This window comes from Patiria miniata, unplaced genomic scaffold (genome assembly GCF_015706575.1).
Source record: "Patiria miniata isolate m_02_andy unplaced genomic scaffold, ASM1570657v1 HiC_scaffold_9, whole genome shotgun sequence".
Taxonomy (NCBI): Eukaryota; Metazoa; Echinodermata; class Asteroidea; order Valvatida; family Asterinidae; genus Patiria; species Patiria miniata.
Window position 1 is genome coordinate 16,393,938 of NW_024037076.1, and position 62,656 is coordinate 16,456,593.

At 39.0% G+C, this 62,656-nt stretch overlaps 2 protein-coding genes across 5 annotated transcripts; both read left to right on the top strand.

The window, feature by feature from the left end:
* The first annotated feature begins 16,117 nt into the window (after window positions 1-16,117).
* Window positions 16,118-18,386, top strand: LOC119720923 (G-protein coupled receptor GRL101-like). The gene is made up of 3 exons (XM_038190788.1): window positions 16,118-16,122; window positions 16,914-16,991; window positions 17,185-18,386. The coding sequence occupies exons 1-3, from the start codon at window positions 16,118-16,120 to the stop codon at window positions 18,317-18,319; spliced, it is 1,218 nt and encodes a 405-aa protein (XP_038046716.1). The 3' UTR covers window positions 18,320-18,386.
* A 4,717-nt stretch (window positions 18,387-23,103) lies between these two features.
* Window positions 23,104-57,548, top strand: LOC119720585 (glycosaminoglycan xylosylkinase-like). 4 transcript variants are annotated; one of them, XM_038190314.1, is made up of 8 exons: window positions 23,104-23,239; window positions 25,362-26,223; window positions 27,598-27,684; window positions 29,254-29,363; window positions 29,909-30,083; window positions 30,546-30,737; window positions 31,708-31,767; window positions 56,268-57,548. In XM_038190314.1, exons 2-8 carry the CDS (start codon window positions 25,619-25,621, stop codon window positions 56,473-56,475), a joined length of 1,437 nt encoding a protein of 478 aa, XP_038046242.1. In that variant the 5' UTR covers window positions 23,104-23,239; window positions 25,362-25,618; the 3' UTR covers window positions 56,476-57,548. The 4 variants fall into 4 exon arrangements, with proteins under 4 accessions (XP_038046242.1, XP_038046244.1, XP_038046245.1 ...); XM_038190316.1 differs by lacking the exon at window positions 56,268-57,548 and adding an exon at window positions 34,710-36,011; XM_038190315.1 differs by lacking the exon at window positions 23,104-23,239 and adding an exon at window positions 23,850-23,868.
* The last annotated feature ends 5,108 nt before the right edge of the window (window positions 57,549-62,656 follow it).

Consider the following 62,656-nt stretch of genomic DNA (forward strand, 5'->3'; position numbering starts at 1 on the left):
TTTAATAGTACTTTTAACACATCTAAATTTACAGATTTTGAAGAGTATTCCAGCTTTGTTATATATTTTTCATTTGATTCGACAGTGAAATGATAAATTTTCCGCTCGTGTCGATTTATCCGCAAAATGAAAACCTTTTTTCAGAGAGTTGGAGACATCCAAAATCGGACTTTTTTAGTTTAACATAACATACAAACTGAAAAGTTGTTACAGGGAAAAAAATCCTGTTTTTTAAGGAGAACATGTATGGATTTTAAATTTTGTGAAGTAATAATAAGATCGCTTATCCCCATGGTAATATAATTGATTCGACAGTTATCTGATCAATCTGCCGCTCGTGTCGATTTGCCCCCGTACCTTTGGTGGACTTGCCAATCTCCAAACCCTGTAAGTTTGATGTGGTTCGTGTTTTAGTCGTTGTTAATTAAAGTGTACAATGCAAGCTTTATGTGTTTCTTAAGCTAAATAGGAACCAAACTCACTCCCACAAAAACTAACGTTAACCACCTTAATAATTTACAAAAAGGTCTTTTGTGGTCATTTGTTTTAAATTTGGTTTATATATACAAACTCAGTTGTTCAACCATTTTCTTTCGAGTGACAGTAGCGTATCCAGATTTTGATATCAGGCGGGGTGGGGGGGGGGGGAGGGGCAACCGCACATCCGCGCCGAAATGTAGAAGAATGTTTTTCTTCTCCGGACACTTGGCCTCCGTAAATAAAAAAAGTGGGGGGGGGGGAAACTATTACCTTTCTTCCAAATGGGGGCGCTCGTCAAAACTGACCATTATTGTGCATACTGGAAAAGCTATGTCGATTTTCATGGCGCATCGTAATGATTTTTGAGCTGGTTTTTTTTTAAGTTGATGTCAGAAATCTCTAACCATTTATGGAAACACTTACTGAAAAACAAATATTTCAAAAAAAAAACGCCAAGGGGGGGGGGGAGTTGCAACTTCTGCCCTCCCCCTCTGGATACGCCACTGTCGAGTGAGAGTAACATGTGTCCATTAAAATAGCTGTTTAATTTCAGAAGACTTTAATAAGGAGTTAATCAGGTTCCTTTTACTTTGATTGAACAAAATAAAACTGTTATTTATGTATTGTTTGGAATTAATCGAAATTGGGTACTTGAATTCTTCCCACGTAATATTTGCTCACACATTTATTATTGACTTTGAAAAAAGGCCTACTTGTAATTTATAATATTAATTCATCTGCTAATTTTTTCGCGAATTAACTTGAATGAATGTCTTCATGGACCACACATTTTAATATTTCTCGATGGGAGAAATACAAAATATATCTAAATCTGTCCAATGTTTAAATAAAAATGAAGTGGAATTTGAGGTTCATATACCGAGCTGACAGTTCAACTGAAAAGTGGCAATCATTAATTTGAATAGAAAGTACACTTTAATAGTACTTTTAACACAATCTAAATTTACAGATTTTGAAGAGTATTCCAGTGTTGTTATATATTTTTCATTTGATTCGACAGTGAAATGATAAATGTTCCGCTCGCGTCGATTCCCGTTGTTGCACTTGATGGGTTCTCCAATCTCAAAACCCTTTAAGTTTGACACTTGTTGATGTCACAAAAGATACTAAAGCTCAAAAAGCATTGTAAGCTATTTGAATGGAAATCGAACTAAAACGAACTATCAATCTCGCACTAAATTTTTATATCTCAGCAATTCCTTTTTTGTGATATTTGGATCGTGGCCAATATCTGTAGGGTACTTTGTGGCGTATAGTTTGCATATAATTGCAGATATTGGTTAAAGGGAATATACAGCATTTGCAAACATCGAAAAATAAAACTACCAAGTTTTTGCGCAATACCGTAATAGGATGTTGGTAAATGACAGTCTAAAGCATCCTGTAAAATTATGGCACCTGGTATGCTGTCATTTTCAAGAAAAGTGGTATTTTTGTATCAATTTCCAACGCTGATCGGCCGATCAGCGTTGGAAACAACTGGCTTTTTTTTTCAAATACTGGCCCCAATTGACTATTGCACTTGTTTGCAATCGATTACAAACCTATAAACGGGTACGAGCCAGCTAGACTGGTTCCCTGACCTTACAATTCCCGAATGTATGTAAACTGCTCTAATTCTGCTTATATGGAGTCAGGGAACCAGACTACAGGAAAATGATAGTTTTTCTTGGTTTTTATAGCATTTTCGAACCGAAAACCTCCAAAAAGTCAGTGTAACTATATTTGCTTTATATTTCCAACCCCCCAATTCCATCCATTTCTGAAAATTACAGCAAAAGCAAATGATGTATATTCCCTTTAATTACCTGTACAAGAACCACAGGTTTTAATGGGTTTTGAAAAGACGTCTTCAACCATGGGTCACAATCACATGCTAAAACAATTAAATGAAGGCCCCAGTGGGTAGAACTGGAAATTGGATTTGATAGCCGCTTCATTATCAGTAAGCGTTATTTTACAAATCTTTCAAATGACAGTTGCAAGCTATTGGAATGGGAATCGAATTAACTGTTTCGGCAATTCCTTTTTTTTGTTATTTGGATCGTGGCCAATGTCTTTAGGCTCCTTTTTTGGGACATATAGTTTGCATATAATTGCAGTTGGGTTAATTACCTGCACAAGAACCACAGGTCTTAATGAGTTTTGAAAAGACGTCTTGAGTCATGGGTCACATGCTAAAACAAATAAATAAATCAATGCCCCGTGGTTGGTATAACTGGTAATTATTGGATTTCATGGCCGTTTTATTATGTTTTTATTATGAGTTTTGAAAAGACGTCTTCAACCATGGGTCACAGGCTAAAACAATTAAATAAAAGCCCCAGTGGGTGGAACTGAAAAATTGGATTTTATGGCCGTTTTATTATCAGTGAATTAGCATTATTTTACAAATCCTTTAAATTTTCGCAAAGCACCGAGTCGGGGTATATATTTTATTTTATTTGGTGTAAGAGTCAGACAATATAAAAATAAAAGTCAACGGCAATCTATAATGGATCACGTTAAATTGACGTGCAACAGCTCATGACAAAGTCTAGATAATATGATTAAAGTGTTCCTGAGGCTGGTTTCGAGTTTAAAATCGGAAAAAAAATATTATTTCATTTGTTATTTAATTTCTTTTTTTCCTAGCAAGTTATTCACTTTGAAAGACACATCTCACAACCAAATCCAGCGACGTTTAGTTATTGAATTATTGCTTCATAAAATTAGAATTATGATGCTGCCGGACAATATTTCGGCTCTCGAATGGCAGGTTCATTATGCGGAAAATGAAAACCCTTTTTCAGAGAGTTGGAGACACCCAAAAATTGAAATTTTTGGTTTAAACATAATATACAAACTGAACATTTGTTATATGGAAAAATCCTGTTTTGAGGAGTACATATATGGATATTACGTTTTGTGAAGTATAGGAGCGCGTATCCCCTCGATAATATAAATATTTTGCAGAATATTTCAATTGTGATGTTCTCAATTGGATTCGACAGTATTAGTAATTCTTTGAGTTTTTTTCTGAGCAATCTGATATGACTTCAACGGGGAAGTCACAACATTGATTTCTTTAAAACAAATAATTGTGTAACAGATCATAATAACTACTTCCACCACAATGTGTTTTCAAACGAAATAATATATATGTTTGCAATGTGATGTCTTTGGAATGTAAATTAGAAATATCTTGCTGTACAGGGCGTCCCCAAAAGGTAAACCACAAACAAAGGTATAATATGAACAAGTTATATGAACTCAACGACCATTATTTGATAGCTTTATAAAATAATGACCAGAGGAATGCATGACCAGAGGAATGCATCCAAAATAGTTTTTGCAAATTTAATGCATGTCAAAACCATAGTGATGGTCCTTAAGTTCATAGTTTGGTCTTATTGATCCTTTCTTTGTGTGATACCTCTTTGTGAGAGGACACCCTGTGTATTTCAACTCCGTTTATTCTTTACTTGACTTGACAGTTGGTTGGACAATCTTCCTGTAGAGTCGATTCCTGCCGACACGTTTAGCGGGCTGTTCAATCTTCAATGGCTGTAAGTTTGATACGACTCCTGTTTGTTTATGATGTCACAGCAGAAAAGGCAATTTCAATTTGGATATCATAAGCGTTGGGCATCAATCTGACTCTCTCCATAGTTACCATTAACCATTTTCTTTCCAGTGACAATAGCGCATCCAGCTTTTGATATCAGGCGGGGGGGGGGGGGCAACCGCACATCCGCGCCGAAATGTAGGGGAAAAAGAAAAAATTCTCCGGATACTTGGCCTCCGTAAAATAAAAAACGGGGGGGGGGGAAGACTATTATCTATCTTCCAAATGGGGGCACTCGTCAAAACTGACCATTATTGTGCATACTGGAAAAACTATGTCAATTTTCATGGCGCATCGTAATGATTTTTGAGCTGGTTTTTTTTTTAGGTTGATGTCAGAAATCTCTAACCATTTATGGAAACACTTACTGAAAAACAAATATTCAAAAAAAAAAAAAATCCGCCAAGGGGGGGGGGGGGGGGGGAAGGGGGGGTTGCCCCCCCCCCCCCCCCCGGATACACCACTGTCGAATGAGAGTAACATGTGTGCGTAAAATAGCTGTTTAATTCCAGAAGACTTTAATAAAAAGGAGTTAATCGGGTTCTTTTACTTTGATTGAACTAAATAAAACTGTTTATTTATGAATTGTTTGGAATTAATCGAAATTGGGTACTTGACTTCTTCCCACGTATTATTTGCGCACACATTTATTATTGACTTTGAAAAAAGGCCTACTTGCAAATTATGATAATAATTCATGTGCTATTTTTTCACAAATTAACTTGAATGAATGTCTTCATGGACCACACTTTTTAATATTTCTCGATGGGAGAAATACAAAATATATCTAAATCTGTCCGATGTTTAAATAAAAATGAAGTGGAATTTGAGGTACATATACCGAGCTGACAGTTCAACTGAAAAGTGGCAATCATTAATTTGAATAGAAAGTACACTGTAATAGTACTTTGAACACAATCTAAATTTACAGATTTTGAAGAGTATTCCAGCTTTGTTATATATTTTTTCATTTGATTCGACAGTGAAATAATAAATTTTCCGCTCATGTCGATTTATCTGCAAAATGAAAACCTTTTTTCAGAGAGTTGGAGACATCCAAAATTGGACTTTTTTAGTTTAACATAACATACAAACTGAAAAGTTGTTACAGGGAAAAAAATCCTGTTTTTTAAGGAGAACATGTATGGATTTTAAATTTTGTGAAGTAATAATAAGATCGCTTATCCCCATGGTAATATAATTGATTCGACAGTTATCTGATCAATCTGCCGCTCGTGTCGATTTGCCCCCGTACCTTTGGTGGACTCGCCAATCTCCAAACCCTGTAAGTTTGATGTGGTTCGTGTTTTAGTCGTTGTTAATTAAAGTGTACAATGCAAGCTTTATGTGTTTCTTAAGCTAAATAGGAACCAAACTCACTCCCACAAAAGCTAACGTTAACCACCTTAATAATTTACAAAAAGGTCTTTCGTGGTCATTTGTTTGAAATTTGGTTTATATATACAAACTCAGTTGTTCAACCTAGTAAATATATACAGTCAGGTTATGTAATGGCCCTTTGTGATATTTAAGTGATATCAATTCTCTGTCTTTTTTCCTTCCGACCAATCTGATAAGACTTCAATAGGGAAGTCACAATATTGATTTGTTTTTAAAAAATAACAACATAGATGTAACAGATGATAATAACTACTTCCATCACAATGTGTGCTCAAACGAAATAATATAATATGCTGCGATGTGATGTCTTTGGAATAGTATATTAGAAATATTTTGCTGTATATGATGTCCCCAAAAAGAAAACTACAAAGGTATAATATGAACTAAGCGAGGACCAGAGGAATGCATCCAAGATATCATTGGCGGGTTCATTTATCAACGACCAGAGGAAAGCATTTAATATATCATTGGAAAGCTTACTGCTTTAATGGTTATTAAGTTCATACTTCGGTTATCATCCCTTTCTTTGTGTGATACCCTTTTTTGAGAGAACTCCCAGTGTATTTTATGTCCGTTTATTCTTTACTTGACAGTTTGATGTACAATCTTTCTCTAGCGTCGATTCCCAACGACGCATTTAGCGGGCTGATCAATCTCCGATGGCTGTAAGTTGTTCGTTTATGATGTCACAGCGGAGAGTGCAATCTCCATTTGCATATCATAAGCTTTGGGCATCAATTGTAAACTTGGCAGTTTGAAATCGATAATGTAACAATGGAAACTAAAAACTTTATGTAGTGCAGGCTATTGGAATGGGAATTAATCTCACATTAAAACATATCAATCTCATATAAATCAAAAAAAAGAAGAAGCTAGTTCAGCAATTTGTTTTATTTATTTTGATCGTGGGCAATGTTTTTACGGCTCCGATTTAGTATAGTTTGCAAAATTGAAGTTAAATTACTTGCACGAGAACAGCAGGTCTTAATGGGTTTTGAAAAGACGTCTTTAACCATGGGTCACATGCTAAAAAAGAAAGAAAATAAAGGCCCCATAGTACAACACTTACTGAAATTGGGATTTTACAACCGTTTTATTATCAGCTAGCTTTATCTTACAAATAGTTCTAATTTTCGCAAAGTACTGAGCATGACGGGATTATTTAATCTTGCCAATAATAGATAAGAAATTATTCTTGAAGCTTTTTAAACTGTATTTTATTCGGGGCAAGAGTCACAAAACATAACAGTAAAAGCCAACTTTAATCTATAATGGATAACGTCAGTAACTTTCACCCTGCATTAATCGGAATAATATGATTAAATTATAAGTTCCCGGTTTTTTTGTCGAGTTTGAACTCGAAAAGTAGATTTCTTTTCAATCGTTTTTTCCCCTAGCAATATAGAAGTTATTCACTTTGAAACAGACATCTAACAACCAAATCCAGCAACATTTAGTTATTAAAATATTTTTTTTCAGATAATGTGGATAATATTCTCAAATGCATAGCGGGTTCATTTATGCGCAAAATGAAAACCCTTTTTTGCAGAGAGTTGAAGACACCATTATTCGTACTTTTTTGGTTTAGACATATTATACAAATTGAAAATTTGTCAGGAGAAAAAGCAAATGTTGTTTTGAGGAGCACATGCATTATTTTGTGAAGAAATATTAAGCGCGTTCTTCCCAACGGTAATATCTATTTTTTTGCACTATATATCAACTGTGTCGTTCTCCATTTGATTAAATCTTCCGCTTGTGACCATTCCACCTGGTACTTTTGGTGGACTCTCAAGTCTCAAACATCTGTAAGTTTGATGTGGTTCGCATTTTGTTTTGGTTAATTGAAGAGTATGGGCGTCGCCGTAAAAAACGGGAAAAAAGACAAACAAAAGTGAAAAGAGGTGCGAAGCCAATTGCTGTTAATTTGATGGGGGGGGGGGGTTAGGGCAAATGCTCCCCTGCTCACGCTCGGAAAAATGATAAATTGAGAACATAATGAAAAAGTTAAGGAATTTTGGGGAAAATATTGCTTAGCCCCCCCCCCCCTTGGAAAAAAATCCAGGCGACGCCCATGTTGAAGAGTATATACTGCAAGCTCTATTTGGATCTTAAACTATATCTATATAGGACCCGATCTCACTCTCACCAAAGCTAACGTTAACTATTGTATATAAAGGGGTTTTTCGGTCATTTCTTTTAAATTTGGTTCATGCAAAAAAGGTATGTAATGGATATTTGCGATATTACAGTATTATTCATAAATACCTAAGATAGTTTACCCATTCCCATTGGTCGAGAACCCGTCACGGGGCCGGTCTTAAATGGATGATAAAGACATGGCTGGCTGGTCTCAAACAATCGTCCTGTGTCACATGAAATACCGTTTTATTGGTTGAACGTCGCAATCCTCACGTACGTTAAAGCCAGAGTCCATCATTTGCAGCTATCCAAAAAGTAACTGGCGTATCATTGTTGAAAAACATACTTGGATGAAATATACATGTAGTAAGGAACTAAACGCCCTGTGTTACAACTGATAATGTAGTAACCAACGGATAACGCATCACCAACCGATAATGTATCACAAATTGACCGATATTGTATCACTAACCGATAATGTACCAAAAATTGACTGATAGTGTAGTAAAATTTGTATCCGATAATGTATCACATGTCGACGGATAATGTAACTACAAAATAAGTGTATCCGATAATGTATCACCACGGAACGGATACTGTATCAACCGATAATGTATCAAAAATCAACCGATAATGTATCAGTATTGGGAAAAGGTGGAAATATTGCAAATTAATTAAAGTCTAATAAGTGCCTTTACTATGATGAGTCCCCACTCGAGAAAGTTTATCATTAATAATATATTTTTTTTTAATTTGGGAGGTAGGGAGTTTCTCTGGTTCGGAGACGCTCTACTTCCAAGTGGGCCTAGGCTAGTGGCGTATCCAGCTTTTGATGTCGGGGGGGGGGGGGGGGTAACCGCACTCGCCTATCCGCGCCGAAATGTGGACAAGTTCTTTTCTCTGGACACTTGGCCTCCTATGGGCTTCGTGCTGCGACACAAGAGGGCGCGTTTTACCACTTTTGAGAGCCTCATGGACCTACGGGACCATTGATCTCCTTATGGAGATCAATGGACGGGACACAGCATGTGCGTACTGTACTGTACTGGTTCGCGCGCAAAGTTCCACACCACTTCCAGAATGTGCCAGAATGTGGCTATTAGCAGCAGCGTCTTCGCATGAGCGTCAGGCAGCGTCGGCGAGCGCATACGTTCAATTTAACTTGCGATGGTCTCCCAGACTATTCCCTCCCCCAATAACTTTGCATCATTCAAAATACGCGCTGTGGATGAACCGGGAACACATACGAGTGGCGAGGCATGTGTATAGCAAAACTACCATCTGAAATGATCGTGTAACTTGAGCTGTCACAAAAGATACAATGTAACAAGTTTACCGGATTTAGGCGGCAATCGTCGAAGATAGTCTAGATGCGATCAAGCTTCATGGGTCCCTTGTCGACCCCAGTCGATTTTTTTTTCTTACAGATTTGAAAAGGGCACAATCACAGCATTACTGCTCATTTAGTGGGGGGATGAGGGGAAGGGTGGATGAGGGGGGAGGGGGGGAGGAGGGGGAGGGGGGGATGAGGGGAGGGGGGGGGTCGATGAGTGGGGGGGGGGGGGGGGTCGTGCCATATTTTCAACGGGGAGCGCTGATAAAATCCTACAATCATGTACACAATATTACTGTACCGTACAAAATAATGCCCAGGCTTTTTTTAGGGGGGGGGGGGCAGAGTCCAGAAAGAATTCCTGTGTACATTTTCAGATTGTTTTGCTGATGACCCCCCCCCCCCCCCGCGAAAATTCCTGGATCCGCCCCTGCAACAGTAGCGTAAATCTGTGCTGGGGACTTGGGGATGGGGGATAGCTAAAAAAAAAAAGTCCTGGCCGTGAAATACAAACAGGGGGGGGGGGGGGGGGGGGCTTTGCTGGAGACCACATGACACTGGGGACGCTGTTCATGATACCGACGTCCCTGCACATTTCAAGCTATTTGTATTTTTTTCTCCCTTTCTCAGTACTATTTAATACATTTCGGCGGTTGGAAAGTTTGAAAAATACCTCAAAATCTGCCCTTTTTCTCTAAATACAAAATAATGGGGGTGGTGGTGATCAACTAGCCCAGACCCCCCTCCCTGGTGAAAAAATGGGGCGGGAGTAATCGGACATAAAACAAACATTTGTGTACACCTTTTCCCCATACTGATACATTATCGGTTGATTTTTGATACATTATCGGTTGATACAGTATCCGTTCCGTGGTGATACATTATCGGATACACTTATTTTGTAGTTACATTATCCGTCGACACGTGATACATTATCGGATACAAATTTTACTACACTATCAGTCAATTTTTGGTACATTATCGGTTAGTGATACAATATCGGTCAATTTGTGATACATTATCGGTTGATGATGCGTTATCCGTTGGTTACTACATTATCAGTTGTAACACCCTGTGAAATTCTTCTTTCTGGCAAGCTGTCATTTTGAAGAAATCAACGAAAGAAGGCACAGTTGGAAATTTCTGTTAGTAGTTTTTTTATCCGGCGAAGCGCACGCAAGCGTTAACACGACGCACACGTCCGCGCGCGGTTGCTATAATTCGTCGGATCAGTGCGCGACATCGCGTAGCTGCAATCTGATTGGTCAGAACGCCATGGGGCGGTGGTTACTGGATCGGTCCATTGGCTCAGTGAGAACATGGAGGAATAAAATATTTTTATTTTCTTCCTTCATGATGAGAACGTGTGTCGGACGCTGAATTCAAGCCCAATTCAAAACATGATTCAGCAACTTTTTATTTGAAATCAAGATGTTGTTTTTCTCGAAATATATAGCTGAATTAAGCTGAGCTGAAACTTCATAAGGTTAGCTGTTTAGCGCCCTTCTTTAGAATTTGAGCACTATTGTTGCTTCAAACGAACAAAATGCACAAATTACAAATGATGGACTATACCTTTAAGGTAGTCTGGTTCCCAGACCAAAAGATTCTGACTATTCCTGATGAATCTTAGGTCCGGTAGCCTCCGGTAATACATTGTATGACAATTTACATCACGTGACTAAAACGGGAGGAATTCCTCCTTTTTCCGAAAATTTCCGAAGTTTGCCGAAGTCGTTTCGTCGACAATCGGATAGCGCCCGAGTATATAATATAGGTTTAATTAACTGCTAATTGCTTATTAATTTTATTTCAAATGACTTGATAATTAATGTTCATTGCTTTCATTTGGAAAACCTGTAATTCAACGATGATTTTGTGCATCAAATATACTCGGATCGTATGGCCGAACTTTTTTGATGCGTCATGTACAATTTTGAATTTGACGACCGTTACCGAGATTTCCCAAAACTCGGTCTTCGTTCGGGTCTGCCTGATAACAGTGCTATTTGGATGCCTAATTTTGAAGATTCCAAATCAACATTAGTCAATGTTATCTTACAGAAACATCAAACTGTATTATCGTAACTGTATGATATTACAAAGCAAGTGATTTATTTTAAAACTATGATCAGAACATTAAAAGCTACAAGCGATAAAGCGAAATCGGAAACGAAACCGAGCTTTGAAAAAGGGCCCTCAACGCTGTCATGTTTGTTTTTAGTCACGGAGGCTGCCTGACCTAAGATTCATCAGGAATAGTCAGAATCTTTTGGTCTGGGAACCAGACTACCTTTAAGGATGCGCAATACTACCAGTAAGTCAATATTTCATACAAGGAGTGCGTTCGATTACTTCCCCCGCACTTACTCGTGCAAGCGCGATAGCGTTCGATTTACCTCTCACGTGACTTCTAGTGCTTACTCGAGCCGGATCGCCGAGTCGGTTCGCCGAATCGAGCCATGCAATAAACATGGCTGCCAACGTGCATGACGCCCTGGGCGCTATTTTTTTTCCATACCACACGCTGTTAGTATAATATAGAATATGCTGGAGGGCCCTATAGTTATGTGCAATAGTATAATGTTTAAAACTACCACATCGATCGAGTCACTGCTGAAGTGTCACGGATACTACATTGGCTTACGAATCCGATGGTGCGAGTTCGATTCCCATTGGATGCTTCTTGTGGTTTTGGAGGATTTTTTTCAAGGGAAAATAAAGTCCGAGAACCTGACTTGCAACTCAACGTAACTTCGAAATACGCCCATATGCATGTGTACAGAAAAAAAAATCTTTCTTTTGTTTCCAAACGGCATCCGCTTTCCATCTTCTGATTGGTCCATTATACATGCATATCTAATGCCTTGTTCTCCATAACACAAACCCAAGACAGACTTTACGTCTAGTGAGAAATGTTCCTTCCTCGCTTTACTTATTTAAAAGGTAAAATGAGAAGAAGTGAAAACGCTCACTGAGATTCGAACTCAGATCACCTGATAAGAAACCAGGCCCCTGTTCAATGTTGTCTCTCATTGCGCGGTGTGTGCTCCATCAGCTGGGGAGAACAACCGGGGAGCGGGGGAGTGGATGACCGTGGCAGGCTGCGTAATGTTTTTTCCTAGGAGGGTTAGGGGCAATGTCATGAATAATTCAGTTTTCCCTTTGAATCATTGCAAGACTCAGGTTCTCGTTCTATTTTCCCCTTAATTTAAAATTATCTCAGTGATAAATTTGGAGAAGAAAAATAGCTGATGAAAATGAGCAGCGACGACGTGGATTCGAACCAGGGATCTTTGTATCCATAGCTCATCTCGCTATCCGCTAGGCTACAGTAGCATAAAGCATTTTAAAGAACGGTTGTCGTCGAGCTACCACACAGTAACTGTGTGGTAGCTCGACGACAACCGTTCTTTAAAATGCTTTAATGTATTGTAACTAGTTGAGTAACTAACAACAATGCTGTTGATGTCATTGTCCGTTCTCATGGATAAACATGAATTATTCATGACATTGCCCCTAACCCTCCTAGGAATAAAAATTACGCTGGCATGCTCAGGAGGTAACCAACCATTTTGGCCGGGAGTCAGGGTGACCGTAAGGTCATGGCAACATTCTGCTAAATGCGCTTCAAAAATCGGTCAGATTTATCAAAATCTGCCAAATTCCGAGATTTCCGCAAAATACACTGGAAACCCTTAAAATCACATGCAGATTTGTAGTGCTGCCTTAATTAAGGTTCAAATTACATAATTAACAGTCTATAGTCACATAAAGATGTTTTGAAATTATTGGGTAAATTTTAGGCAAAACGCGGTTGCGGCGTTAAGTCAGGTTCCCAGTAAATCTCAGCACCTAGACCAGCCGACCTGTTCCATTTATCCAAGGATTTGTTCAGTTTGAAAATATTAAAGATTTTTTAAACAAATGTACCATTTTTTTCTCCAAATTTGCTATGGTTTTTAGCTGTTAATCACCATTTTGCAGAATTCTGCCAGAAATCTGCCAAAAATATCCATTCTGTCAAATTCTCTGTCAAGCTCTTTTTTTTTTAACAAAAGAATCTGTTAAATTAGCCAAAAATCGGCTAAAACGGTCACCCTGCCGGGAGTGTCTGAATGTATTATAGCCTTGATGTTAGGATTTGGACATTGCGCGTATTACGCCCTCAAATAACAATACACACGCACGCGCGCTGGTTTCACAACATGGTCAACGTCATCACGCGAGGAGCTAGGTCCGAGTAAGCTGGGGGAGTAATCGAACGCACTCAAGGTTTAAGACTGATTAGCGCCTGGAATGCTCATAATTACCCTCGGTTTCGCCACGGGTAATTTTCAGCATCCAGACTCCAACCAGTCTTAAACAAAGTGTTTAATACCTTCCAAGCACACATTTATTCCCCTATCAATTCTCTGACTTGGGAAAGTCACAGTATTGATTTATTAAAAGAAAATATGTAACAGATCGTAATAACTACTTCCAATGTGTTTTCCAACGAAATAATACATGTATGTATGTTTGCAATGTGACGTCGTTGGAATGTATAGTAGAAATATATTGCTGTCCCGCGAAAAGTAATCCCCAAACAAAGGTACAATATGAACAAGTTATAAACTCAACGACCATTATTTTATGTTTTTTTTTATCTTAAATCGTGGAAGTCGGTGATGTGTGACCAGAGGAATGCATCCATGATATCATTGGAAAGTTTACCGCAAAGTAGTTTATGACGACCATAATAATGGTCATATTGTTCATAGTTTGGTCATATTATTTGGTAATACATCCCTTTGTTTTGTGATCAGGCCCATATTTTCCGATAGGCACAGTAGGCACTGTAGGCACTGTGTGCTATAGGGCCTACGAAAAAAATCGGGGCCCTACGAAAAAAAATGAGGGCCTACTAAACATATACCACTGTGTGCCAACAGGCTTTAGAGAGCTACCAGTTTGGACTGGCTTGCTAGTTATAGTAGGCCTACAGCTTAGCATTAACATGAAATTGGTGCTGGTGCCTAGTATGCCTAGGGCCTACGAAACACTGAATCCAGCCTGTTGTGATACCTTTCTACGAAAGCCCTGTAGTGCCATCAAGTATATATTTCGCCAAGTTCGTTTTTATGAGTTATATATTTCGCCAAGTTTGTTTTTATGAGTTATATATTTCGCCAAGTTCGTTTTTATGAGTTATATATTTCGCCAAGTTCGTTTTTATGAGATACATTTTGTCGAAGTTCGTTTTTATGAGATACATTTTCTCGAAGTTCGTTTTTATGAGTTACATTTTCTCGAAGTTCGTTTTTATGAGTTACATTTTCTCGAAGTTCGTTTTTATGAGATACATTTTGTCGAAGTTCGTTTTTATGAGATATATTTTACGGAGTTACGGAGTTTTATGAAGTTACGGAGCCCCTAAAGGGACATCCAAAATTATTTTCTTATCTCGTGCGCACGACATAATATCTCGTGCGCACGAGATAATTATCACAGGCGCACGACATATATGACGTGCGCACGAAATAATATCTCGTGCGCACGAGATAATTATAAGTATTAACGGAGCTTGCTGCACGTGCAGCGGACGAGTTTGTTTGTAACGAAAGCAGCGTGTCTGGTACGGAGCCCCTAAAGGAACATCCAAAATTATGTTTTTATCTCGTGCGCACGACAAACTATCTCGTGCGCACGACATATATCTCGTGCGCACGACATGCGCAAGCTCCGTTAATGCTTATAATTATCTCGTGCGCACGAGATATATGTCATGCGCACGAGATATATGTCGTGCGCACGTGATAGTTATCTCGTGCGCACGAGATATTATGTCGTGCGCACGTGATATATGTCGTGCGCCAGTGATAATTATCTCGTGCGCACGAGATATTATGTCGTGTGCACGAGATAAAAAAATTATTTTGGATGTCCCTTTAGGGGCTCCGTAACTTCATAAAACTCCGTAATTCCGTAAAATATATCTCATAAAAACGAACTTGGACAATATATAACTCATAAAAACGAACCTTGGCGAAATATATAACTCATAAAAACAAACTTGGCAAAATATATAACTCATAAAAACGAACCTTGGCCAAATATATAACTCATAAAAACGAACTTGGCGAAATATATAACTCATAAAAACGAACTTGGCCAAATATATAACTCATAAAAACGAACTTGGCCAAATATATAACTCATAAAAACGAACCTTGCGAAATATATAAACTCATAAAAACGAACCTTGCGAAATATATAACTCATAAAAACGAACCTTGCGAAATATATAACTCATAAAAACGAACTTGGCGAAATATATAACTCATAAAAACGAACTTGGCCAAATATATAACTCATAAAAACGAACTTGGCCAAATATATAACTCATAAAAACGAACCTTGCGAAATATATAACTCATAAAAACGAACCTTGCGAAATATATAACTCATAAAAACGAACCTTGCGAAATATATAACTCATAAAAACGAACTTGGCCAAATATATAACTCATAAAAACGAACCTTGGCGAAATATATAACTCATAAAAACGAACCGTGGCGAAATATATAACTCATAAAAACGAACTTGGCAAAATATATAACTCATAAAAACGAACTTGGCCAAATATATAACTCATAAAAACGAACTTGGCGAAATATATAACTCATAAAAACGAACCTTGCGAAATAATAACTCATAAAAACGAACTTGGCCAAATATATAACTCATAAAAACGAACTTGGCGAAATATATACTTGATGGCACTACAGGGCTTTCGTACCTTTCTCTGAGAGAACACCCTGTGTATTTCAACTCAGTTCATTCTTTACTTGATTTGACAGTGCGATGCAAAGTCTTCCTGTAGAGTCGATTCCTGCCGACGCGTTTAGCGGGCTGTCAAGTCTTCAACTTCTGTAAGTTTGAAACGGCACTTGTTTTATTTTTTATTTCACTGCAGCGGAGAGTGCAATCTCAATTTGCATATTAAGATTTGGGCATCAATCTGACTCTCTCTACCCGTAAACATTTTCTTTCGAGTTCGATACTTGAAATAGCTGGTAAATTAAGACTTTAATCGGGGGTAATCAGGTACTTTTTATTTTGATGAGATAATAAAACTGTTATTGTCGTAATGTTGTGGGTTTAAAAAGAAATTGGGAAATCAATTCTTCTCACGTAACTTTGCTCATGTATTATTATTGATTTAATAAAGAAAGCCAACGTGTGATTTTTTTATGTTCTAATTTTAAACAGTCAAACTAAAAAAGCTGTTCAGCATTGTTTTATTTGGATCGTTGGCATTTACGGCTCCTTTTAAGTAAAGTTTGCAGATTTCAGTTGTTGCTAAATTATATTAACACCGACATAAATTATCCAAATATTACAAAAGAACCGCTAGTCTTAGTAGGTTTTGTAAAGACGTTTTAAACCAAGGCACATGCCGTGCTAAAAAGAAACATTAAAAACAAAATAATAAAAATCTTTCAAATTTTCACCAAGACTTACTGGGTAGGCTATGCTGGGCATATTCTGCAAATATCTGATAAGAACTTATTCCTAAAGCCATTTAGACATGGCGATTTCCATAAATAAGCATTTTTATTATTTATTTTTATCGTAAAATTATCATTGATTGCAATTCCAGAAAACTGGTAAAAGATGTCCAAAAAGATTTCGCAAAACTTATAATTATCTGCAAACTGAAGAGAAAAACTTTGTTTTTGAACGAGCCCACAATACTAATTGTAAGTTAAGGTTATCAAATATAAATTTGCAATCTTAAATACAATTTTTAAAACTAGCTCGAGGCTTGATGGCTCGGAGGTTGAACAGATGACACGTTTGAAAGAGAATTAACGTACGAACGAAAACAGTATAAGCCGAAGGCATATCTTGGTAAAGTGTCAATTTTCCTGTCATTTTTCCAGTTTCCTGCTTAACATATCAGGCACGTTGACTAAGCTTAATAAGGTCGCCTCTGATGGGTTACCAGCCTTGCAAGAAGCGTAAGTCATTGAGTTGCTTTTCAAATAACAACAATTACAATAGTTTTTTATCAAACACGAATGATGATGCTGCCTGGGAAAGTCTTCCGGCACCCAATTCTTGAGAGCGTCAAATGCTATGTGCAGTACTGACACGAAAATCTTAATACATTGTGTGTAATGTTTAAAAACATTTAATTCATTTAATTTTCAGACACGTGGATGAGTACCGTGTTTGTTGTGCCTTATCCAAGTTGCATCACTTTTCGATCGAGCAAAACTGTTCAACTACAAAGCCTCAACCAGATTTGAAGCTGTGCGACAGCCTTATGCCAAATGACATACTACGAGTGGTGTTGTGGGTATTGGGAATAAGCGCCCTTATTGGTAATCCGACTGTACTGATTTGGAGACTTAAACAGAAAGGGGACGGAGGGGGTAAAAAGACGCTCTCACGTATGGTTGGAAATCTGGCAATCGCAGACTTCATGATGGGTGTGTACATGATAATCATAGCTGGGGCAGATCTTGCGTTTGGCGAGGACTACTTTTTTTCGGCCCCTGAGTGGCGCTCCAGCATGTTGTGTAAAGTTGCTGGAGTTCTGTCAGTTCTGTCCAGTGAGGCATCCGTGTTTTTTGTGACACTCATCAGCTTTGACTGCTTCCTAGGCATTGTGTTTCCGTTGAGAAACTTCTCTCTTGGGGGAAAATCAACAACAACTATCATTGCTGTCTTGTGGTTTCTGGCACTTTGTCTGAGCATCGTGCCAACACTTTCAGTTGGGTCTGATTCTGATATATATGGACTTTCGGATGTTTGTATCGGCCTTCCTCTTACCACTAAGGCATCTGATGTGAGAAGCGAGACTCTTAGTTCTTTTATTTCGCTCTCATTACCGGCAGTCGACATTAACACTTTTGTAGCCACAGGTGAGAAGCCATCTTGGATCCTGTCAATCGTTCTCTTTCTTGGTGTCAATCTGGTTTCATTTCTTATTGTCCTGAGCTGCAACGTCGCCATCTTCATCAGTGTCAAGCGGACGACCAGGGCTGTCCGAGCGAATGCCCACAGGGAGCGTGAAATCAAAATGGCGGCCAAGATGGCGTTGATTGTGATGACGGATTTCTGCTGTTGGATGCCAATAATCATCCTGGGGATTCTGTCTCAGACAGGAACAGTCGCTTTATCCACCGAGGTGTATGCATGGGTTGCGGTTCTGGTTCTGCCAATCAACTCGTCTCTCAATCCTTTCCTTTACACTTTCTTCACAGTTTGTTTCGCGGCTAAACCAAAGGCAAAAACCCCGAAAGTGAATCAGCGCATACAGTTGTCTGTTATTGCAAAGTAATTCATACCTAAAAGGATATGGAAATAGCCGTGGCTTTGAACTGCGCAAAAGACATGGCGAAATCGAACCCTGGTATCAAGGCCAAGCATATTTTAGTTTTTAATCAACTGCTCATTTACATACTGTGGAACACTCTCAAAACGCTGGTTAAAATTTTGTTGGTTAAAAAAGTTGGTTAAAATTTTAACCAACGCTGTGTAAAATTGTCCAATTTTGCCCAACGTTTGCCCAACGTGTTGGTTATTTTTTTTTTTTTACCAACCGTTGGGCTGTTCACCTGTTAAGCAACAGTTGGTTAAAAGTAGTCCTTTCACCCAATACTGGTTAAATGTACCCGATTTTAACCATAGTTGGGTAAAATGACTACTTTTAACCAACTGTTGCTGCTTAACAGCTGAACAGCCCAACGGTTGGTTAAAACAAATTAACGTTGGGTAAACGTTGGGCAAAATTGGACAATTTTGCATAACGTTGATAAAATTTTAACCAACTTTTTTAACAAACAAAATTTTAATCAGCGTTTTGAGAGTGAATGACTGACGACGATGATTTACAAAACGATTTCCCCGATTAAGATGACCAAAAACATTCGTAGTTGTCATGACGTGTGTCGTTCAGATGTTGTTGGAAACTTCGCAATTTGTGCAACATCACGCGTGATTGTTGGTCGTATTTGTTCAGTTTTGGAGGTTTTTTTCCGTCAATTGTTTCTGAAGAAATAAGCGCGGGGAGGGGACGATCAAAGCTGTCTTCAGGTCAGGACACATCCAATGAGGGCGCTCAGGGAAGTAGGCGCCTAGGGCCTATACCCATAAAATCAACTCCGCCATTGTATTACTTGATAATGTAAGCTTATTTTTTGTTTATTAAAAAAACATTGTTTTTTTTTTTTTTTACAAATGGTACATAATGTAAGCTTAATTTTTTTTTTATTAAAAAAACATTGTTTTTTTTTTTTTTTTTTACAAATGGTACAGATTTACTAAAGGGGCCATGCGATGAATTTTACAATGATGCATGCATTCGGCGAACATCCTTTATACGCTTATGCTACATTAGTATGTTACTAACTGATGTAACTTGTCAATTAAAAAGGCCATGGTATGTCAACTGAGCGCTTTCCTGGCTTCAGGCAAACAACTTTACAGTTTTGAAGATTGTTAATCCAAAATGTAGCCCATTAATTAAAAATAGTGGCTGTGCCTAAAAATAGCTCATTGACTTTCTGTTGGATACTTAATCAACAAAGAAATTAATGCGAAGGATTGACACTAAACTGAACCGAAACACCAGGCAAGTTTAAATGCTGAATTAGTATACATTGCATATATAATTCTATCTACGAATACTTATTTTGCTTGTGAAAATTTGGATATATAGCCAAAAAAAAGCAGGGAAAACAAGAATATTCGCATAGACTTTTTATTTTTTTCATGCAATCCTTGAAAATTCATCTTTGTGTCCCATTTAACTTATTTTCAATTTTTGATTTGCCACTTTCAAGGGTAGTTTGTTGCCTTTTTTTGTATTTATGCTATTGCCAATTTCCATATTCATGAGTACAAGACACTTGGGTATCATTTCAGGCAGAAACCTCAATGTTACAGTTATTTCAGCACCAACAGTTACCAGAATTTTGGATATTCTGCTGTCTTGAAATTTCTTTTCTGCGATCATGATTCTTTACTGTGTCAGTACATGATAGTAAGCCATAGATCAAACATTTCACAACAGATGTTTTCAGTGAGCAATGTTATGGGTTCACAATTTGAACAGAAAAACCCCTAAACTGAACAGTGTCATCCCAACATGACATCGCAGTAACAGCGCCCTCAGTTGTTCTGAAAAGCAGGGACAAATGTACATATTGAAAGAAGCGCACTTTTCAATAAAATTAACAAAAAGGGATGTAAAATAGTGTCTAAACATTTAAGAAATGTGGAAAGTTGCACAAAATATGTTCCTAAAAAAAAGTTCATATTTTAGCCCTTTAAATTCTTGTGAGAATATGTTTCTTTCATTCTAAACTTTGCATGAAGATTTACATTGCGAGAAGCTTGTGATTATTGGATTTGAAATAATTGGGTTGGATGTTTATGTTGTATTCAAGTTAATGTAATTTCAATGTGACCATCGATTAATTAATGTACGATGTTGTAACGAAAAGTACGGAAAGTTTCGTCTTGCGTACGTCTTTTGCTGTATAAAGTGCTGTGGCAGAGTATTATCTGCATTCTATATATTTATTGACAATAATCAGTGTTAATATCGATTCTAAACTGTAAAAAGAAAGCACTAGAGGGGATTGGTTAATTAAAGATACGTGTAACACTTGGTACGAAATTTAATTCAGTTTCTGATGTGTGTGAGCTTAACCAACACCATTGATGAGAACAAATCTTCAGTGGTGTTGTTTAAGGCAAACACTTTACAGTTTTAAGGATTATAAATTCAAAATGTAGCCTATTAGGCCCAAAAAAAAGTCTCCGGTTTCTGGTATGGAGCTTGTCCAAAAGGTGGTGCGGCGACGCGGCTTTTTTTTTTTTTACCCGACTTTTTTTGCTTCAAATGTCGGCTGATGACTGCAAATGGTGCCCGACTAAACTTAGTGCAAATATATGGGAGTCCAGAGAGGCCACATAAAGCTTATTCTCGATCATAACCCCAACTAAAAACACGTTGAATTGCGCAGCAGCAGAATTCCAGTCAAACCAGTGAGTTTGGTGGTTTTGAGACATCATCTTTCATTGAAAAAAAACTTTTTCATTTTGCCGACGCTACGGCGATGCGCGCGCATACCAGAAACCGGAGACTTTTTTTTTTGGCCTTAACAAAAAGTGGTTGCGCCTATAGATGGATAATAACTGTCGGACACTAAATCAACACAGGAATTAATACGAAGGATTGACACAAAAACTGAATCGAAATAGTTTAAATGCTGAATCGGCTGTAACATATAGTGTGTATATATAAAATGCACATTTAGCCCAAAAAATGGGGGAAATTTAAAAAAAAATATTCGTACCTTCATAATGTTGAATTCTTGTAAAAACACTTTATATTCTAAACTTTGCATGAAGATTTACATTGCGAGAAGCCTGTGATTACTGGATTCGAGATAAGGGCTGGACTTTTATGTTGTATTATGTAACTTCAATATGGCCATCGATTAATTAATGTACGCTTTTAAAACGAACAGTACAGAAAGTTTCGTATAGCGTATGCCTTTTGCTGTATAAAATTATATGGTTATTACTCGAGTCGATGTTAATAATGTGTTGATGTGCCGTGGCGTAAAAGTATATTCTTACAATAAATTATACATTTATTGACAATTGTAATAAGTGTCTCTATGTCGATTTTAAACTGGATAAGGAAAGCACTGCAGGTGCTTGGTTGAAGATACGTTTTACACTCAGTACGACATTTAATTCCGTTTGTGTGAGCTTAACCAACACTATTGATGAGAAAACATTATTTGAAAAAAAAAACATATTGAATAACACGTTTAATTGTCAGGTGAGGCTGATGTAAAATAAAAGCTGTTTAAAATGTAAAAAAAAAAATGTGTTAGATTCATGAATTCAGAGTACCTCCAAATGTATGTCTAACCTCGTTTAGATGAAAGGACTACATCTGTGCAATGAAATACAAAGGAAGCTTTGATCCTAAATCGCTTTAAAAACAATTGTACACAATTAATGGATGGAGCTATGCCACTTTAAAGGGAAAGTATTTTGGAAAAGGATGTAATCTTCTAAAATATAACAACAAACATTTGATTCGTCTTTTAATCATTAACCTTTAATTTATCAATTAACGATGATGACAGTGATTTAAGAGAAACACAAGGTATAGTTTTTCTTTTTTTAATCGAATTGGAAAGAAACAACTTACGCAATACTTGGAAAGTAATTATTCTGTTTTAAAGAACAAATATCTTCCCAAACCATTAATAGCATCGTCTCAGATGGTATATCAAATAACGACGCTGCTGAAATTGCAAAAACGAAAGGCGGATCTACAACAACATGTTTCTAAAATTGTCAGGGGGCGACTGGCCAGGTAGTTGCTGCAAGTGGGGAGGGGGAGGGCGGGGGGTGTCCAGAATCAATTTGACGTGGGTACTTTAATCCGTAGGCTGAAAGAGAATCGGGTTAAAACACTCGTATATCCTTCTTCTGGTTTAATATTGGGCGAGGGGCAAATTCGGGGCTGGGAATTTGTGGGGGAATGTGCCCCGCAGGCCCCCCCCCCCCCCCCCCCCCCCCCGGCTACGCCAATGCATGCTCGCAAAGGGTGCAGTGACTGTTATGTAACGATTGCTGTCGATCTAGATATATCTTAACGCGTATTCGTGCAAGCGATACTCAACTTTATGACTGGCTTTATTGTTAAGCTCGTGAAAGAAGAAAAACCGTGATGGAAAAAAAACTTCGATTTATCAATTATTTTGTTATTTATTAGAAATGGCAAAAAATAATATATTATTTTTTTCATCTGAACTAACTCTCCATCAGCCATGTGTGGTTTGCAAAATACCGGCTCCATTTGCATTCAGCCTCAGGAAAGTTATTTCTCCCCGATGTAAGAGATTTGTCTTACTGAATATGAGTCCTTGGTATTCCGCTTTACGAACATTAAATCGTATAAGGCTAAAGTATATATATGTTTATACATTACAGCTAAGCTTCGAAACAATTAAAGCAAGGCATGAAGCCAAAACTGAAACGAAGTTGGAGTCCCCAAACACCTTTGTTCTCCCATAGAAATGGTCCGGAGCTTGAGGGCGCTGTCATTGTTGTTCTAGCTCGCGCCGTGCTCTGATTTGACTTGCTAAAGTTTGAGCTTTGCGAACAAAATGTAGTTTTTGTAGGTTTATTCAAACCTGAGATTCTACGTTCTGAAACAACTTAGGAGGTGAGTTATCAAATCCTTATCTCTTCAATTTCACCGTGTAATCACAACCAACATTTTTGTCAAAATATGTTTCTCATGGACGAGGAAGGATTGAGGATCCTCGGCTCCGAGTCCAAGTTAAATCATGTAGGCCTAGCCCCATAAATGTGGCCAATTTACTTGACTACCTCCGTAAATATAGGCCACACTTCCACCATGTACAAAAACATGTCAAACTAATCAGAAAGTGCTGCCTTTTTCAGATGTCTATTTTTCGTGAAATTTCCAGATTCGTGTACTGTGATAAATCGATAACTGTGGCGTGTGTTTTGGGGTAAACTTTTGGCGATCGTAAACATCGTTCAATTTAAATTTGCTTATTTCGGTCCGCGTACGAGTTGCCTGGCGTACGAGTTGGTTCGCGTACGAGTTGGTCCGCATACGAGTTGTCTTGCGTACGAGTTGGCTGGCGTACGAGTTGTCTCGCGTACGAGTTGACCAATCCGCGTACGAGTTGTCTCGCGTACGAGTTGGTTCGCGTACGAGTTGACCTGTTTCCCGTTTGAATATCAAAATTTCAACATGAATGAAATTTCACGAAAATTAGACATCTGAAAAAGGCAGCACTTTCTGATTAGCCTATAAAGAGGGTGAGTATGCTTCTTAAGCAAAAATAAACTACAAACTAAGCCTAAATGTGAAAATCAAAATTTGACAAAGTTCGACATGTTTTTGTACATGGAGGAAGTGTGGCCTTTATTTACGGAGGTAGTCCAGCAGTAAATTGGCCACATTATGGGGCTAAATCAAATCTAGACCCACAATAGACAGTTGGCCTAATTGAGGAAAGATTTCCTTACTTCTACATGTAGGCCCTACATGTACGTCACTTTTTTCAATACATTTTCAAGCGCCAAAATGTTACTTTCTATGGTTCTTTCCATCTATTTTCCCTCCTCGACTCTCACTCTCTACCCTCCTCCAATCCTCTTTATTTACTAGTTACTTACTCTACTGGGATTCGAACAGGGAATGTTGTTAGTTATTTAATCACACCGCCTTATTTATCGTATCCGCTACACTAGTCGAACGATTGTTGCCAGTGAGGGATTATTTGATGTATTTAAAGTATAGGCTAATGATCTTTATTCATTACAAATTAAATATTCATGATGACGTATTGCACTAGTATCATTGGGTAGGCCTACAGGTAGTGCGTTGTCGATGTCACATAATGCGCACTAATTACTGCATACATCATAACCAGTGCCAAAATTGGCCGCCTAGACCGTCTGCTGCCAAGCTGATGTGTGCATCCAAAGTGTGATAAATTTCTAAAAACACATTTTTCAAAAAATTGTCTTCACATTGCCAGAGCTTCCTGGATTTGTCACAGATAACTGACATACGAGTATGGAATTCCTTCCCTAAATTGGGCACTAGAACTTCCTTTTTTCAAATTTGGACTTTGGTCGGTCATAGTAGCGCTTCAGCGAATAGTTGACCTAACTGTGGCCTGATGGCATACATGTAGGAAAGAATGTTGCATACTGAATTACTGATGCCACTTTTTTCATCATATAGGCCCCCCTAATAATGATGATTATCTGAATGAAGGTCAGTCTTTGTAAAAATGTTAAAAATACACGAGACTGGGACTGAGAAACATTTATATTTTTTAAAGAAAATACTTTGAAAATGCACCCCACTCTCCATGTAGACTTTGTACACAACCAAAGAAGTTTACAAGGAATGTAAACAACAGTATTTTCACAAACATCTACCTCAAAAAGTTGCCAAAATCATGGTAATACTTCAATTATTGAAGGTATCAAGGTGCCAAAGACGAACAACTGGAGTTTAAGGGTAGGCCCTACTCACCATCATTTTGTGAGCTACAATCGATAGCATTTGACCAGTGTTCACCATCACAGTAACACTACACACTGCTTGAAACAAAATGAATCAACCTCACTCCGAGATCACGAAAAACGACTGTTTGGCATATGTTTGGTGAAATATTGAAGAAGACACACTGTGACCGTGCTAGCACCTGTAGCCTCAGTGATATCTATAAATTTACAAAATATTCAGGCTTGTGCATTACAGCACTAGTTATTAAATTGATTTTTTTTCATTGCAGATTGTGTTCTTTGAAGACTGATGTGGCCAGACAGAATGATGTATGGTAATTTGTGCCCGCTGTAAATTGAAGCAGTGAGTGTGGAGAATCTTGTCTTGTCTGGTACTGCCAGACAAATCGCCTCATGATCAGGTGGCTATTAACGTACAGTTGTCCAATCGAACTGAAAGGCTAACAGAAAAACCTGAACTGAAGAAATGTCGAACTGAAGAAAGGAATGTGGCATTAAAAGAGTAAATGTTCCACTAGTATAGAGCATGGTGTGGCTGAAACGTAGAAGAGTCCTAGTTTTGGCTTCCATCTTCATACTGACATGGCTGGTGATTATCATATACACCCCGTCACCTTCAGGAAGTCAGAAAAATGCAAACCACGGTGCCAAGCGGGGAGCCAGTCAACAAAAACCTCCCCAGAGCGGGAGCAGACGCTCAGGCAAATTGCCCAGGATTAGAATCGTGGATGTCGACGAAAATCCATCCATAGACAAGGAGGAACAAAAGATTGAGACGCAACTCCGAGATGCAAGCCAAGATTTCAGCGATAACAAAAACTTAACGTTCAGCAAAATTAAAATTCTGGACGGGGAAAATGGTGATTCGAAAGCCCTGTTGAACATTGAGCTAGACCTTATACCTCATGCGTTACCAGAGGGGGTGAGGACACAAGGTGCAATATGGAACTTGGCGGGGAGTTGGGTCAACTCTAAGCAAATTACTCCCGCCGACAATCCCGATTTGGGGATGGTTTTGAACGCTATGGCAAACCGACCTATTGTCAAGGCTGATATTGGTTACAAAGGTACACAGCTGAAGGCACGGCTGGAATTATCGGGAGGACAGTGGGTCGTCTTCAAACCTGGAAGGTGAGTCGAGCACCTATCAGTGGTACATGTAAGAGGGACTCCAGGACCTTTTGGAGAAGTGCATCGTGGGCCAATAATGAGTAATGTCGTGCAAATCCGACCCGAATCTTCAACGTCCGACCCAAAAACCAACTTCAGTTTGGATTGGCACAGTTTTTCCTTCATCGGTCGGTTTTGCATGAAGTTGCGATTTTCGGGTTGGTTGTGAAAAACCTGAAATAAACCCCAAATAGGGAAAACTGTTTGGAAATTTACGTGGTGCATTTTTGCAATATAATTGCAGAGTCTTGTACCTGGTACGGTTACACCTCTATGTTCCGACACCCCTATGTTCCGACTGCACCTATCCCAAACCCTAACCCTAACCCTAACCCTAACCCTAACCCTAACCCTAACCGGGAGCATCACATCTAGGTTGTCGGAACATAGGGGTGTTGGAACATAGAGCAGTCACCCCTGGTACGGTGCGTGCATACCACATGTACATGTACATGTACTATGTCAACGCACCATGGGATTGTGCATGTGGTTTGTGGTCTGTCACACTCCATCTGTAAGTGTACAATGTACATGTAGGCCTACAGTTAGGCCACGTTAGCATGGTTAGTACAGTAGGATTCTTTACTATGACATGAATTTTCAAAAACAAAATTCATGGGTAAGTTTAGGCACAGAAATCGGACACAGTGTTCATGAAATATAGGACAATTTGCCCCTGCTAGATATTCTGGGGGTTTTTTTCGGGTTGGTTCGGTTCGGGTCAGTTTTTCACAGAATTTTTGGTCGGGTCAGTTCGGGTCGGCTTTGGTGAGTTCAGATTGGTTTCGGTTCGGATTCAGTTTCTATGTGTAATGTTTCCGGTTGGTTTCAGCTGGTCAACCCGACCCGATGCACTAGTGGTTCTATGCTTCACATGTACATGTACGTGTTCGGTAGGTAAGCAGAACGATAAAATGTGGTCCGAATTTTCTGATATGTTGAGCCATTTGTTGGAAAATTTCTTAACTTTCAGTTTTGTACAGACAAATTCGGTGATAGCCATTTTCTGCAGTGGCACCAGGCTCGGGCGAGTTGCACTCGGGAAATGCACACGCACGCCAGGCTTCTTCGACCAATAGGGATACCAGAATGCACACGCGCCTCGTCTTTAAGAATTATAATGATTTATCAGGATAATATCAAGTTTATAAGTGGGACAAAGAAAAAATTGATTTATTGTGAGTTTATTTTCTGGGATGTTGAATTGTCTTTATTTGACGATAAAGTTAAATGTACACAGGAAAAGACAGTTTTTTAAGTGGTGAAATTCATCATGTGAATTTTCTTTCTACGTGTATTAGAGTTTCCACTTTGATGACCTTGCATTACATGTAGGTACACAAGAGATCATGTCATTGATGGCACGCCATACGCAGGGTATGACAGACATACGGGGGAGATTGCTGCATTCCATCTAGACAGGTAAGGGTGTGGACTCAAAGTCAATCACAATTCAAGTGACAACTAAACCATTCTTAAAGGTATAGTCCATCATTTGCAGCCATCCGAAAAGTAACTGGCGTAATTATTGTTGAAAAACAAACTTGGTTGAATAAATAGTAAGGGGACTAAACTCCCTGTTAAATTATTCTTTCTGGGGTAATCAACGAAAGAAGGCATTTCCAACGGTGATTCTTATGAAGCACCGTAGGAAAATTTAAATTAGTAGTTCGTTTTGTTATTCAGCGCAGCGCGCACAAGTATTGGAGCGACGCACACGCGCGCGCGGTTGTTATAATTCGTCGGATCAGTGCGCGACGTCGCGTATAGCTGCAATTCAAAACAATTCAAAACATGATTCAGTAACTTTGGATTTGAAATTGAGATCTTAGAATGCTGTTTTTCTCGGAATGTACAGCTGAAGCTTAGCTGAAACTTCATCAGGTTAGTTGCTCAGTATCCTTCATTTGATTTTGAACCCTTTTGTTGCTTCAAACGAACAAAATGCACAAATTACAAATGATGGACTGTAGCTTTAAGCCAGCGGCACACCTTTCTGATTTTACCAGTTCACTGGATCACCGGTACCGTTTTTTCACTGTTGCGGACACCACAATGTTACCCATACACGTTACCCGATTCCATTCCATAATCGGTCACATGATGATCAGTCACATGATGGCCAGTCACATGATGACAAAATGGCAGCTGTCAATTTTGAATCATGTTACTTTCTTCTTGAATCTGATTGGTTAACATACATGTAGATATCGCGTCCGGTAAAATCAGAGTGCTGCCCGCACACCTTTCCGATGACATCAAATCCGGTGTCATTGGATGCAAAAAATCAAACCTGTTCGATTTCATCCAGTCACCCAGTGTACATGTACGTTCAAATCAGTCCAATTTTTCAGCGTACACCTCTCTGATCTGTACGTCCGATGGCCTTTTGATCCGTTAAAGTCGGAAGGTTGTGCGGTGAGCTTTCAGTCATATGACAAGCTATTTGAATGAACTGTGTCAGATGTACATGTAGTCTTGGTCCAAGTCTGGATTTACCTTTTGTTCTCCTAATGCATCGTGTTGTTAGAGGGTGATATTCATGAATCCAATTTTTTGAACATTTTTTTGAACTTTGGCACTCAGAATCGAGAAAGTTTGTATTGTTCAGAGTTGAAGCCGGCCTCATCAGGTCGACCCACGATTTGCTTGCGCCACGACGGAACCATCGGCATCAAGCAGAAAATTAATGCTCAGGTCACAAACCTGAGAAATCGTGTGATGGTTGCGGAACAGGTCGCAGAAGTAAAAATTATTGTACTGTACTCTTGCGACTGTGGATTTTTTGAGCACCGGTTGATGCCGATCGTCTCAATATCGTCGCAGTTACACTCAGGTCGCACAAAATCGGTGACTGACTTGTTCCTGATGGTCATAGCTCAGGCGCAGCTTATCCTAAAAAGTCAGTTGCCGACTGATCTGTGACGTTGCAAGGTCTACCTGGGACCAGTTTTAGACTCGGTAATCAGTCTTTGCTTGTTTGCATGACAGGGTTTTAGGATTTCACAGAGCTCCCATCGTAGTAGGGAGACGAATCAATCTTCGAACCGAAATCAAGCCAGTGGCATCACAAAGTCTACTAAATACATTCCTTAATCGGGGTGAGTAAAACAAGGCTTTGGATCCAACAGAATCCAAAAGAACCCAACAGAATCAAAAAGGATTAAATAGAATCCAATAGAATTCAACAGAATGTAATAGAATCCATCAATGCTACATGTGAAATCTGCTGAGTCAATCAGAGCAACAATCAGAGCCCAACAACACATAAATGTTATTCTTGATGAATTTAACATAATCTAACAACACAGTGAATCCTGCTAATTCCATCAGAACCCAACAATAGAATACTGTTAAGCTGGGTGAATGTAACAATTTAGAGGCACATAGGAACATCAGAATTTACCCAGAAATGGATTTAATGGGGAAAAAAAAGCTCGCCGAAAGCGAAGATGGGGCTAGTCCCCAATACCATGCAAAATTCTTCCACCTAAAATGGTTTCAAGAAAAAAGAAATAGTAATTGAAGATGGTTTTCACTTTACACTGTATAAAGTCTTCCAAAGTTTGGTATTTCTTCTTTTTGTTTGGCCCCCCGTTTGCAAGCCTGAACACATTAGCCAGTATTTTCTTTTTGTTTCTGTCAGGAAACCAGACTTGTTTCTATGGTAAATGCTACTACTGCAAACCAGAGGAACCAGCCTGTGCTGATGAGCATGACATGATGGAGGGGTCGTTGACCTTGTGGTTGCCTAGAGACAAGAAGCTGAAGAAGTGGCACCATCTGTGGTCCAGAACCTACAGGGACAACAAAAAAGCACAGTAGGTTTTGGTAGTACTTAGTTTTATTTGGAATACTGCTGTAAAGTTTTGGGAAGGGGCACACAGGAGGCCGTCAAAAAAAGTTGTTTTGTTTAAATAATTGAATCCCTGAGAAACATGACTGTTTAATTGAATCTCTGAGAAACATGACTGTTTTTAATCACTAGAAGGTCCCCTTAGCATTTCATGAAGTCAAATGCTACCCCACCCCCATGGTAATGTCTAATCTTTTTGATGGTCAGAGGGCCAGCCTATTAGTGTTCCCTTTCTGACTCTGTCTCGCAGTCTGAGTGACTCGCACTGTCACTTGGGAGTCTGGCAGTGCTGTCTTATAGGATTACCTCATAAAGCTTATGGACTAGATAGACCCGGCCCCTTGTGTTGACCAGATGCATGAAAATACTTCCAGTACTTCTACAGTGTGGTAAAGGCTTGCATTGTCTTGCTATCCTATACATGTAGGTGGGAACATGACAACAATTACTGCCAAGGTGTCCTAGAAAAGTACCCACTAGAGAAACATCGGCACATTATGGATATCCTAGACACGGCGGCATTTGACTATCTGATCGGCAACGCAGACAGGCATCAGTACGAAACATTTGAAGCTGATGGCGATCAAGCGATGCTGCTTCTTATGGACAGTGCTAAGAGGTGAGCACCCCACCCTCTCAAAAAGACACGGTTGACAAAAAGTGAGTGTTTATGGAAAGTTAGTCTTCGTTCAAGACACTGGATTTGCATGATCAGTGGCAAGCACAGCTAAGCCTCTATCTGCAGCAATAAAATGAATCAAATCCACTCTTGAGAACTTTGGCACCCAGACCCAAGAAATACGCCAGTTGGGTATTTTAACTACGTATGCGCACAGTGATATGGCTCACGGGTCAGTCAGGGTCACCGAATGCTCACTGAAGGCGCATAAATGCGCAGGGAGACGGGCGCTTGATGCTCGCAGTTTAATTACCAGCAGAATGGGCGTTTAGCAATGAATGACCTTTGACCTGGACTGCTTCATCCAGATACCAAACTGGTTTATTAAGAGCATACAATGTACCTCTTGCATGCAGGTAGCATGGCGTACATGAGATATTCTTGGAATTTCTTGGGTCAGACTGCCAGAGTTCCCTAGGCTGGTTTTGATAGTGGATCTTGTTGATGGTGCCCTCCGCATCTTGACCGTGCTTGTGAGGAACCGGCTGCACTATTGGGACAAATCAAAAGTCTGTCTTGGACCGATACTAGTGGGCTGTTGCATCTCCAAGGGCGGATTTAAGGGGGTAGTTGGAGTGGCTAACCATCCCCTTCCGTCTTTGCAATGTTAACTGTTAACCTTATAAATATCAAGTGATGGAGAAACAAATCTCACTCAATTCAATACTGCCATTCAATACTGTCATTCAATACTGCCAGTTTTGGATTCATTTGGGCGCGTCTCAATTCATATGTGCGATGAGTTTCGGACATTTTATCGGGTATAAGTTGCAGGATTCTGAACATCTTATCGCAATCTTCCTGTGCAGTTATCAGTATTGATGAGTGAAGGCGTGTTTTAATAACCACAACCACAACCACTTAATAGAAGACAATTTTTTGTTTGTTCTTTGTTATTCATCTGTGTCAGTTTTGGTAATCCCCATCATGATGAAAGAAGTATCCTGGCTCCTTTGTATCAATGCTGCAAGTAAGTCTTTCCTTTTGGTCTCTCCATTTTCTTTTATAGTAGGCTAGCCAAATGTGGAAAAGTACCCTAGAGAATAATATCACCTAATTTGCATAAATCGTTCATACCCGCCGTGTAGTATATTTTTACGCTTATTTTGGGTATATCTTTTATTTTTTAATTTTTGGAAATTTTATTTTGGTGATTCTACTTTACATCCTTACTTCAATAACATTTTCTAACAAATATAAGCGACTGAATTATTATTAGGATATGGTAAGGATCCAAAACGGCTCCTATTATACCCAAAAGTTGGGCGACTTTTACTTTGTCTCCAGATATCTTCAAGTAGTCTTGCCGAACATCAGTATTGATGAGCTTCAGATTCACCAAGTTGCTTACTGGCACAGTTACCCTATTAAAACCTTACGGAAAATCATGTGAACAATGATAACATTGTGATATTAAGCCAAGCAAACAAAAACGGGAAAACGAGGTGTCTGTTAATTGGCCTAATTAGTGAAGGGTTGCCTAACGTGAGAGACTTGAAATTCCCCGTTTTTGTTTGCTGCGCTAAATACCACAATGTTATTATTGTTCACATTATTTCCCATAAGGTTTTAATAGGGACACTGTGGCAGTAAGCAACTTGGTGAATTTGAAGCTCATCAATACTGAGGTTTGGCAAGACTACTTGATGATATCTGGAGACAAAGTAAATGCGCGAAATTTTGGGTATAATAGTAGCCATTTTGGATCGTTACTATGTCCTCATGATTATTATGTCACTTACATGCGTAAGAAAATAACATTTAAGTAAGGGGGTGTAACTAGAACCACCAAAATAAACTTTTCAAAAATAAAAAAAATAAAGAATATACCCAAATATGGGGAATAAATATATGACACTGCAGGGATTAACAATTTATGCAACTTAGGTATATTTAGGGTCAAAATTAAGGGTGGCATCCACCTAGATTTTCTTCTCCACCCTTTGACTGATTGATCTGACATGGTTGCCTGCTATTACCACAAATGCTGTCCAAAATGTAATTTTCCACTATGGCTGGTCCACTGATTATTCATCCCTTCCCAAACAAATCTAGAAACATGGACATAAGGGGTCATCTCATAAAAAAATTGACATTTACACATTACACATTTTACATTGCCATCAAGCATATATTTATCCATTTTCGTGGTGGCTTCAAATTATGGTGAGATTTGGGATGTGTATGAACAGCGGTTATTGTCTATTCCTGGAAATATGTAGGGCTTATAAATTGTTTGTTGGTTGTGACTGATTATGCAGTTTTATGCTCTGCGACTTTTTATAAAGTACCAAACCAGTTAGGCCTATATCCTGTGAAGGTGATGAGGATATTTGGTCAAAGTTTTGTAATGTTTACACTTTACAGCAAAAAATTTGGACTGTCCGTTTGCACATAATTTAGCATTCAATTACTCAAAGCTGTGTTCATGGTGTTGGACAAAATATTCAGATATACGAAACTGCCAGCTGCAACTGCATGATGCACTGGTAAAAAGTTGCACGAAGAGTGCGCCAGCTAAAATTGTGTGCGGCAAGCGATATGAGGTGCTGGAGTGTTTTATAGTAAGTATTTTATAACTTAATTTTTTTATAAAATACTTGCTATAAAATTCTTACTGTATATTTCGTCACCGACACCACGAAGTAACACCCATGATCTACATACCAGTAAAAACTAGCAATCGGAGAAAACGGCATCTAAAGTTGAACGCCTTCTAAAACACACTTTGCGTCAAAACGACAGAGTATTTTCAGTTGGGTTTCTCATTGTGGACACTTAGTGAATTGAATTTATTAAATCTGCTGTTTTTCACCCGTTTGTGTATTAAATAAACAAGAAATAAGAGAAAAAAGATGAGTGTTAGTTCGTGAAATCGAAAAGGCTGCGAAACTGTAAATTTTCGTTTTCACGAAGTAACACTCTTCAACGTATTCAACACTAGGAAAGTGCAACTTCAGGTCAAGAGTGTTACTTCGTGAAAACGTTTTTGCTCACTTATGAGCAGAATGCGCGCCATGCATTGCAATGGTTAATGGAACTTGAGTGTTACTTCGTGAAAACGAAAATTGTCACTTTTGCGCAAAAGTTGCCATGGATGCTTAGAGTAATTATTAAAGTAAAGCTCTTGAAGCTTTGAAACTTCGTGCAATGGTAGGCCTTGATGAACAATGTTTAAAAATTAAAAAAACCTGAAAATCAAACAAAATATGGTTTAACACGGTAGAGTGTTACTTAGTGGTGTCGGTGACGATTTATTGTTCTGTAAAATTACTTTCACCTGCTACAAGGACGAACTGTCGTCAACACAAAAGCAACTTACTGTCGACAAAAAAGTGGCACCCGACAAATAAATTTGACGCTAAAATAATATCACAGTTGTGTGTGTACATGTAGCTTTTTTCTTCTTCGAATATTCAAACCAGCAAAACGCTAATCGAATATTGGGTTGATGATCGAATGTTTCTCCTATTCCATAGATTCGGGACAGCCCTACAAAAATTAAGACAAAGTTCTTACATGTATTTTTTCTCCAATGTCCTTTGGTGTATAATTGGCCACATACATGTACATGTGTACCTTAAAATCCTCATATTCCAGGTTTGGTTAGCAATGCCTCAATGCACTGTGAAATCCTTTTCAATACAATCATTTTTTTACTGAGTCAAAGGTACATGCATTTATGTACATGTACATGTACACACAGGTTTGTTTATGGTGTAAATCGAGGACTTTCTTTTGTTCCTTTTCCATTTTCCTTTGTTTGTACTCTAACTTTTTCGAACCAGCTCTCATTGGTTTTGTACACGTTTTCTATTTGTCCTCGATTTGGTTCCTGTCCTCAATTCATCGATGATGTTGCAACAATTTTGAAATACTTATTGTTGGTATTCTTTCTTTTACTGAAAAAAGGAAAAACTGACTGGCTTCATTGCATGCAGTCTATTCCGTCCTCCATGATTGCAGTCCGTAATACTCAGTATACTACAGGCAGTGGGCGTAGCTCATTTGCATAGATTGTAATATTCATACATCTCACACGCTGCACAAATCTCTATGTGAGGCATAGTCAATTCGAAAATTTCTTCCAACTGGAAGAGTTTTGTCGAGCGAAGTGGCATTTTTTAAGTGTTACAAGTGCAGCCCTAATATTTGAAGCAGAAACACATGAGTTTTGCATGATTTAGATTATTCACAATCATCTAATTTCAAAAAGAAAACCGTGACCAACACGTGGAACCTTTCGTTATAAGTCAATGTTACTTTGACGAAACAATATTTGTCATCTGTATGGTTTATGGGAAGAATATTCCCAAAGTACTTTTTTGGAAGTTTGTGAGGTCTTACTCACTTTGGGTTTCCTCAACACAGACTTAAATGAAATCAGAAAAAGAGACTTGTATTTTAAACATCAATAAAATGTCAACCATCATCATCACACAAAGTCGATGTAATAAAGCTCAGTTTGAAGACTTACTAAGATAAATACAAACTGGTGTTGAGATTATGACATGTTGAGGTAGATGATCTTGTGTAACTTTTGAAGTCGTCAGTCACCTGAGCCTAATGAGCCGATTTAACGACAGTGTCATCGCCTAGACACCAGTAATTTGATTTGATTTGGTAGGATTGTTTTTGTCGGTATTAAGTTGTCATCCTGATTTCAGGAAGTCAACTTTCCAGATAATCTATATCTGGGCAAGTTATTATGTTGACCTGGGGTACTCGACTTTTTGAGGTAAATTTAGCTCGGAGGAATCACGTCATTTGCATATATTTTAATATTCATTTATGCAAGCCGTTTTACAATTGCCCATGTGAGGCATGGTCAACTAAGTTCTGAAAACTGGACAATAATGTCAAGCTGGACTCGAACTCACAGCCTGCAGCTTTACCCACAGACGACAATCCAGTGCCCTTGACCACGAGGCCACAGCACTCCACTTACTTTCGATTTGTTGTTTCCAACTTGTGAATCCAGTCTAAGACTGAAGTTCGTAATGTTTCGGTCAAGACATTCCGTTTCTTCAATTGTCACATTCACACAAGTCTGTGATGTGGACACCCAACTTTAGCAACACTCACACAAGCGCACAAAAATCGACGATAAGATCATCTTTTGATGTTGTCAAAGTGTGAACATGTTGCAAACAATTATATAACATGTCCGAATCGTGAATTAGTAGTCTCTTGAATAACTGACGACGATAGGTCAGTTACGGTGTATTGAAAATCGGACTCGTACTACAATCGGACTCTTTTTCCCTTTTATTGGTTAAAACCTCTCACGTGACCGGTCCTTCTCCAAATTGTACATGCATGAGCATGCGCAATACCCAACCTCGTACCCAGGGTGTCGAACAGTACGCGCCCATCACTACCTGCTCTCTCACCCTGGTATTGGATCATTTGCATGTGCAAGATTTTTGAACACGTATGCAAATGAGGAACAGTCTGGTGCCTGGATATGCGTTACACATTAGCGTTTGTTTTTGTATGCGGTGTCTGGGGTAAAAACTGAGTCAATTCGTAGCAGCACGAGCACAGCGTGAGTTACGAAAACACGATTTTTTAAATCAAACTGTTACGATCTTATCAAAACAACATGCAGTATCATATTTCATATTAATATGAGCAAATTGGAAATGAAATTAGTATTTTCGAGAAGGCGTGGACGAATGATCGCGAAAACACATACTGCACGTTGTGAATAATAGCACCAAGTACACGATAAAAATCCATTACTAGCCAATTGCGGCATCGAATCAGGATACAGGAAGAAAGTTTCCTATCCAGGGTTTACTATTGGAAACGCGGTTGGAAATAACGTAAGCACTGGGGACGAGGTTGGCGCAATACCATCAATGAGTCCATATTTCCTTAAACTTATATTCATGCTACAATGGCAGTCCTATTTTTCACACATTAGGTCTGTGATGTGTATACCCAACTTGAGCATCACTCACAGACTTCTCATAAATTGCGAATTTTCATTCGCGAACGCTGCGAAATCATGGCGGCAACAATAAGTGTACAGAAACAATCTACAAAAAAATCACGGCTTCTGTTACAAGAATTACACGGTTCGTATCATCACATCGCATACGACTCGTGCGATATGCTTCAAATTTGAGGGCTTAGTGTATTTTAACACTTAAAACTTGCCGTTTAGCTTGACAATAATCGTCCAGTTTAGAGAAAGAGGCAAATTGCATGTGTCTCACATGGGAAATTGTAATGCGCCGGGATATATGAATATTAAAATCTATGCAAATAAGCTCCTCCCACTATAATACGTTTACTGAATTGGGAGTGAGTGATTGAAGCTTCAGTACCTTATTATTAATGGAGGAAAAAACGTAAGTGCAATGTAAGTGTTCAAGCTTTTTATTAATCATTTTGTAAAACCATCAACACAGCTAAAGGTAAATTTAATTTTTGAGGGAAATTTATCTTGGATCTCTGAGGAGCTCATGTCATTTGCATAATGTTTTAATATTCATCTATCCTGGCTGCTTTACAATGTGAGGCATGGTCAACTTTAGGATTTCTCAAAACTGGACAATAATTTCAAGCAAAACGTCAAGTTCTCCATGTAAAAAGTACAGCCCTAGAGTTTAAGCATAGCACACACGTTTTACGCGATGTGGCACTCTTATATATAGAAACCGTGATTTTTGGTGGATCATTAATTTCATTAGGACATCTTTGTTAAAATGAAATCGACTAAGTGGTTTGCAGAATGTTTATAAAAGTATGTGAGTGTTGCTCAAGTTTGGTGTCAACAAACAGTCTTTAGTGAGTGTGAAAATAATAAGACGGGCATTTATGGGGTGTCATGAACGTCAGAACTTTCACCTATCTCTATGAGCTCACAGCAGTGGTATATTTGTTGCACTTGAACAGGCGTAAACAGGTGTTTCATCTACATGTTCTTAATTTTTGTTTAAAAAATCTGTGAAAGAATAAGACAAAATTTTTTGTCGACTATGTATTGGATATACAGACTCTTTCGTGTAGACGAAATATGTTCGCGCATGTAGGTGTACATTAGTTCATGACATGCGTGTCATGCTTATAAATGCAGGTGGACTCAGCATAAAAAAGCGCTGTGTTTTGTCACAATTTGGGTCAGTAAATGGCTGGTTGACTTTGTTTTATCATGTCCTGTGAAAGAAAGTTAAGACTGTCAGATGTCATGAGAGCATAGGATAAATGTTGTAGAAGAATTTAAAGAAATCATTTCATTTTGGGAAGAAGTTGTGCATGATCTTCAAATTGAGAGTCATCATTTCTGGTTAAGATTCAGAGTAGAACGGTTACTGTATGCAAGCTTTACTCGTGAGGGGAGAAAATATATTTCATGAATACAAAAAATTACTGTACATGCATACGTTTTTCTTGCAAAGTTTACCTCAAAATAATGAACATGAGTGATTCCACGATATGTTCAATGAAGAGGTTTCATATAGCATTTTGAGATTTTCCATGATACCATCCAATGTGGACAGAGTAACATTTGAACTATCTAATATATGTTCTCCATCAATTCTAAAATATCCCGTTTTAGAAAAAAAAAGTAGAAAGTTTTGACCTAAAAAGTGTTGTTTCGGTTTAAGGAAAATGAACACTGCTGCGTCAAAAGTAGAATTGCAGTTGAACTAAAACAAATCGACGCATAAAAATGGCATGTTTTGGGGTTTTTTTCAGTGGAAAGAAAAGTGTACACATACCTTCATTAAGGTTTGATAAGTCGTACGCCACTGCTTTGTGGATTCATGTTAAACACAATCATTTGAAAGTGAAACTGAGTTGCTTCCAATAGAAAACAAGTCAAAGGCCATGCATGCAGTTGTTTTGTGAAGAGATTGTTGTAACTCCATGTCTATATCCATTTCAATTCATTCAGGTTTTTTTATTTTACTTAATACATGTTTTGATGGTTTTACCATGGAGGTGGGAACGGTTTTACTAAACGCTTGTAAAGCTTGAACAATGAAGCTTCACCGCACTCCAACTCAGTAAAATAGTGGGAGGAGCTCATTTGCATATATTTTAATATTCATATATCCTGGTTGCTGTACAATTTCCCATGTGATGCATAGTCAATCTGAAGATTTCTCAAAACCGGACGGTCATTGTCAGGCAAAACGGCAAGTTCTAAGGTGTCAAAAATACAGCCTTTAAAATATAAGCATAACACACGAGTTTTATGCGATATAGATAAAACAAACCGTTTAATTCTTATAAAAAAGCCGTGATTTTCTGGTGGATCGTTTCACTATAATTTGCAATTTTGCCTGCGTAGAATTTGACGTAGAGCAAATATTCGCCTTGGAACATTTGTCAATTTTTGAAAGGTCTGCGCACGACATCCGCATATGGGTGCACACTATTGCGTTTTGGACTTACTTTTGTAACATCAGGAGAACAAAATATGAAATTAGAAGGGAAAATAAATTCGAGCGTAATGAAATTCGGACTTTATTTCCCTTTTGAAAAAAAAAATCATCCGAGCATCAGGTTAGAAAATTAAATCAATTTCGGTTACGAAATGGAATCTGCAACATCGTGGTGCAAAATCACGACCATGTATCGACTGAGCTATCGTAGAGGGCGCTGAACAACCATGTACATCTGTCCGGGGGGACACTTTTACCTAGGTAAACTTGTCCCCCTCTAGGTAAATCTGCCCCCCTGCACGACGTTAAATGTGCCCCCCCCCCCCCCTGGTAAATGTGTCCCCCCCCCCCCCCCCCCCTGGTAAATGTGTCCCCGTGCAACGTCACAAGTCTAGCACCCAGACTGTATATTAGTGAAGTTATTAACAGTTTTTGCTCGGCGCCTTGCTAAATTCGGGATGGTGCTTACGTCATCAAAGCACAACTCCCGTTTTGATGACGACTTCGGGAGCGAACGATTTGCATGGTGGGCGTGCGCGCGAGGGTACCGCACCCACGGGCCGCGCCAAGGCCGCGGCCGGGGACGGGGCCCGGGACAGCAGTGCACCAGCAGCAGGAGGGCGGCGCGGTGACCCGTGTCGCGTATAATTTTGCCAATTCTCCTCATTGAAGTCCGCCATGACAGTCACACGTGCGCATATCGGCGGCTGATGCGCGAGGGCGTGCTAGCGATAGGTTGAGTATTACTACGCGTGCCTTCTTGCAGAAACAAAGATCGGTTGATTAACATCTAAACGTTAATTTCATTTTGATAATTATTGATGAAGGGTGGAAAAATCTAAAAATGTATACCCTGTGCGCTGAATTCATTATAATAACATCAATAAAACAACTTGTGCGTGCAAAACCAGGGGGGACAGAATTAACTGGAGGGGACAGAATTACCTGGAGGGGGACAGAATTAACGGGACAGGGGGGACACTTTTACCTAGGTAATTCTGTCCCCCCGGACACTTTTACCGTGGGACAGAATTACCGTCCACACCGGTGTAGCACGATTTAAGTTTTATGAAATACGGACTCATTGGTGGTATTGCGCATGCTCATGCATAGATAATTAGGAGAGGGTACCGGTCACGTGAAAGGGTTTAACCAATAAAAGGGAAAAAGAGTCCAATTTTCATACTAGTCCGATTTTCATATGACACCGGTCCCCTGGCATTTGGCTAGCGGGCTGCCTGCTGCCAAGGTCGATCCTGGTAAACAGGATTGCTTTGGTGTAAGTTTTAGCTGTCTTGATGGTTTGTATATATACAAAATATGTAATAAAAAGCTTGAACACTTACTTTGCAATTAGGTTTTTTCCTTCATTTAACGAGAAACTGAAGCTTCACTTACTCCCAATTCGGTACACGTATTATAGTGGGAGGAGCTCATTTGCATATATTTTAATATTCATATATCCCGGCCGCTGTACTATTTCCCATGTGAGGTATATTCAATTCGTCTCTTTTTCTAAACTGGACGATTATTGTCAAGCTAAATGGCACGTTTTAAGTGTTAAAATACATCCCTGACATTAGAAGCATATCGCACGAGTTGTATTTGATGTAAAAAAATACAAACCGTGTGATTCTTGAAATAAAAGCCGTGATTTTGTTGTATATTGTTTCTGTATATATATTGTTGCCTGCTTTACAATCTGCATCATTCGCGATTTATGATTTTCGCAAATTTTTGAAAAGTCTGTGAGAGATGCTCAAGTTGAGTGTATACATTACAGACCTACATGTACTTAAAGTGAAAAGAATAGAAGTATCGACAATGAGTACAGTAGGACTATCGTTGTTAGTTTTATTACAATGGATTACTAATTCACTACTCAGACATGTTATAAAATTGAAATCGAGGTTTTTTTTATGAACTTGCGATCGCGAATAAAAATGAAAACAATGTACTAAAACTTCATTAGATTGATTTTGCGTCGGGGTGATGTAAATCAAATTAGGTTTTGCCCTTAGGCCAAAAAATAAAAGTCTCCGGTTTCTGGTATGCGCGCGCGTCGCCGTAGCCATGCGCGTCGGCAAAATGAAAACGTTTTTTTTTCAATGAAAGATGATGTCTCAAAACCGCCAAACTCACTGGTTTGACTGGAATCCTGCTGCTGCACAATTTTAACGTGTTTTTAGATGGGGTTATGATCGAGAATAAGCTTTATGTGGCCTCTCTTGACTCCCATATATTCCACTAAGTTTAGTTGGGCACCATTTGCAGTCATCAGTCGACATTTGAAGCAAAAAAGTCAGGTAAAAAAAAAAAGCCGCGTCGCCGCACCACTTTTTGGACAAGCTCCATACCAGAAACCGGAGACTTTTTTTTGGCCTTACCGACGTATAATCACTAATCAGTGTCTTACCTCCGGAGTGAAAGTTTGAAAAAAAAATCACTCGGATGGGTCTCGAACCCACGACCTCCTGCTTTCTAGTGCAGAATATAAGTTGATTACAATTAATCATCAGTCTGCTCTGATGAGTAATTAATGTATGTGATTAAACAGGGCCGTAGTCAGCCTAGTGGAAGGAGAGGATTGTTTTACCATGAAGTTGACGTTTTCACCACAAAGTGGACCTTTGAAATGTGTGGTAAATTGTTGATAACGCGTGGAAATACACAATCCATCGCGAGGACAGAGTGGACCCGCAGCCGATTTTGTTTTGTTTTAGGGAGGGGGGGGGGGCGTGAATGGCTTGGTGACTTTTCCCAAACGAGATTCGCCAATATCAAAAGAGGGCATTTCTGTGCGATATGCTTATTCATGATAACCGTAGGTGATTTTATACACCATTATTCCTTGTTATGTAACTTCTCTAGAGAAGTTATAGGCCTATAACAATGAATAATGGCGGTTAAATCACCTACGATTATCACCTGATTCGTGGACTGGTTGGAAGTCTTGGATGTCTTTGAGCTGTTTTGAATTTTTTTTTACAAAATGATTTATAAAAATCTTGAACACTTACATTGAACTTATAAGGTGTTTCTCCCATTTAATGAGAAACTGAAGCTTCACTCAATCCCAATTCAGTACACGTATAAGTGGGAGGAGCACATTTACATAGATTTTAATATTCATATATCCCGACCGCTTTACAATTTCCCATGTGAGGCATATTCCATTTGACTATTTCTCCAAACTGGGCGATTATTGTCAAGCTAAACGGCAAGTTTTTAGTGTTGACAATACAGGCCTGAAATTTGAAGCACACTGTGCATGCATGCACGAGTTGTATGCGATTTAGATAACGCAAACCGTTTAATTCTTATAACAGTAGCCGTGAGTTTTTGGTGGATCATTTTATTATATTAATTGTTGCCTGTCCCACTTTACGTTAACAGAGTTTTTACGTGCAAAATCTCGCGAAGGATTTTGTCAATTTTTGTGAGGTCTGTGAGTATTACTCAAGTTGGGTGTCCACAGACCCTAGTGAATATGCAAAAAAATAAGATTGCCGTGACAAGGCTATCATGAACGTCAGAAGTATGGACTATATACTCCACGACTCGGATATGTTACAAAATTGAAAGCGAGGTGAAATCTTCCTTTTTTTTGCCGGGAACTTGCGAATAGAAATGAAAGCAATGGAATAAAAGTCAATTTCCAGTCTGCTCTGATGAGTCATTAAATATTTCTGATTAAACAGGGCTGGTGGAAAGGAAGATCGTTTTTACCATGAGGTTCACAGTTTCAAAATAAGGTGGACCTTTATTATCGGTATTAAATAAACAGTTCATTACGCGTGGAAATACACAATCGCGAGGACAAATGGACCTGCGGCTGAATCATAAATATTTTTTTTGGGAGGGGGGGGGGGTGGGCCGCGAATTATTGTTTTCCCAAACGAGAACCGACAATATCAAAGGAGGGCGCGTTCTTTGTTCCGTTTTGCTTATTCATGATGTCCAGAGCTTTAGAGAACACCAGGGTTTTTTTCTGGAAAAGAAAGTTTGGACTTAATTTTGTATTTGGTATACTATAGTGAAAATGAACAAGTCTTGTTATGAATTACGAAATTAGGACTCCCTCCTTTGTGTTGCCATTGTGTTACTAGAATCTCAGGAATTCTCTTGAGAAATCGAGGGGTGTCAGGGTGTGTGTAGGGTCCCCTCTGTCACATATCGTGCTGGGTGTATATTACATTATGCAACTTCGTTCACCTATCTCACAGCATAGCAGTGGCGTTCGAACATTGTGTCAACATATTTCGTATATATATTCTTGATTTCTGTGTCAGCAATTGAATTATTTGTCAAATGTCAACTAAATCAAGCACCAATATCAGATCCAACTGAACCTAGGAGTATGATTCGTGCTGCCTGTTTGTATTGCTAGCTCATGCATGTATACTTACAAGTTCAGTTGTTCCGTAATTGTAGGGACTTTACACACGAGTTGTCCCATGATACGGTACTATCGGTCCCCGTCGGGACCGAAGACGCTATGGGGACAGCAGAAATTCCAGCCCTGATGTGTGAGGTATAATACATGGGGTTTACAACACGTAGAACATACACAACCATTTAATTCTCTTGACAGGAACCGGGATGTTTTAGTGGAACCTTTTTTTATATAAATCATTGTTAGTTCAATGTATTGAAATAATATGGCAATTCGTTGTAAAATTGCTAATTTTTGAGAAGTCTGTGCGTGTTCCTCAAATTTGGGTGTCCACAATGCAGACTGAAATGAATGTGCTAGAACAGGCTCAGCTTACAATGAGTTGATGAACGTCAGCAATGAACCATAGACGGTACCAGGCTCGACTCGACTCACTGTTTTAACACAACTTTAACAGGGGTCAATGTACGCTTCTTGAACTTTTCCTTAAAGAGGATTTCAATTAATCGAGCATAAACAATAATTATACGCAATTAAAAGTTGTAGGCGTATGATAATTTATGTATATAAACGGTTTTTTTTTATCTACACGTTTATACAATCAGCCAGCTCATATATTGTTTTTTATTATGCACCTGTAACAATTACGAATTCCATTTAGAAATAAGCTATTTTGTTTGTGTTCGTCTGCATTTACTACTACTATTATTCATGCATACCGGGTTTCACTTTGTTTTCGGGGTTAAGTTTAATGCTTGCGTATGTGGAAGAGATCTGACCAAGCGACAACAGCATTTTTTGTATTCCTGGCGTGTTTAGCATGTGTATCGCCACACCCGTTCAACCAAGTAATTTTGTGTATATAGGCTCCTTACGTCAAAATGGATAGTTCAGACAACGATTTCTTTCTGACAAAAAGTAGATTTTGCAGTGACGGCTGAGAATCTGACAGTGAAGATGCATTGGTAATATTGGGAAAGCAAAGTTTCACGCAGACGCGGGCCTGTTCATGCTCATTGTGGAGAACAATAATTGTCCGACGTGTTCAAAGTGTGGATTCGTAATTCCGAATCCACACTTTACTAAAGATTCGTCGTTCCGAATCCACACTTTGTGACCAGTGTAAGAGATTCGTAGATCCGAATCCACACTTTTAACAATAGTGTGACGTCATAGCAATGTTTTAAAAAGTCTGAAGTTGTCGCAATACTACGTCCAGTACGGTGAAACGCTGTAGGTTCACGGCATAATTTGCAATTTTGCCTGCGTAGAATTTGACGTAGAGCAAATATTCGCCTTGGAACATTTGTCAATTTTTGAAAGGTCTGCGCACGACATCCGCATATGGGTGCACACTATTGCGTTTTGGACTTACTTTTGTAACATCAGGAGAACAAAATATGAAATTAGAAGGGAAAATAAATTCGAGCGTAATGAAATTCGGACTTTATTTCCCTTTTGAAAAAAAAAAATCATCCGAGCATCAGGTTAGAAAATTAAATCAATTTCGGTTACGAAATGGAATCTGCAACATCGTGGTGCAAAATCACGACCATGTATCGACTGAGCTATCGTAGAGGGCGCTGAACAACCATGTACATCTGTCCGGGGGGACACTTTTACCTAGGTAAACTTGTCCCCCTCTAGGTAAATCTGCCCCCCTGCACGACGTTAAATGTGCCCCCCCCCCCCCCTGGTAAATGTGTCCCCCCCCCCTGGTAAATGTGTCCCCCCCCCCCCCCCTGGTAAATGTGTCCCCGTGCAACGTCACAAGTCTAGCACCCAGACTGTATATTAGTGAAGTTATTAACAGTTTTTGCTCGGCGCCTTGCTAAATTCGGGATGGTGCTTACGTCATCAAAGCACAACTCCCGTTTTGATGACGACTTCGGGAGCGAACGATTTGCATGGTGGGCGTGCGCGCGAGGGTACCGCACCCACGGGCCGCGCCAGGGCCGCGGCCGGGGACGGGGCCCGGGACAGCAGTGCACCAGCAGCAGGAGGGCGGCGCGGTGACCCGTGTCGCGTATAATTTTGCCAATTCTCCTCATTGAAGTCCGCCATGACAGTCACACGTGCGCATATCGGCGGCTGATGCGCGAGGGCGTGCTAGCGATAGGTTGAGTATTACTACGCGTGCCTTCTTGCAGAAACAAAGATCGGTTGATTAACATCTAAACGTTAATTTCATTTTGATAATTATTGATGAAGGGTGGAAAAATCTAAAAATGTATACCCTGTGCGCTGAATTCATTATAATAACATCAATAAAACAACTTGTGCGTGCAAAACCAGGGGGGACAGAATTAACTGGAGGGGACAGAATTACCTGGAGGGGGACAGAATTAACGGGACAGGGGGGACACTTTTACCTAGGTAATTCTGTCCCCCGGACACTTTTACCGTGGGACAGAATTACCGTCCACACCGGTGTAGCACGATTTAAGTTTTATGAAATACGGACTCATTGGTGGTATTGCGCATGCTCATGCATAGATAATTAGGAGAGGGTACCGGTCACGTGAAAGGGTTTAACCAATAAAAGGGAAAAAGAGTCCAATTTTCATACTAGTCCGATTTTCATATGACACCGGTCCCCTGGCATTTGGCTAGCGGGCTGCCTGCTGCCAAGGTCGATCCTGGTAAACAGGATTGCTTTGGTGTAAGTTTTAGCTGTCTTGATGGTTTGTATATATACAAAATATGTAATAAAAAGCTTGAACACTTACTTTGCAATTAGGTTTTTTCCTTCATTTAACGAGAAACTGAAGCTTCACTTACTCCCAATTCGGTACACGTATTATAGTGGGAGGAGCTCATTTGCATATATTTTAATATTCATATATCCCGGCCGCTGTACTATTTCCCATGTGAGGTATATTCAATTCGTCTCTTTTTCTAAACTGGACGATTATTGTCAAGCTAAATGGCACGATTTAAGTGTTAAAATACATCCCTGACATTAGAAGCATATCGCACGAGTTGTATTTGATGTAAAAAAATACAAACCGTGTGATTCTTGAAATAAAAGCCGTGATTTTGTTGTATATTGTTTCTGTATATATATTGTTGCCTGCTTTATAATCTGCATCATTCGCGATTTATGATTTTCGCAAATTTTTGAAAAGTCTGTGAGAGATGCTCAAGTTGAGTGTACACATTACAGACCTACATGTACTTAAAGTGAAAAGAATAGAAGTATCGACAATGAGTACAGTAGGACTATCGTTGTTAGTTTTATTACAATGGATTACTAATTCACTACTCAGACATGTTATAAAATTGAAATCGAGGTTTTTTTTATGAACTTGCGATCGCGAATAAAAATGAAAACAATGTACTAAAACTTCATTAGATTGATTTTGCGTCGGGGTGATGTAAATCAAATTAGGTTTTGCCCTTAGGCCAAAAAATAAAAGTCTCCGGTTTCTGGTATGCGCGCGCGTCGCCGTAGCCATGCGCGTCGGCAAAATGAAAACGTTTTTTTTTTCAATGAAAGATGATGTCTCAAAACCGCCAAACTCACTGGTTTGACTGGAATCCTGCTGCTGCACAATTTTAACGTGTTTTTAGATGGGGTTATGATCGAGAATAAGCTTTATGTGGCCTCTCTGGACTCCCATATATTCCACTAAGTTTAGTTGGGCACCATTTGCAGTCATCAGTCGACATTTGAAGCAAAAAAGTCAGGTAAAAAAAAAAAGCCGCGTCGCCGCACCACTTTTTGGACAAGCTCCATACCAGAAACCGGAGACTTTTTTTTGGGGCCTTACCGACGTATAATCACTAATCAGTGTCTTACCTCCGGAGTGAAAGTTTGAAAAAAAAATCACTCGGATGGGTCTCGAACCCACGACCTCCTGCTTTCTAGTGCAGAATATAAGTTGATTACAATTAATCATCAGTCTGCTCTGATGAGTAATTAATGTATGTGATTAAACAGGGCCGTAGTCAGCCTAGTGGAAGGGGAGGATTGTTTTACCATGAAGTTGACGTTTTCACCACAAAGTGGACCTTTGAAATGTGTGGTAAATTGTTGATAACGCGTGGAAATACACAATCCATCGCGAGGACAGAGTGGACCCGCAGCCGATTTTGTTTTGTTTTAGGGAGGGGGGGGGGGGCGTGAATGGCTTGGTGACTTTTCCCAAACGAGATTCGCCAATATCAAAAGAGGGCATTTCTGTGCGATATGCTTATTCATGATAACCGTAGGTGATTTTATACACCATTATTCCTTGTTATGTAACTTCTCTAGAGAAGTTATAGGCCTATAACAATGAATAATGGCGGTTAAATCACCTACGATTAGCACCTGATTCGTGGACTGGTTGGAAGTCTTGGATGTCTTTGAGCTTTTTTTTTTTTTTTTTGCAAAATGATTTATAAAAATCTTTAACACTTACATTGAACTTATAAAGTGTTTTTCCCATTTAATGAGAAACTGAAGCTTCACTCAATCCCAATTTAGTACACGTATAAGTGGGAGGAGTCATTTACATAGATTTTAATATTCATATATCCCGACCGCTTTACAATTTCCCATGTGAGGCATATTCCATTTGACTATTTCTCCAAACTGGGCGACTATTGTCAAGCTAAACGGCAAGTTTTTAGTGTTGACAATACAGGCCTGAAATTTGAAGCACACTGTGCATGCATGCACGAGTTGTATGCGATTTAGATGACGCAAACCGTTTAATTCTTATAACATTAGCCGTGAGTTTTTGGTGGATCATTTTATTATATTAATTGTTCCCTGCCACGTTTTACGTTAACAGAGTTTTTACGTGCAAAATCTCGCGATTTTGTCAATTTTTGTGAGGTCTGTGAGTACTCAAGTTGGGTGTCCACAGACCCTAGTGAATATGCAAAAAAAATATGATTGCCGTGACCGGGCTATCATGAACGTCAGAAGTATGGACTATATACTCCACGACTCGGATATGTTACAAAATTGAAAGCGAGGTTAAATCTTCCTTTTTTTGCCGGGAACTTGCGAATAGAAATGAAAGCAATGGAATAAAAGTCAATTTCCAGTCTGCTCTGATGAGTCATTAAATAATTCTGATTAAACAGGGCTGGTGGAAAGGGAGATCGTTTTTATCATGAGGTTCACAGTTTCAAAATAAGGTGGACCTTTATTATCGGTTTTAAATAAACAGTTCATTACGCGTGGAAATACACAATCGCGAGGACAAGTGGACCTGCGGCTGAATATAAATATATTTTGGGGGAGGGGTGGGCCGCGAATTATTGTTTTCCCAAACGAGAACCGACAATATCAAAAGAGGGCGCGCTCTGTGTGTGTTTTGCTTGTTCATGATGCCCAGAGCTTTAGAGAACACGTTATAGGGTTTTTTTTTGGGGGGGGGGGGGAAAGTTTGGACTTAATTTTGTTTTTGGTATACTATAGTGAAAATGAACAAGTCTTGTTATGAATTACGGAATTAGGACTCCCTCCTTTGTGTTGCCATTGTGTTAATACTAGAATCTCAGAAATTCTCTTGAGAAATCGAGGGGTGTCAGGGTGTGTGTAGGGTCCCCTCTGTCACATATCGTGCTGGGTATATATTACATTATGCAATTCCGTTCACCTATCTTACAGCATAGCAGTGGCGTTCGAACATTGTGTCAACATATTTCGTATATATATTCTTGATTTCTGTGTCAGCAATTGTATTATTTGTCAAATGGGTCGTCAACTAAAATCAAGCATCAACATCAGATCCAACTGAACCTTGGAGTATGATTCGTGCTGCCTGTTTGTAGCTCATGTATGTATACTTTATACAGGTTCATTTGTGACCCGCTCTGCAAAAATGAGTCTGATGTCGCATAGCTTGAATTCCAGCTTTTACCACTTTTAAATGGAAACAGTGAAAATTTGCTCAAAATTTGGATTTTCTGTTTTTGTTTTATTTTGGTTGTTTGATAGTTTTAGTTCAGATATCTTACACAGAAATCTAAATATTGTAAGAAAAAGACTAACAAATTTATGATTTTTGGTGCTTTTCTTGGTTAGTTACAGTGTATTTGTAATTTTTAAACCCTTTTTTCTTCATTGAGACATTTCTTGCTTTGCAAAAACTTGACAGAATTAAAAAAGGCACAACAGTGCAACCAAACGTCCTAGAGAGGTCCGTGATATACAAAATGAAAGCTTATTTCATTCCCAGTTTATTAATGTAGTTAACTCAAAATGTCAGTTTTGCCACAACAGACTCATTTTTGTGGAGCGGGTCACATTTGTTCCGTAATAATTATTGTAGGGACTTTACACACGAGTTGTCCCACGATACGGTACTATCGGTCCCCGAAGACGCTATGGGGACAGCAGAAATTCCAGCCCTGATGTGTGAAGTATAATACATGGGGTTTACAACACGTAGAACATACACAACCATTTAATTCTCTTGACAGGAACCGGGATGTATTAGTGGAACTTTTTTTTTTTATATAAATCATTGTTAGTTCAATGTATTGAAGTAATATGGCAATTCGTTGTAAAATTGCTAATTTTTGAGAAGTCTGTGCGTGTTCCTCAAATTTGGGTGTCCACAATGCAGACTGAAATGAATGTGCTAGAACAGGCTCAGCTTACAATGAGTTGATGAACGTCAGCAATGAACCATAGACGGTACCAGGCTCGACTCGACTCACTGTTTTAACACAACTTTAACAGGGGTCAATGTACGCTTCTTGAACTTTTCCTTAATTTCTGTCAGCCTGCAACTTATTTCTCAAAGAGGATTTCAATTAATCGAGCATAAACAATAATTATACGCAATTAAAAGTTGTAGGCGTATGATATGTATATAAACGGTTTTTGTTTTATCTACACGTATAATACAATCAGCCAGCTCATATATTGTTTTTTATTATGCACCTGTAACAATTACGAATTCTATTTAGAAATAAGCTATTTTGTTTGTGTTCGTCTGCATTTACTACTACTATTATTCATGCATACCGGGTTTCACTTTGATTTCGAGGTTAAGTTTAATGCTTGCGTATGTGGAAGAGATCTGACCAAGCGACAACAGCATTTTTTGTATTCCTGGCGTGTTTAGCATGTGTATCGCCACACCCGTACAACCAAGTAATTTTGTGTATATAGGCTCCTTACGTCAAAATGGATAGTTCAGACAACGATTTCTTTCTGACAAAAAGTAGATTTTGCAGTGACGGCTGAGAATCTGACAGTGAAGATGCATTGGTAATATTGGGAAAGCAAATTTTCACGCAGACGCGGGCCTATTCATGCTCATTGTGGAGAACAATAATTGTCCGACGTGTTCAAAGTGTGGATTCGTAATTCTGAATCCACACTTAACTAAACATTCGTCGTTCCGAATCCATACTTTGTGACCAGTGTAAGAGATTCGTAGATCCGAAGCCACACTTTTAACAATAGTGTGACGTCATAGCAATGGTTTAAAAAGTCTGAAGTTGTCGCAATTCTACGTCCAGTACGGTGGAACGCTGTAGGTTCACGGCACTCTAGCAATACACGATTAGTGGGAGGAGCTTATTTGCATAGATTTTAATATTCATGTCTCGGCAGCTTGACGCTTTTCCATGTCACCTCATAGTCAATTTGAGATTTTCTCCAAACTGCTATTTTTTTGTCAAGCGATATGGCGAGTATTATGTGTGGAAAGTGCAGCCCTAATATTTGAAGCATAACACATGAGTTTAACATGATGTAGATTATAATAAAACAGTTTAATTCGTTTGAAAGTAACAGTGATTTTTTGGTAGAATGTTTCATTATGAAGTATTCTTACTAGCGACTCTCAGTCAACTCGTACCTTCGTACCTTATTTTCGAAGTAATTTTTAAAAGTCTGTGCGTGTCACTCAATTTGGGTGTGCACAACACAGACCAGTGAATTTTCAAATACAGGTTCAGTTTCATTTAATTGACCAATCAAATGTTTAGTCCTGCTTTGGGAGTAAAATGACGTCACGATTTATAGTAAGGTCGACTCCGATTGGCTGAGGCGCGAGATAGCATAAATATTTGATGTATCAGACGTTGGCTCCGTGGATAACGGGCGAACTGGCTTGCGGAGTTGCTGTGACATGAACTATTGCAATGTATTGTTCACCTACCTATCTTGCAACAGCGGTATGTGTGTTCTACCCGAATCGCCAATAACAGACATTGCATAGCAGTGTTGGAGCAAAGGCTTAAACCTTCAAGGCCAAGGCCAAGGCCAAGGCTTTGACCCTCAAGGCCAAGGCCAAGGCTTAGACCTTCAAGCCTCGAGGCCAAGTCTTATTCCTCAAGGCCAAGGCCAAGGCCCTGTTTTATAAAATGACCACTGATATAGAACTAATTATAGTCACATGACTCATCATCACGAATCAATTTTTGCAGCAAATCTACTACAATGGTAACAACATGTGATGCTATAAAAGTGGAAGTGTGCCCAACACACAAATCTACAAGGGGTTTCCCTCCTCCATGGTAATACGATTAAAATGGTAACAGCAAAATTTCGAACAGATTTATCTGGAAAATGCAAAAATCTATGGGCCTTGAAGGGCCTTGACTCAAAATTGCAAGGCTGTGATCCCTCAAGGCCAAGGCCAAGGCCAAGGCTTTTGCCCTCAAGCCTCTAGGCCAAGGCCAAGGCCCCAGAATCCAGCCTTAAGGCAGCCTTAAGGCCAAGGCCCAGCATCAAGGCACTACATCACTGTTGCATAGTAGTTGTTCTGAAATCCTCTCAGCCTGTGAATGGACCGATCCAGTAAGCCCCTCCCAAACTGCATTTTCCTGCCGCGCGCATCACACGCGCGTGCACGCATGTCGGACTTTTGTGCACGCATGTCGGACATAATGTATCACGGCTGTGATTGGTCAGAATACCATGGGGCGGTGCTTACTGGATCGGTCTATTGATTGTCCGAATAAATAATCGAGCGTGAACATCTGTACATGAATCATACCGATTCCTTTGTAAGCTCACATTATGTAAGTTCACATTTATGCGCTGCATACTAGTAGCTTCTGAATGCCAATCATTCATAGTTTTTGTATTATCTATACTATTATTGAGTCAAACAGTATATATTTGTACTCATCATGATTTACTTTAATCCTTGCGTGAAATCCTTTGCATGGAAGCGGTCTTGCAAAAAAAAGACCACGGTTTACAATTATGTATTGTCACAGGTTCCAACAGTGTCGGAAAATCCTAGTCTCGGTCCATCTGCTGGATTGTTTTTTGTTTGTTCCCCCTTCCTTATAGCCGATTTGTGACATAATGAATCAAATGCAGACTTGGCAATATTGGCAGCGCTACCCAGGAATTTCAAGCATGCCTCACGCGCGCTGCAGGCTGTTCATGACTAATGCATACTTCTTCAAACTTTTAATCCTGATCCAATCAATATCCTCGCTGGGGAAGTGAAATTGAAATTGTTGACTTCATTTCCCTTTTTGGGGGGGGGGGGGTTCAATTGATGTATAAACAGCTTGTAAATGTATTTATATTTAAATGTATTTATATGCCATTGTGACACGTATACTTCTTTGTGGTTTTCCTTTCAAGTTTATGCAAAACTTGAGCTTCACCATACTGCAGTGTTGGAGCAAAGGCTTTGACCCTCAAGGCCAAGGCCAAGGCCAAGGCCAAGGCTTTGACCCTCAAGGCCAAGGCCAAGGCTTTGACCCTCAAGCCTCGAGGCCAAGGCCAAGGCTTAACCCTCAAGGCCAAGGCCAAGGCCAAGGCCCTGTTTTATGAAATGACCACTGATATAGAACTAATTATAGTCACATGAGTGACACATCATCACGCAAGGGCGGATCCAGAACACAATTTGGGGGGGGGGACAAAGAAATTTTGGTTCCCCCCCCCCCCCGGGACCCGAAAATTTTTGGGATTCGAGATGCTCTGTGGTGCAATTTGAGGCAATTTCTGACCACTTTAACCAATGTTTTTTGAGGAAAAGATGGTGTACTCATTGCCTGACTTTATTACGACGTCACATTAAAAAAAAAATGGTTTCGGGTGTTTTTTTTTTGGGGGGGGGGGGGCATGGCCCCTTTTAGCCCCCCTGGATCCGCCCTTATCATCACGAATTGCTTTTTACGAAGAACAACATTTCTTTAATTGCAATCAACATGCTCGCATAGGCCTACACCGTTTTATGACTGCACTGTATCTATTAAAGTATAAGTTCAGGTCTTCAATATGGTTTAACTAAACAAAATAATGATTTACTTCTATATTGACACACAATTCTCCCAATTGTAACAAAAGGGGGATCCGAGAAACTGATTTTGGAAATTTTTATTTGCTGGCCCAACATGGTCAGAAATATCAGCATTATCTAAAACAGATACATGCAAATCTTTAGCACTTATCAGGGAGACATATACAACCAATCAGATGTATTCCATAGTTATATGCAATTAAAGTGATCATCTCATTAGCCCCACAAGTGTACGGAATATTTTTGCAGCAAATCTACTACAATGGCAACAAAATGTGATGCTACAAAAGTGGAAGTGTGCCCAACACACAAATCTATAGGGTGCTTCCCTCCTCCATGGTGATACGATTAAAATGGTAACAGCAAAATTTCGAACAGATTTATCTGGAAAATTCAAAAATCTATGGGCCTTGAAGAGCCTTGACTCAAAATTGCAAGGCCCTGAACCCTCAAGGCCAAGGCCAAGGCCAAGGCTTTTGTCCTCAAGCCTCGAGGCCAAGGCCAAGGCCCTAAAATCCAGCCTTAAGGCAGCCTTAAGGCCAAGGCCCAGCATCAAGGCACTACATCACTGCCATACTGTCGAATCTGCACGCACAGCACACGTAGTGGGAGGAGCTCATTTGCATAGATTTTCATATTCATACTCTCAGCCGCTTGGCAGTTTCCCATGTGAGAATTAGTCAATTTGAAATTTGCTCCAGACTGCATGATTTTCTATTTCAAAAAACCGGCAAGTGTTAGGTGTTAAAAGTATAGCCCTGATATTTGAAGCATAATACATGAGTTTTACATGATGTGGAACGTACAAAACCATTTAATTCCCTTGAAAGGAGCCGTGATGTTTTAGTGGAACGTTTCATCATAAATTATTGTGAAAACACTGAGGTGGACTTTCGTAGAATCTTTCAACAAATTTTGAAACGTCTGCTCGTGTTCCTCAAATGTGGGTGTCCACAATGCAGACTTAATGGATGTGCAACAACAGACTCAATTTGCTGGACAATAAACGCAAATGTACAATAGCTTGTTGTTCACCAATTTCACGGGGAATCACAGGGTCAGCATATACAGCTGTCAACGTGTGCTTCATGAGCAGAAAACATGCATCTGAAATTCAGCTCGTCTGGTTTTCATGCACATTACTTGTTGTCATTGCAAGCGACAAGAAAGTTGTTATTTTTTCTAATTATTAGCAAATCCTTTCGCGCACTCCTTGTCAAAAGTGCATATTAACAGTACAACAGTTTGTCCTTCAAAATTATCCACAAAAAAGTTTTGAAGAAATATTGGCCACTACTAATGTCCAAACAAGCTGTTTGCATGATAGACAAGAACCGAGTAGAACTTTCTCCAAGAAAATGGAAGGAATTTGCTTTGGCTCATGAAAGTGAACATTTTCATTAGCATAGAAAATAAACTGTTGAAATTTCTCCCTTTTACTGCTACAAGGGAGATAAAGAGTCATTGTAAAATGGCAAGAAAGCTGTTTTCAATGTAAAAAAACAAAACATTTTGCATGTTTTCTTTATTTTCTGCCTGTGAAGTAGGCCTACTTATTTCTCAAAGGGGTTTTCAAATAATCGAGCATAAACATTTATTATACCCCATTAAAATTAATTGTAGGAGTATGATTCATGTACTATTTATTTGTAATTTTATGTACACGTATGTTCACGTACAAAAAGTTCATCATGTATTGCATACACCTGTAACTTACGAATTCCATTAAGAAATTACCTATTTCCTCGGTGCTCGTCTGTATTCACCCACCATGCACTATAATTGCATGATACCGGGTTTCACTTTGTTCTCGATGTTAAAGGGAAGATGCAACATTTGCAAACATCACAAAACGAAATGATCAAATTATCACAAAATACCATACTGGATTGTTAGGGAATGACAGTCTACAGCATCCTGTAAAATCATGGCTCCTGGTGTGCTTAATCATATAGCGCGAGGGCGTATCAGCCTTCCAGCTATTCCCTTACGTTACATCTGTTACATGTTGATCAACATTACTGCAACATGCGTTAACAAAACTGATGTTTCGGAACTTCTAAGGCTTGCTACAAACGTCTAATTTCGTGGCTAATTCAAATAATGGCCTAAAATTTGAAATTGTTTGAATTAGATACGGCTTGAAGTCGACAATTGAAGCTGCAGCCGGGTTTCTGCCGGAAGTTCGACAGGTCTTGACGCTCTGAGCGGCAAAAGGGTGGAGCGGCTTCAAACGGCGAATTTCTGCCGTTTGTATAATTGCCACGTCCCAAATCAGAATCACAGTTGTATATCTTTGCTATCATTAAGCCAAGTAAGCTTTTTCACAATAACTTGGTTGGTTACTTTTTAGAAAGCTGCAAATGGTAGTAAAGTAAATCACATTATATCAAAAATGATGTCATCACTAACTCACTTCATGTTGTTCCCCTCATGTGATGGTTAGAATCCGGAAATCTACCTGGGATAAGCTTCTGTCCCTTCAAGATGGCCGCCTTAGCCACGTGATGAGGAGAGTGCTATCCCATGATCCTCTAGCTCCCATCCTGACAGAGCTTCACCTGCAGGCGATGGATCGTCGACTCGTCACCGTCATAGCAACCATCAAAAAATGCCTAAGTGACCATGGGGCAGAGTATGTGTTGCTCATGTGAGACATTTTATCTGGACTGCACGGACCGATTATGAGTATACATGTATTAACAAATGAGATTTGCTGTCACAGTGCCATTTTTAGGATGGGGGGAGGGGGGGGGGCTGGGCCTGCCTGCTTAGCCACCCCCCTGTTTCCCCTAGTCCCTGCTATGAAATAGACCTTTGCACACAGCAAATGGCTATGATATGCAAGCAGGTTCGGCATTTATCATGCAAAACCAGACTGCGTCTTGATCTTGAGTTTCTGACCATTCAGTAGCTGCTCTGCATGGGGCCTCTGGTAACCAGCTTGTATTGCATAAACATGGCAGCCAAATTGACCAATCAACAGCTTTGTCCACATTTCTGATTGAAATGATGTCACAATTTCTAGAGTGGACTCTAATTGGCTGGCGTGCGGTATTGCATAATTTGCATTGCTCAGATACATCTGACGTTGGCTACAGAAAGGGCTGCCTCGGACAATGGGTGATACTCAGACTAGCTGGCAATTTGGAGATAGGAAACAATGAAGGCCTTTTTTGGTTGAAACTTCATGTATGGTAGAACTCACTTTGCTCCCTTCCAGAAAATTAGGGCCCCTAAAGTTACCCTCCTTGTGAGTGTGACCCCAGTTATGCTGCTGAGAATATTACTGTTGTAAACAAATTTTCTATAGGGTGATATGAAAGTGACAGTTTAATTCGTTTTAGCAACATGTTTAACTACAATCTATACACCCATGTATAGTTAGGGCACGCCCTGACTTAAAAATATGGCATATATTAAACAGACAGATTTCGTCTGACAAACTTTCTTTGGCAAGTTCAGCTGAAAAGAAATTGAACCTTCTCTGAAGTGTATTGTTTTACATACCAAATATGTGTTTCAAATTTGGCAGAAAAGTATCCAACCACTTTTGTGTGTAGGTTTATGGAAAACATTTGTCAGTTTTTGCAAGTAATGCAAATTGTATCTGTATGTTTGCCAAAGTTAAAACAAGAATTGTTACAATTTCTAAACGGCAGTGTTTTGGCTGTGTAAAATGAAAGGTGCCCGCGATGGAGCAAATAGGCTAGTTCCCTTATTGGCTGAAACAACGTATGGAGTACAGAAGTGTGATGTCATTTAGAACCAGAAAGTGTAGTGCAAACGAATGGAGTACGTGCGCGTGTTGGTTCACAGGCTGAATCACACGCCAATGTCTTTCACACACATTTTGTGCGCGTGACGTATTCACTTCGGTACTCCATAGGTTGTCCGTTTAACCCTAAAAGGGCCGGGTTATTTTGACCATCTCTCAGCCGGGGGGGGGGGGGGGGGGAGATCTCGGCCATCGAGTGACGAAAACATTTGAAACTCGGTACGTGCATAGAGCAACTCATCATAAACATACCCAAGAAATGTCATGACTATATGTAAAAGGGTTTTTGGAATTATGGCTAATTAATTATTCATATGTACGAATGGTAATTCTGCTCTGTGTACACGACGTATATGGTAAAATTAAGTTTTCACCGAAACGTTGTTCGCTGCGCGGCAACCCATTGTCCAATTTTTATATTGTTGGTATCAAAAGATGCGCAAGGCTCGAGGCTAAAAAGACATAACAGCTCGGGTCGCGAATTCTTTTTTTTTTTCAAGGCTTTCGCGGAAAAAGAATCCGCCCGGCCCTTTTAGGGTTAAAGGGAATATACATGTACAACATTTGCAAACATCAAAAACCAAATTATTATGAAATACCCACTGTTATAGTGAATGACATTCTTAATCATCCTGTATAACCATATCACCTTGTGTGCTGACATTTTCAAGAAAAGCGGTAGTTTTGTATCCATTTCCAAGGCTGGTCGGCCGAGTGGCTTTTTTTCGAATACTGCCCTCAATTTGCCATATTTAGTTAGTCCGCATTTTGTTAGCAATCGATTACACACCTATGAAAGGGTACAAACCAGCTAGACTGGTATAACTTTACAATTCCAGGACGTCTATAAATTGCTCCGTTTCATCTGAAGTGGAGTCTGGGAACCAGATTACAAGAACATGAAAACTGTTTTGGGTGCTTATAGGGATTTAGGTAGTCATTTTGGCACATTGTTTTTTTACATAAAAAAGCAACAGTTCTTGTGAGGTTTTGTTTTGAAGGCAGAGAGAAAGGTTCATTTTTTTGTACGAAAAGAGTGATTTGTTTTGTTGTCTGTTTTAACTTGCACCAAAGAATGACGGACAAACTGTAACGTGAGCTACCGTAACGTGAGTTACCGAAATAAATCCCTCAAGAGATTTTATGATTGATTATTTTTTGAACTGGCTTACATCGTTATGATGCAAGGGCACTAATTATAAAAAGTTTCGTCCATCAGTGCACAATATGAGACAAATTTTAAATGCAGGGTATGTCCTACGTGAGTTACCGATAAAAAAAAACACCTTTTAGCCAAGCCAACAGAGGTTAAATATTTGGCGTTATAAATGCTGTGACTTTATAGAATAACGGCACAGAGTTAAGACCCCCTCGAATTATAACGTGAGTTTATGGAATAGACCATTATCAGGTTGCGGCAATCTTCATTTTCCCCCATTCAAATCAACTTAACCAAAGCGAGGTTGGAAGGAGAAAGTCTGGTTCCTTTTTTGCACAAAAAAAATATAATTCAGTACTGTTATTGGATACAGGGAACATGACTGAAATGGTGGCAGCATGATAAAGGTCTATGTCGGGTACGCCATTTTGATATTTCGGGGAAACCTAATTGAGATATCCATCCATTTTTAAGATTGTCAATCTGCTGTAAGTTTGCGAGAGTCCCTCGTTCACTGCACAAACTATTAACGCCGCCATGTTTGTGGGCGTTATTTGCCTCGCTATGATTTTCAAGATGGCGTACCCTGATAAAGGTCTATTGCCCTTATGAATTAATGCCAGATATTGATGAAACCTGCTTTTGTATAGGTTGATTTAAAGGTACATATACATAAACCCTGTATTTTTTCATTTGAAGCAGTAAAGTATCATCAAGTCTTATTAGTGTGCATAACATATAACATGTTTCAACTCGGTGGATTCTATACGGTTTGAGAAAGCAGAGAAAATGAGAGCCAACTTTTTGATTTGGTCTTGTACCTGGATTCTCTTGCCAACACACGTAAACAGTTTGCCCGTGACCAACCTTCAGTGTTACTTTTCTTCGAAACGATATACCATTTCACTAGGTGAATAATTTCATAAGGTATTTGTTACCTGTTCCTATCTTCACTTTGAGCAAGGTTTCTGTCCTTAAACTGTGAGGTACTTTCCTGGGTCATTGCAAAATAATGATCCTACATGTACATGTAGGCCTACATGCACTGGCTTTGAATTGTACATGTGCTGTTGTATATTGTAGTACACATGTTTATGAACTCCTGATACTGGTGTTAAGTTGGAGATGGAAAATTTAAATGCATTGAAAAGATGCTGAATTGCAAGAGATGCCCGACTTTTGATATTTTTGTATAAAGCCTTATTTATGTGGAATGCTAAACAAAAGTACTGTACGGTCACATTCCACCAATGTTGCTCACCGATGTTGCTCACTGATGTTGCTCATATATTAACCATAAATGTGACGAGCATGTGAATAGTTCAGAATACCTTTGCTAACGGAAAATATATTTGGAATGGAGCAAACGTCAAAGAAGTAATGAAATTAAACTTGTTTTTTTTTTGTATGATCATCCTGTCTGTCACTGTAATTCCTCTGCCCTTCAATTTTCTTTCATGCAATTACCGGCGGTCCGTTACCGGTTTGTAGTGCATGCATTTTATACTTTTACGGATAATTGATTTTCATATCCGGCAGTTGCCAAAGGACAATAAAAATGCCTATATACCTACGCATAAATTTGGCCGTGTTAAACGTTTTTGTGTGCATAATTATAATAGAAGCCGTGCGATTTTTTGGAAACAATTAACAGGAGAATTTATACTCCAATTTTGCAAAACACACGACTTTTGTTCTCTTTTTTTTCTCGAAAAATTTACAAGCATAAGTATCACTTTTCCGTTCCCATAATTGTTTTTAATATAAACATCAAAATGAAATTATATTTGCAATTACCGAAAACCTGTAATATGAAAAAAAAAATTACGTTCTTGGAAAAACATGTCTAGAACCTAATACAAGAGAACGAATTTGAATATGCGGTTCACCCTCTTCACTTTAATATCGCTCCCTCCCCCCCCCCCCAAAAAAAAATAGCGGTACGCATTTTGACGTCCATGCAGAAGCTCGCGGGTCCCAGTCCGGTGTCATGTGAAATGTGGACTCCTACGAAATCTGTTCTCTTTTACCCTAATGTGGTGTCTAACCCTCACACGCGACCTGTCACTAAGGCATGCGCAATACAACCAATTAGTCCGCATTTCATTGTCCCAATCTTACAGTGCACCTAATGGAACGTGGACTCAATCTGGTATCTCGTACTTTAAAACAAATGAGTCCATATTTCATACAGTCCAATTTTCACACTTCACTGGTACCCTATACCTGGACAGGGTGAGTCCAAAAAAGCGGAACCCAAACCCAAGCAACAAATATCTTTTTTATAATAATATGTATCACCAAAATAATTATGACTGATAAGCCAATTAAATAAACTACTTTTTGTTGAAAAAAATACTTCCTTTGCTGAATCCGTTTAAATTATATCACCATTTAAACGAAAGGACCCTAAAAAATGCGATTTGTCGTATACAATTGTCTGCAAACATCACCAGCGATAAAACCTCAGTTTAAAAGTTAAAAGTATTCAACAAAGTCCTTTTGAAGGCCCGTCTTTAAAAACAAAAGTGGATTTTATGAATCCTATTGTTGGGTATGCCTACTGCAGTTGTTGAAACAATTTTCTTTGCTGTTCCAAATAGTCGGAACACACAATAAATTCCTTTTTAGACGAAACTGAATTTAGGGTTTAGATCGTTTCCTAGTGATACAATTTTAACGTGTAGAGCAATTGAAATTATTTTCTTACTTAAAAGTAGTTTAATAAATGGGTTTCCTAGTCACAATTAATGTTGGTGCTACATATGTTTTTTGATAATATATTTCTTTGTTTTAGGGTTCCGCTTTTTTGACTCGCCCTGTATTTCACAGGAATAGCCTGTATGACCCTGTGCGAAGGATGGCCTGCGAATTATACTTCCAGTAATAACGCGGAGGAAAGACAATGAATATGCTTTCCTGTGATTACAGCAATTAAATTTGGGATTCAAAATATGTACCATTACCACCTTCTTTCAAAGTTATAATTAACAATGTCAATAAGACGTTTCTAAATTTATTTTGTGTTCACAATGAAGGGAAATTGTTTCGGAGTTACTTGCTTGTCATGTGTAATTTAACACAAACTATATATAGGCCTATCATAAAGTACACGTCTCTAAGTAATGTATTTCCACAATGGATGCATTTAAAATATTTAAATTCAATGTTGTTTACATATTTATATTATCATTGCATTTCCTCGTTAATCTCATTTACAGAGTAACTGTACATATAGTTTGCTTTAGGCTATCAGCTTTAGTCCAAAAATTGGGCCACCGGTATCAAATGATCGAAAGGAGCAATGCTCATAGCGATTTTCGGCAAGTTATGCACGTCTAGAGTTGGGAAGTGTGTGATAACTTTGCAGTGTGAGCAGTGGCAGTTCTTTGAGTGTTATCCCATTTATTTTTTATTTATTTCTTTTCAAAATGGCCGCCACTATGCTTGTTACCGGATTAATGATATGTGGAAACAAGCCTGTTTTTGGCCGCCATTTGTTTTAAAAAGTGATAGCACCCAATAAGCTGCCACCACTGCAATGCTTTCACATATTGTTCAACTACAGGGGTGCATACCTTGACAAAAATCACAATGAGCACAATTGCCCTCGATACCGACCACACCCCCAGTGATGGCCTACTTCCTCAACTGTCTGAGATTCTTTTTATGGTTGCAGATCAGTAAGAAGACTGACATAGACCTCAGTGATGATTACGTACACTTCCCAATATTGTTTCAAATACTCACAATTCTCCAAGGTGTTTGAGACACACATCAGATTAAAACTGATTTCATCAACTTTCATTTTCTGTTCAATTTGTTTGGGGGTTAACCATTGCTTTTTGGGAGAAAATTCAATCCAATGATAATCACCCCCAAAAAGTAGTTATGAAGG

Excerpts from the sequence above, each read along its gene's own strand:
- LOC119720923 (XM_038190788.1), top strand. Across the intron at positions 16,992-17,184 it reads TTACCAGCCTTGCAAGAAGC|ACACGTGGATGAGTACCGTG; the intron begins GTAAGTCATTGA and ends TTTAATTTTCAG.
- LOC119720585 (XM_038190314.1), top strand. The coding sequence starts at position 25,619 with ATGGTGTGGCTGAAACGTAGAAGAGTCCTAGTTTTGGCTTCCATCTTC. Across the intron at positions 26,224-27,597 it reads GTCGTCTTCAAACCTGGAAG|GTACACAAGAGATCATGTCA; the intron begins GTGAGTCGAGCA and ends CATTACATGTAG. Across the intron at positions 27,685-29,253 it reads GCTGCATTCCATCTAGACAG|GGTTTTAGGATTTCACAGAG; the intron begins GTAAGGGTGTGG and ends TTTGCATGACAG.